Here is a 72,089-nt window from a genome sequence, read left to right as displayed (position 1 = left end):
AGGCACGGAAGGAAAGAGATGAGGATATAGGGATATCATAACGTCTCCGGCTTTCTGTGTAGCACCCTCAACCTTTTGGTTCCTCTATAACACTTTAATTGGAGATATTTCTTTGTTTCTAAGCTTTTTAACTTTCTAATCCAAGATCTCAATTGGAACCTCTTCATATGAAAGAATCTCTCTAACTTCAATGATCTCTAATGGCACAATAGAGCTAGGATCACCAACAAACTTCCTCAATAAAGACACATGGATCACCGAATGCACCGGTGCCAAATCAGAAGGCAAATCCAACTCATAAGCCACCTTACCTCCACCTCAAAATCGTATATGGGCCAACATAGAGAAGACTTAGCTTCCCTTTATAACTAACATGCATATCACCCTTCATGCATGAAATTTCCAAGTAAACCCAATCATTAACCTCAAATTTAAGTTCCCTTCTTATCACAGCCGAATAGGACTTTTTCGGCTTTGGGCTAGTTTCAATCTTTCTAATGAGTATAACCTTCTCCATAGCCTCAAATACCAACTCGGTTCCTACCAAAGAAACTTCACCTACCTCAAACCAACCGATAGGGGATCTATACTACTTACCATTCAAAGCCTCAAATGGAGCCATCTCAATGCTAGAATGATAACTATTATTATAAGCAAAATCTATCAATAGCTAATGATCATCCCAATTACATTTAAAATCAATAACACATTCTCTCAACATATTCTTTAATTTCTAAATAGTACATTCGGCCTAACTATCCATCGGTGGGTGAAAAGTTGTACTAAGCTTGTAAGAACTCCAAAGTTGGAAATACAGAAAATAAGGAATAAAAGATGAAAATTTTAAAACATGTATATTTTGGCACTAGGTGATGATAATGAAGGCCATCAAGGGCGGTAATCCACACCTTACCTCGCGGTGAGCCATTATGGTTGTGGTTCTGAAACTAAGTCCTACAGGAAAGGAACCACAACAAGGGATCATGGACTGTGGTGAGCATCACTGACTGTAGTGCCCTCCGTGGTGACCGCTCCCCTGAGACCCTCAGAAGTTTTCCCAAGGCAAGGACCATACCTCACCACCATGGGCTGTGTTTCCCTTCATGGAGTGTGATGGGTTTCGTGGTGGTCGAAGCTACAAACCCTTATATAGGTCCTCCAGCACGTCCACATTTCACAAATCTTGATGACCTCCATGGACTATAAAGGTCTCCGTAGAGAAAGTCCTAAAACTCTTCACCTGCAAACCCTAAGATTCAAGACAAGTCTAACTTCACAAACACCACCACGAGCCAGGGTGAGCATCACAGACCTTGATGAGTCCTCCGTGAAGTTCAGGTTTTAGTTAAATAAAGGGTAATTTTGTCATTTACCTATTCTTTCAGCAATATATATGGATGTTTTTAGGACTAGATTCATTATGTAATTGTCCTTAATACTCTTAATTCTATTCTTTTCCCTCATTAACTCCCAAATAACTTCAAGACTTCTCTCTCAAGGTTCCTTCAAGAGTTCATCTTCTTCATCAAGGTTTTTAGGTATGGTTTCTTCAAGAAGAAGTCTCCTTTCTCAATTACAATTTCAAATTCATTCAAGCTATGTAGGCATTTATCCATGGGTTCCTTTCACCCATGGAGTCCCAAGGTTTCTTTGGTAGATCTCTTGAATTTCAATCAATTTCTAAACCTAGTTTTGATGAATGTATTGTGTTGTTTCAGTTATGTTTTTAATTATTATCAATGATCATTCTAAGCATTATTTCAAGTCAAATTATGAATGCTCATGCATGAAGCTACTTTCAATTATGGTTATGAGGTTCAATGATATATATATATATATATATATATATATATATATATATATATTGAATGATGAAAGTAATGACAGTGATCAATTATGATCCAAGAATGTTATTATAGTGTGATAAGGACAATTCTCACACAATCATGTTTAGATGGTAATAAGGACAATTCTCACCGAAGTTTATGGATTCTTATAAATCACTAAAGTTGATGAGCTACTCTAAAGATTATTTTCATGATGAAGATAATGATAATGTTTATATTTTTGTAATTATTTCTGTTGGAATATTGACTAAGCACCGAGAGGACTTCTAGGTGGGGTTCAGTTTGATAACGTAGTTAGTTATCCAAGAGAATCCTAGTAGCAACCTAAAATCCCAAACTATGTTACCCCGTAGGTTTCCTTTATGTTTTAGCTTGTGGATCAATATATAGCTCACAAAGTTAAAGTTGTTCTCACAAACTCTACCTTGGAAAATAGCCTCTCTTTTCTCGATGTGGAAGTTATATTAAATTCCATATTATAGCTCTCATGGTCTTAAGATGTTAGTTAAAGGTCTTATCCCATACAGTTCTAGTTGAGTTATAAGTTCTTATGATGATTACGATATTTTGATGCATTGACTAGTGAGATGAATGTTTTAAATATTTTCATGATTTTATACATGTTTTTAAAAGGATATTGGTCTTGCATCCCATGATTCATATTGATTATGTCCTATGATTATTGTTTATGCATATCTAACATACTGAGTATCTTTTATGTACTAACGCATATTTTGCCTATATTATCTCATAATATAGTGGCGTATGACGTTCATCCTATTCGTGGCTAGAGTTGATTTAGCACTCTCAAGTTGTCATTGGTGAGTCCTCATTCATCATGGAAATGACTTTTCTTTCATCTTGTTACTTTGACTCTCTTTTATGATTCATGTAAGCTAAGAGGTTGTACTAAGCCCCCATCAAGTCTAGTTTAGAGGCATGTATAGACGATGAGGTTGATGTAGTCAATCTTGGACATTGGGATTGAGTTTGTTTTTTTTCTCTTTTTACTACTATGTTGAGTTAATACTTCCGCTTATCTTAACTTTTGAAATACCTTAAGTATGCTAAGTTGGCTTTGTTAGAATCCTTCGGGCCTCCAATCGCCATGTTACAGCTAGGCCCTAAATTGGGTCATGACAAAGCTTCACTTGAGTATCAAGACACTTTTGGAAGGATATCCAAAACTGAGATGTAAACTAATTACCTTGATCCGAAATGATAGAAAACGAATCACCTTGAAGCTTAACCAACTCTTGGATATACAATCTAGCATAGTCCTCGACTGAATATGAAGTCTTAATAGGAAGAAAATGAGTTGACTTAGTCATTCGGTCAACAATCACCAAAATATAATCATGTTGCCCATGAGTACTAGGCAAACCAATAACAAAGTCCATATTCAAGGCATTCCTAATTCCATGTAGGAATCTCAATGTCTTAAGAAAAACCTCCTTATTTTTGATGCTTAACCTTCAGTTGATGACAATTATGATATTTAGCCATGAATTCTGCAACATCCCTCTTCATTTCATTCCACCAATCAAACACCCAAATAGGCTAATCTATGTGCATCCCAAATTTTCTTTTTCTTCTCATCCTCAAAATGAGAAACACCATTCATGGACAACCTACTAAGAGCGTCGGCAACCACATTTGCTTAACTTAATGGTATAGCACACTCATGTCATAATCCTTCAATAGTTCAAGATATATCCTTCGTCCTAAGTTCAAGTCTTTTTGAGTGAACACATATTGCAAACTCTTCTGATTGGTGAAAGAATCCACATGGATACCATAGAGATAGTGATAGTGTCTCCACAACTTCAAAGCAAATACCACTGCCTCCAACTCCAAGTCATGAGTCGGGTAATTCTTTTCATGTTTCTTGAGTTACCTTGAAGCATAAGCTATAACTTTACCATTTTGCATTACAACACAACAAAAGATCAACTCCTAAAGCATCACTATACAAAAAGACCCTATTAGAACCTTCAGGTAAAGTCAACACTAGAACGGAGGTAAGTCTATTCTTCAACTCTTGGAAGATTTTCTCATATGCCTCAGAACATTAGGATTTCACCTTTTTTGAGTCAAAGTAGTCAAAGACAATGCAATGGAAGATAAACCTTCCAAAAATCATCTATAATAATCGGCTAAGCCCAAGATACTCCAAATATTGGAAGGATACAATGGTTTAGGAAAATTCTTAACCACCTCGTACTTCTTTGGATCAACCATAATTCCTTCTCCAAACACAATATGACTAAGGAAGGCAACTGACCTTAACCAAAATTCACATTTGCTAAATTTTGCAAAAAACTAATGGTCCTTGAGAATTTGCAACACAATCCCCAAATGTTCGACATGCTCTTCCTCATTCTGAGAATAGATCAAAATATAATCAATGAACACAATCAGGAACATATCCAAGTATTGTTTGAGCACCCTATTCATCAAATCCATATAAGCTGTCAAGGCATTCGTTAGTCCAAAATACATAACCAAAAAGCTATCAAGGCATTCCGGTATTAGATGGTTTGTGGAAGGTTTCTCTTCTATAGCATCACCCTTGACTACTTTGAACCAAAAGAAGGTGAAGTTTCAATGGTTCGAGGCATGTGAGAAAAGTTTCCAAGAGTTGAAGGATAGGCTTACCTCTATTTAAGTGTTAACTTTACTGGACGATTCTGATGGGTTTGTTATTTGTTGTGATGGTTCAAGGGTTGGTCTTGGTTGTGTTTTAATGGAAAATAGTAAGGTAATACCCTATGCTTCTAGGCAACTTAAGGTACATGAAAAGAACTATCACACTCATGATTAGAGTTAGAAGCCATTATGTTTGTTTTGAAGATTTTGAGAAACTATCTATATGGTGTCCATGTTGATATGCTAACCAACCATAAGAGTTTTCTATACGTGCTTAATCAAAATTACTTGAATCTTTGACAAAGAATATAACTTTAATTATTGAAAAATTATAGTATAAGTGTGTTGTATCACACAGGTAAAGTAAATGTGGTTGCTGATTCTCCTAGTTAGTTGTCCATGAATAGTGTTGCCCATGTTGAGGATGAAAAGAAAGAATAAGTTTTTGATGTTCATAGACTAGCTTGTTTGGGCATTCTCTTTGTTGATTTGGAAGATAGTGGTGTTATTGTTCAAAACCTCTACGAAGCATCTTTTGTTGTGGATGTTAAGGAAAAGAAAGATAGTGATCCTACTTTTGTTAAGTTGAAGAAAGCGGTTGCCAAAAAAGTCATTGTGGCTTTCTCCCAATAGAGAGATGGTGCGCTAATATATCAAGTTCGTTTGTGTGTTTCTGATGTTGATGGCTTGAGAGACATACTATTGTTTGAAACTCATAGTGCACACTATTCTATTCATCTAGTGGAATGACATGAAGAAGGATAATGCAGATTTTGTGGCAAAGTGCCCAAATTAGCAACAAGTGAAGCTTGAGCATCAAAAACTAGGAGGGTTGGCTCAATATATTGAGATTCCTACTTGGAAGTGGGAAGACTTGAATATGGACTTGATTATAGGTTTGCCTCGTATCTGTAGGCAACATGAATCGATTTGGGTGGTTATTGACCAAAGGACCAAGCTGTCAAATTTTCTTCCCATTAAGACTTCTTATTAAGCTGAGGACTATGCAAGACTGTATATTTGTGAGTTGGTCAAGCTTTATGGTGTTCTATTTTCTATTATTTTAACTGAGGTACTCAGATTACATCTCAGTTTTGGAGGTCATTCCAAAAAGGTCTTGGTACTCAAGTTAATCTTAGCACAACTTTTCAACCTCAGACCGATGGTCAAGCCGAGCATACTATTCATACCTTGGAGGACATGTTGAGAGCATATGTTATCAACTTCAAGGTTAATTAGGATGATCACTTGCCTTTGATTGAGTCCTTTTCAAATATGAGGAGAAGGGATCTTGAGTTTGAGTTAATTGATTAGGTGTACTTAAAAATCTATCCTATGAAGGGTGTAATGTGTTTAGGCAAGAAAGGAAAGCTTTGTTCCTTCTATGTAGGCCTATATCAGATTTTAAGGTGGATTGGCAAGAAGGCATATGAGTTGGAATTGCCCGCTGAGTTGGCATTGGTGCATTCGGTATTTTATGTTTCCTTCTTGAAAAAATGTGTGGATGATCCTAGCTCTATTATGTCTTTGGACAACATTAATATGAAAGAGAGCCTATTCTATATGGAAGTTCCGATCGAGATTCTAGAGCGGCAAGTTAGAAAATTAAGAAAAAAGAAAGTTGCATCCATGAAGGTGTTGTGGAGGACCCAAAAGGTTGAGGGTGATACATGGGAGGATGAAGCCAATTTGCTGAAACACTATCCTCATCTATTTCCTTCCGTTCCTAGTTGAGGTATCAAGTTACTTCATGATTCACACCTTCTAATTCATACATTTTAGTCATTCTCATATTTTCATATGTATGTATGCTTATGAAATAAATTGTAAAGTCATGTTTTAGCTTGGAATTGAATATTCCATGTTTTTATGCATTTTGATGAGTTTTGCATTCATGGTGGGTTGATATGTCTCTTTCCCTACTCTATACATGTTAAGCTTGAGTCCCATTCGCGGACGAATATTCCCTAGGGGAAGATATCATAATATGAATTATGATGATGAAAAGCTTATGATTATGAAAAATATGACTTTAAGATTATGATATGTTATATATTCCGTAGGATGATTTACTTAGCACCGAGTGGACTTTGAGGTGGGGGTCCGACCTAAGACCTATAGCGACCTCTAGTCTCTTAAACTATATTACCATCGTAGGTTGCCAATATGGCCTTGCTAGTGGATCCACATATAGCACATGATAATGTTGGACGGAGCCTACCTTGGCAAGTAGCCTCCCCCCTTCTTAATGTGGGGATGATCAGATTCCATGTAATATCTCGTATGGTCTTAATATTGGTTATGGTTATCTCTAACATATGTAAGTTTTGATGATGATTTTGATGTTTGATACATGGACCACTAGGATAAATGTTTTAATGTTTCCATGGTTTACTCATGATTTAAATGGTATTGGTCATGCATCACATGATTCATATTGATTATGTCCTATATTCATTATTCATGCATATTCCACATACTTAGTGCATTCCATGTACCAATGCATATTTTTTGCCTATATTTTATCATAATGTAGAGAAAGACGATCACATTCATCCTTCTCCCACTCGTGGGTAGAGTTTATCTATTAGCTTCTTATTGTTTGTGAGTCCTCATAGTTCGAGGACATGACACTTATTTCCTATCTGGACAATTTTTGCTTCATTTCTCTTATATTGTCTATATGGTGAGTTAGGAGCTTGTCTTATGCCCCCATCAAGTTATTAATAGCATGTTAGATAGTAAAGAGTCTATGTTGTCACTTTCTAGTTTTGAGACAATCTTGATTTAGTTTAATTTCTCAATTACCCTTTTGTATGATTGTTATACCCCGTACTTTCACACCTTGGGACATTGTCTTAAGTATATTGCAAAGTGCCATATATCTATATTATCTACCACGCTATCAAATAACTCTAAGGAAAAGAGAATGAGATACCCCATAATAGGAAAGATTGGAAATAGGGTTATAAGAATCCGAATGGAGTTAGAGGCCAAGTAATGAGTCATAGGAATCGACTTACTCGCATAAGCTACCAACTTAGATGTCTTACCTATTTAAACTGCTTGAGTACATGCCGAACTTACGTAGCAAGGATTACACGGGTTCTTAAAGTAAGATGAGATTATGAACCTATAAAAGGGATAAGATGACACGTGGTAGCAAGAGGGAGTGCCATATGGTAGCAGGAGGAAGTGACACATGGAAGCAAGTGATGCACCTATTTGGGGTCGAATACGTAACTCACCTGCTTGGGATGGACCCCACCTGGACACATGTAACCCTAAGGGGATGACATGTTTCATCTTTTAATGGAGTGTATGTATAGGTTTTTTGATGACTAACAAGTCAGTTCTTCAAGTTTAGACTTAGCCAAAATTGGAGAAACTTAGAGATTAAAAGAGATGAGCTACGACAGCCAAGGATCAAACGTAAGCCCTTCGATTTCATTCTGTGAATTAATTATTTATGGTGTAATATGATGAAAGTAAGGTTTTAATAATGTAAATTTACTGTTTGGAGCAACACCAAAAGGGTAACGAACAACCACTACATTTTCAGTCGCGTTAAGGAACTTCCGAGGTGAGTTTTGGCAAGGTAAGGTTCTCCCTTTAGGGTTGGAGTTAATTTTGTTGTTATGGAGTATATTACATGTGTTAAATGAAGCTGGAAGTAGGAAAATTACATTAGTATACTTGACGTGAGAAATAAACTAAATTGAAGTTGTTCTAACTAAATCGAAGTCGAGTAGTGTGTTGTGGTATTGGTGTTGCGGTTGGAGATGATTTGGTTACGTGTTGAAGGGATGGAAAGTATTTCAAAAGAATTGTGGGTGCTTATGGTTGCATCCACACAACCCTCCGTTACGTGTGGTCAAAGGTTTTACTAAATAAAGACTAAAAACCTGATTTTGGTATCGTTTTTGGGTGAGTTGTATAGAACTGGTATTTCATCGTATTGAAGTGATTTGATTTTATATAGATTCTGGTTTTTATTGATAATATGGATTCTAATATTAGAATTTGGATAGGGTAAGTTATAGGGGAGATGTTATCTGATTTCCGCTAACTTCGGAACTAGTAATAAACTAGTCGAAGAAAATGGATACTTGGTTATAGATTTGGAAATTGGAAAGTAAAAGGTTATTAATCTTAGTATTACTTTCATGTTAATATATTAAGGAGATAATGAGGCAAGTTGGATTACAGTTAACCGATAAAAGGTATGAAAAGCCTATCTCTCCTTTCTTTTGGCATGTCTTCAAGTTAAGTAATGAATGATATGAGCTTGAGGGTAAATCTACTCATAAATTCCAAGTGCGATTCATGGTCTTTATTTACTTCTTGATGAAAGAACTCTTACAGTAATTGAATTAGGGCTTCTCAAGCCTTCCATACATTAGGAAGTGATGAGTATGTAAAGCTATCTTTCTTCTCTTTTGGCATGTCTTAGATGTAAGTATTATGTATGTAAAATTGGGAGTTATCCCATTCTTAAAGATTTGAGTATGAGTTAAGACTCTTGTTCACTTCCTACTTATTAGAACTCCTGTTATAAGTTGAGTCATTACCTTTCAAGTCTTCCATGTGATGAAAAGTAGTACATGTAAAGGTTATCTTTTCCTACTTCTAGAAAGACTGGACTATAGGTAATATAGGATATGCATTTGGAGGTGACTCCATTTATACGTTCTAGGTATAAGTCGTTACTTGTAGAAACTTTTGAATATTAAAGGTCTAAAAGTAGTTAAACTACTATTCTCGAACCTTCTATATAGTGAATAGTAAGTGGAGATACCAGCTCCTCTTCCTAAAGGCTCTACAGTGATAAATGTTTTTGATTGCATAAGTTGTGTCTCTGATTGCATGAGTTATGTTTCTGATTGCATAAGTTGTGTCTTTGGTTACATGAGCTATGTGGCATTGTCTTGATATATCTCTGTGATTCCTGAGGCCCCAATTGATGTAATCCCTAATAATATCTAAAGGGTACTTTAGATAATTACTTTCCTGGTCTTCAGGTGATGGTTCACTTGACTATTTCATTGAGTCTCAGATGATGACTTAGTTGCATATGGTTTCTCACTACTCTACTCGTGCATACTGTAACCTTTCTTTCTTCTCATCCCATAATGGGCCGGATATTATATCAGGCACAGCTTTACTACTTCTTTCACCGAGTTCCGATCCAGATATGTATGATTCCATATATGAGGAGACAATTCTATACGTGAGGCACGGTATATGTTATGATGATACAATTATTCACTGAGTCCTAGGCCGGTTGTACTATGATAGTATATATGTGATGGTATGTGTGGTGAAATAAGAAAGGAATACCGAGTCCCTCACTAGAGGGTCGGGATACATATGTATATGATGTTGGTATGCTATAGATATACCCTACTCCCTTTACCGAGTCCCTCACTAAAAGGTCGGACACGTTATGTAGGCATGCATATAAAAATATAGTGATACATTTGTGACCCCGAGCCCCATAATGGAACGGATATAATATGATGACATATACGATAAGATTATATCGTATATGATGATATGATGCAGTATATGATGGTATGATAAAGTAATATACATGATGAAAAGAGATGACGACATGATGATATGATGATATGTTGATATGATGAAATGATTATGACACCGATTTCCTAGAGGGCCGGGTATAGTGTATGATAATGTATATGGCTACATGTCCTAAGATGCAGGAACAATGATTTCTAACTGTCATATTTGTTCCCTGCATCCCTATTTCAACTGTAACTTCTTTATAAGGTTTTATGATTACATACTCAGTACATATATCGTACTAACCCATTTTCTTTGGTGGGCTGTATTTCATCCCCGCAGGTACATACACGTGACTCGAGGATCTGCCAGCTTAGGGTTCCACCCAGCGAGTTTGAGAAGAGCTCCATTGTATCAGAGCCCAGCTTTTGGTACTAAACCTTGATGTATATATTTGTTTATTCAAGGGTACGGCGGGGGACTTATCCCGCCATATGTCATCGTTACTATTCTTAAAGGTTTGTATACATACGTGTGGGTTGTATATACATATATGTGAGTTATGTATCTATGTATGTTATTCAGTTATGCCAATATGTGAGCATACGATAGGTCTAGGGTATACACGAGTGTTTGACTTGGGCACCTATTACGGCCTACGGGGTTAAGTCGTGACAAAAGTGATATCAAGCAGTTCGTCCTTGGAATGTCTACAGATCGTGTCTAGTAGAGGCTTGCTTATCGGTGTGTTGTGCACCACATCTATAAATAGGAGGCTATAGGACATTTAGGTTGTTGCCCTTCTTTCTTATCTTACATCGTGCGATAAAGCTATTTAGGATGATCCCTCACTGACATACCATTATGTTTTCTGCAATGCCTCCAAAAAAGCGACAGCTGCCTAGAAGGAAAACTCAATAGTGAACGAAACAAGTTAGACCCCGGGAGTTATTAGGGATCATGCCCAGTCTATGCCGGGAATTATGCTCCAGTCGGCGAGCTCTACTATGTCGCCACCTCCAGAGAAGCTTAGAGTAGCAGTAGTTGGAGCCCTCGAGACCCCAGTGCCTAAGTCTCCAGCCCTACAGTTAGGGCTAAATTATAAGGCAATGAGGGATACAGTTCAATTATTGACCAGATTAATAGCAGGGCAGGTTCAAAGGCATGGGCCGGGGATAAGGAGGCGATACAGTGGGCGACATCCCGATAAAGATTATGGCAGAGGCCAGCATAAGAAGGCTAGGTTGGCTGGTAATTCGGGGGAGTTTCAAGGCAGACAGCCTTACTAGTATAGTCGATACCCTACCCAACCAGCCTGGAGGGTACCCCCTCAATTCCCAGGTGGAAGATTCGATAACACGAGATGTCTAGGAGTCGGTCAGAGCTCCAGGGTTTTAGGTTTACCAATGAGTAAAGGTTCGCGTCAGTCGAGGCCGCTTTTTCCCTAGTGTCCTCACTGTGGTAAGGCTTATTTTGGGAAATATCATCTTGCTACAGGTGTTTGTTTCACCTATGCCCATCAAGGCCATTTTATGAGAGAGTGTCCATTCAAAAGTAAATTAAAGGGTGCAGCTCAACCTACTGGATCAGTTGTTGGAGTTTCTTCTTCATTGGCTACATGCCATATGGGGTAGGGTATTCATACCTCAGCAGGCTATAGTAGAGACCATGGAAGACCTTTTAGTTCTAGCAGTCCTTGGAATTGCATTGATGCTTTGGCTAGTGAAAAGGATCAGGAGGTGTCATCAAATGTAGTTACAGGTATATTATTAATCTCCTTCCAGGATGTGTATGTATTGATAGATCCAGACTCCACCCTATTATGTATATCTCTTTTTGCTGTTGGTATTGGGCGCCCTGTGTGGCGGTGATATGCCTATATATGTTGGTGCTGTGAGGCATTATTGGTATTTCCTACATGCAGGTTGCGAGATAGTAAGGAATATAGAGTAAACTCTGCCGAAATTTTCTTAGTAGTAGAAAGGGAATGAGATATAAGGTTGTAATATGTCTTGAGATATCGTATCCACAATAACGGTAAGAAAAATGACGACGGATATGAATGTCTTAGGATGACTTATGAGGTATTAAGCAAAAGATGGATGAGGAAGGGTAAAAGGTTAAGTACGCTTGTTCTACTGGGTACAATCAACCCAGAGTAAGACTCGTACCCTATGGGACTGATTATAGGTAGGATATAATATAGATCTAACGAGAATTATCATAGAAGTAAGTAAAGCTTAGTAAAGGAGTGACTAAAGCATGTGATTGTGAGTAAGATTAGATGTCAGCATCAGGAACACGATAAGGATGAAAGATTCATGAAGAAGTATTGTGTATGCGTAACTCCACCTTAGAAAATAGGAGGATCCCTCGAGGATAGGGAACGTAGATTTTCAAAACAACTGGGGCATTGTGAATCTGTCGAGGGAAGAAGTAGTAAGTTTGTACTCTATAGATGGTGTTGAGATTTTGCATATGGGTAGCCTAAAGTATAGATCATATGGATATGGTGCAGTATACCAGATGCACCAAGTGTATTAGAAAAGAATCATAGGCATTTGCTAATCTAGAATGGAAGGCATAAGGTAGAACATAAACAGATAATGACATGGGTACTCCCTAAAGAGGGGGAAATGGAAAAGATAAATACAAGTGTGAGATAATATCAACCGATACTATAACATGTTAGTATGAACACTTCAAGTTTAAGTAAGATCCCAGGCTGGCATGAGTTAGCAAGATCTAAAGGCCATCAATAAATGGATAGAAACTATGATATCTGGGATAGTACTGAGAGTTCTTGGTAACAACCTTGAATGGTATAACATCAAAGGATGGGTGCATACAAAAGGTATGACTACGACAAGAGAGTAATAGCATTTAACGTAAAGATGTGGTAAAGGATAGTAGGACTACACCTGACTAAAGGTTCGGGTTTGGCAACCAAGTTATTGTCTACTGATGTTGTAGCATACAAGCAACCAACAACAAAGGATAAGAAATCTCCACTATGGTAAATATGAGAAGAATTACGAATAAGTAAAGGAAACGACACAAGTGTGGTAATATAGACCATGAGTGAAGGTCGATATAATGGGAATACGTAAAGCAGAATAAGCCAACAAAAGGGAAGACTATTGCTGACCCAGAGTTGATAGAAGTCATACGTAGATAAATAATGTCGACATATAAAGTTTGAGGTGGAAGGTTGGGTGTTCTTGGAAGCATCACCCAAGAAAAAGAGTAATAAAACTCGACATGAAAGGGAACCTTGGCCCGAGATATGTTGGCCCTTATCAGATCATTTGTGGAATAGGCAAGGTTACCTATGAGTTGGACCTATCATCTGAGTTAGAAGAAATATATTCAAATCTCTCATATCAAGGTTCCACCAATATATAAGTAAACCCTTCCAGAATGTTCTCCGTGGATAGGATCCACGTAAGAGAGAAATTATCCTATAAAGAGCAACTTGTACCTACGGGACATATAAGATCTTAAAATTGCTTATATAAGCTAATAAGGGTCTCATGAATGATAACTATTATAGAGACCTCCCAAAATCCTCGTAAGACCCTATAAGATGAGTTAACATTCGAGGACGAATGTTCTAAAGGAGGGAATGATGTTATACCCTATACTTTCACACCTTGGGACATTTTCTTAGGTCTCTTGGAAAGTGCCATGTGATCTAGATTATCTACCACGCTATCAAATAACTCTAAGGAAAGGAGAATGAGATACCTCATAATAAGGAAGATAGGAAATAGGATTATAAGAATCCAGAAGGAGTTGGAGGCCAAGTAATGAGTCGTAGGACTCAACTTACTCGTGTAAGCTACCAACTTGGATGTCTTACCTATTTAAGCTATTTACTATGACATTAGTGTATTGTATCATCCGGGCAAAGAAATGTGGTTGTTGATGCACTAAGTAGGCTGTCCATGAGTAGTGTTGCCCTTGTTGAAGAAGATAAGAAAGAATTGATCAAAGATTTTCATAGATTGGCACGTTTAGGGGTGCGTTTGGTTGACTCCGATAATGGAGGTGTTCTTGTTTACAATGGTTCAGAACTATCTCTCGTAGTGGATGTTAAGGCCAAACAATACCATGATCTGGCATTAGTTGAGTTGAAGAAGTCGGTTGCCAAAAAAGCCATTGAGGCTTTCTCTCAAGGGGGAGATGGTGTGCTATGTTACAAAGGTCGTTTGTGTGTACCTAATATGGATGGGTTAAGAGATTTGATATTGAATAAGGCTCATAATTCTCAATACTCAATTCATCCAGGTTCTACCAAGATGTATCGCGACTTGAGATAAATGTATTGGTGAAATGGCATAAAAAAGGACATAGCGGAATTTGTAGCTAAGTGTTCCAATTGTCAAAAAGTTAAAGTTGAGCATCAAAGACCAGAAGTTCTAGCCTAATACATTGAAATTCCTACTTGGAAATGGAAAGATCTAAATATAGATTTTATGATGAGTTTGCCTCGTACTAAGAAGCAACATGATTCCATTTGGGTTGTTGTTGATCGGATGCCAAAGTTGGCTTATTTTCTACCAGTTAAAACTTCTTATGGTGCCAAAGACTATGCCAAGTTATATGTTCGTGAGTTGGTAAGACTTCATGGTGTGACCTTCTCCATCATTTCAGATCGAGGTACACAACTCACTCAATACTTTTAGAAGTTATTTCAAAAGGGTCTTGGTATGAAGATTATGCTAAGTACCATTGTCTATCCTCAAACCGATGGTCAAGCAGAAAGAATGATCTAAACTTTAAGGATATGCTAAGGGCGTGTGTTATTGATTTTAAAGGAAGTTGGGATGAACACTTACCATTAATTGAGTTTGCCTATAATAATAGTTATCACTCTAGCATCCAAATGGCTCCTTTCGATGCATTGTATGGGAGGAGATGTAGATCCCCAATGGGATGGTTTAAAGTAGGTGAGATGGACTTGATTGGTCTAGATTTAGTGATAGATGCTATAGAGAGGGTAAGACTCATAAAGGAGAGGTTGAAGATGGTTCAAAGTCGTCAAAAGTCCTCTTCCAATGTTAGGAAAAGAGATCTTGAATTTGAGGTGGATGATTGGTTCTATCGAAGGTTTCACCCATAAAGGGTGTAATTCATTTTGGTAAGAAAAGAAAATGGAGTCCTAGGTACATTGGACCTTATAAGATATTGAGACGTATTGGCAAGGTGGGTTATAAGTAAGATTTGGCACTTGAGTTGGCTATGGTTCACTCGGTGTTTCATGTGTCTATGCTGAGAAAGTTCATGAGTGATCCAAACTCTATCGTACATTGAAAGATGTAAGTGTCGAGGAGAACTTGACTTATGAAGAAGTTCTGATGGAAATTTTAGACCGGCAGGTTAAGAAATTAAGAAACAAAGAGGTTGTGTCCGTCAAAGTGTTATGAAGGAATCAACAAGTAGAAAGTGCTACTTGGGAGGCAGAGGCAAATATGATGAAACGATACCCGTACCTCTTTCCCTCCACTCAATCCTAAAGTAGTAAGTTGTTCTTATTCAATCTAATTGAACTCTTACGTATTCAGTTCCTCCTATGTCATTCATATGCATGTATCTTCACGAAAGTTGATTTTAAAGCCATGATTTTATGTTAAGTTGAAGTTTTCATGTTCCATGCATTTTACGATGTCATCATAATTGTGTTGGATTGCTAGTCCTCTTTCCATATCCTTCCTATGATAAGCAAATCTCATTCCAAGAAGAATGTTCCCAAAGGAGGAAATATTGTAAGACCATGTAAGATGGGAAGTTAGAAACCAAGAAGGAATCTTTAATTTTTACTGACTGGACCCAAGTTTACGACCGTCTCTACGAGTCGTAGAAGTTTCCACGACCCATAAAAATGAGTCATAGAGGGAGTCGTGGTGGTTGATCAAGACCAAACTTAATGGAAGGTCTTACGACTCATGTTTATGGTCCACAATCCGTTAGACGACCCGTAGAAAACACCTGTAGGAAGACTTCAAAGGCCTTGTTCAAAGATCCTTTATAGGCAAGTCTACAACTTGTCAAGACGGGTCGTAGAAGTTGTTACGTGTCGTGAGAACAACTCATGACAAAACTTCAGAGACCCTTAGATTTGCATGTTTTCAGACCTGCAGGACAAACCCTAAGAATGACTCGCAGACAAGTTGATAGATCGTAGAATCGATCCATTCTCAAACTTTAGAGACAATTTTGAGGCTTTTCCTTAGACCTGTAGGACGAGTTATTTAGAGGACTCGTCATTCTTTCAACGACCCGTAGATAGGGTATCGTAAGGTCAATTTCTAGATTTAATAAAGGGCAATTGTGTCTTTTCCCAAGTTCATTTCTATGATCCTAGACACCTTTATGGCCAAGTGAAAAGTCTATAAATATTCAATTCTTCAAATTCCCCTCCGAGTCAATTCATTCTTCTAAAATTTTCCAAGGCAAGGGCTTTCAAAGTCTCTCAAGGTTTCTCTCAAAATTCAAGCTAGGGTTCTATATTTCTTCAAGGTTCTTCTTCAATTCTTAAGTGAATACACCCAAGGTATGTGGGGATTGATTCATGGGCTCTTTGCACCCATGGAGTCCCAAAGTTTCTCAAAAGTTTTCATTCAATTTCAATTGATTTTGAACCCTAATTTTGATGAATTGCATTGGGTTGATTTAATTCTATTTTTAGATATTATCAATAATCATTATATTCATGTTCTCATATGAATTTCATGATTTTAAGTTGAATTAAGAATGCTCATGCATAGAGCTATTTTCAAGCTAGGATTTTGAATTAAAGATGATTTTATGAGTTGAATCATGAGTTCAAGGATTTCAATGAAAGTTTTATGATTCGAAGTTGAGATTTATGATTTTAAAAGCTCAATTTATGATGATGATCAAAATTAAGATAAAAGATGTTATTACTGTGTGATAAGTACAATTCTCATAAAATCATTTTATATGATGGTGATAAAGACAATTCTCATTGAAGTTATGAACATTACTAGAAATTTGATCCGCTCCAATACTTATGTGGCAACGGTACAATTGTAGCAATATCTTATCTATTGCAACGGTTGTAACTGTTGCAATATATTCTTAGATCGAATAGAACAATTATTAAAGTAAACTGTAGCATCGCACATAAAACCGTCCCCATAGAGCAGCTATTTACAATGAAATTTATAATACTCGGAATAGTGGACTCTATGGCAACAATTATTGTAGGAAAAATATTATACTTATTATGTTAGTGGATGTTAGTGGGTGTTAGTGGATGTTAGTTGCCCACTAGCATTTTATTTACTTGTTTCCTAGCAATTTATTTCTCTATAATTTGCCAATGCTCGGCAATTTAGAATTGAACAGATATAATTCTAGATACATACTTCTCCTCTGTTTTTCCTTCCTTTCTTTACTTTCTCTATATACTCTTACTCTTTTTATGTTATAATTTGTCAAGTTAGTTAATTTATAATACGTTATCAGCACGAAGCTCTGCTATTTATTGAAGGTAACAAAAGTGGTAAGAGTTTTATTTAAATTTATTTTCATAAAATGGCAAATATTTCAAAAATTGAATTTACTACTCTTGATATCTCTGGAAAAGGCTACTCATCATGGGCACTTGATGCCGAAATTCATTTAGAATCAATGGGTCTGACAGACACCATTAAAGATGACAATATGGCATCCAATCAAGACCGTGCTAAAGCCATGATATTTCTCCGTCACCATCTTGACAAGGGGCTAAAATTATAATATCTCACATTAAAAGACCCCCTTAAATTGTGAAAAAAATTAAAAGAAAGATATGACCACCTGAAGTTGGTCATGCTTCCACAAGCTCGTCATGATTGGCTAAATCTGAGATTAATGGATTTTAAAAATATAACTGAATATAATTCTGCTCTGTTTAAAATTATAACTCAGTTAAATTTATGCGGAGAAGAAATCACTGAGCAGGATAAAACTGGAAAAAACATACTCCACATTTTCACCCACGAATATGCTTCTGCAGCAGCAATATCGCGAAAAAGAATTTAAAAAATATTCTGAATTACTTTCTCACCTTCTGATTGTTGAACGCCACAATGAACTATTAATTAAAAATCATAATAGTCGGCCTGTTGGTTCTTTGCCCCTTTCTGAAGTGAATCAGGCAAATTATAACCAACGAGAAAGAGGCCATGGCCCTAGTCGTGGTCGTGGTCATGGTCAAAAAAGAAATTTTAATCATGATATTCGGCTGGCACCGAGAAATGACCAGCAATATAAAAGGCAGGGTAAAAAGCCAGAAGCTTTACCCAAGAAAAATTCAGAAATAATATGTCATAGATGTGGAGGTGTGGGGCACTGATCGTGGATTTGCCGGTCATCAAAGAGCCTTGTTCAGCTATATCAGGCATCTCTGAAAAGGGCAGAAAATAATCCAGAGACGAATTTTATCTCTGAAGATAATATTGAGCCCATGCATTTGGATGTAGCTGATTTCTTTAATTTTCCAGATGAAAATATGAATATTGATAAGACTAATAATATGTAAATATATTTTTTTTATCTGTATTAAATATGATGTTTATATTTTCTTAGTCAATGTAAATAAATAAAATTTGTGTAATATACCATGTGTTAATACGTATTTTATTTCTTATTGAAGAAAATATGAAAATGTCTCAAATCTTGTTTGGATCAATGATAAATCACGAGGATATTTGTGTAATTGATAGTGGAACAACTCATGCTATATTTAAAGATGAGAAATATTTTTCCAATTTGCGTAGAAGAAAAGCTAATGTTAATACAATATCTGGTAATTCAAAAATTATAAAAGGCTCTGGAAGAGCTACTATAATTCTGCCTAAGGGGACAACAATTGTTATAGAAAATGCACTATTTTTTTCTAAATCCCCAAGAAACTTGTTAAGTTTTAAAGATATCCACAGAAATGGATATCATGTTGAGACACTAAATGAAATGAATATTGAATATCTTGGTATAACCAAAAGTGTCTCAGGCCAGAAATATATTTTGAAAAAATTACCAACTCTGTCATCTGGCCTATATTATGCAAAAATTAGTGCAATTGAAGCACATATGATCGTAAACCAGAAGTTTACTGATCCAAATATATTTGTGTTATGGCATGATCGAATAGGTCATCCTGGATCAATAATGATGAGACGAATTCTTGAAAATTCAACTGGACATCCGTTAAAGAACCAGAAGATTCTTACAAATGATGAATTTTCATGTGCTGCTTGTTATCAAGGAAAATTAATTGCCAGACCATCGACCCTGAAGGTTGGCATCGAATCTCCTGACTTTTTAGAGCGTATACATGGAGATATATGTGGACCTATTCATCTATCTAGTAGATTGTTTAGATATTTTATGGTCCTAATAGATGCATCATCTAGATGGTCTCATGTGTGCCTGTTATCATCTCGCAACCTGGCGTTTGCGAAGTTGTTAGCACAAATAATAAGATTGAGAGCGCAATTCCCAGATTATCCAATTAAGGTCATTCGGCTTGATAATGCTGGAGAATTTACATCCCAAGCATTTAATGATTATTGCTTATCAATTGGGATAAAAATTGAACATCTTGTTGCTCATGTTCATACTCAAAATGGTCTTGCAGAGTCATTTATAAAGCGCCTACAATTGATAGCAAGACCTCTACTAATGAAAACAAAATTATCAATTACTGTTTGGGGTCATGCTATCTTACATGCAGCAGCACTTGTACGTCTCAAACCGACACATTATAATAAATACTCTCCATCGCAATTAGCATTTGGTCATGAACCAAATATAGCCTATTTAAGAATTTTTGGTTGTGCGGTATACGTGCCTGTAGCACCACCACAACGTACAAAAATGGGCCCTCAACGAAGGTTGGGCATATATGTTGGGTTTGACTCACCCTCCATAATTCGATACCTTGAACCGTTGACTAGAGACTTATTCACTGCTCGATTTGCAGATTGTCGATTTGATGAAATAATTTTCCCGCCATTAGGGAGAGAGAAAAAGGAACCCGTAAATGAAAAAGAAATTGCGTGGAAAGTTTCATCACTATCACATTTTGATCCACGTACCCGCACATGTGAACAGGAGGTCCAGAAGATCATCCACTTGCAGAAAATAGCAAATCAAATGCGAGATGCATTTACTGATTTGAAATGGATAACTAAGTCACATATCCCTGCAGTGAATGTACTTATCCGGATTGATGTCCCAAAAGGACCATCTACAAGTATCATAGCTTCTGAATCCCAAACACGCAGAAGCGTGGTAGACCGTTGGGTTCAAAGGATAAAAATCCTAGAAAGAGAAGCATGAAAAATAATAAAGATGATACTACAAAAGAACCTCCTGAAGAAGGTCAAGATTTGAGTAATCCTGATATTCCTGAAGAAATCAGTGAACCCAACACTCAAGTGAATGAAGAAATTTCAATAAATTCTTCTGGTGATGAGATAAATTTAGATCGATCTAAAATCATGATTGATAATGTTTTTGCATATAATGTTGCACTTAACCTCATACAAGATAGTGAAAGTCTTGAGCTGAAATCCGTCGAAGAATGTCGACGTAGATGTGATTGGCCAGAATGGCAAAAGACAATTCAATCAGAATTACACTCACTTGCTAAACGTGAGGTTTTTGGACCAGTAGTCCAAACCCCTGAAGGTGTAAAATCAGTTGGTTACAAATGGATTTTTGTGCGAAAATGAAATGAGAAAAATGAAATTGTAAGATACAAGGCACGCCTTGTTGCACAAGGATTCTCTCAAAGACCGGGAGTCAACTATGAAGAAACATATTCACCTGTTATGGATGAAATAACATTTCGATATCTCATCAGTTTAGCTGTACATAAAAATCTTGAAATACACCTAATGGATGTAGTTACAGCTTATCTTTATGGTTCACTTGATAATGAAATTTACATGAAAATTCCAGAAGGATTAAAATTGTCTGAAGCATGTAATAAATCTCGGGAGATGTACTCAATAAAACTACAAAGATCATTATATGGTCTGAAACAAGCAAGGCGCATGTGATATAATCGCCTAAGTGAATACTTAATAAATGAAGGCTATATTAATGATGTTATTTGTCCATGTGTTTTTAGTAAGAAAATGGAATCACAGTTTGTCATACTCGCCGTTTATGTTGATGACATAAATCTTATTAGAACCCCTAAAGAGGTCTAAAAGACAATTGAATAGCTAAAGAAAGAATTTGAAATGAAAGACCTTGGAAAGACAACTTTGTCTAGGTCTGCAAATTGAACATTTAGCAGACGGGTTTTTTGTTCATCAATCTGCCTACATTGAGAAAATCTTAAAAAGATTTTACATGGACAAAGCACATCCATTAAGTACTCCAATGGTTGTTCGATCACTTGAAGTGGAAAAAGATCAATTTCGACCTCCAAGAGAGGATGAAGAAATTCTTGGTCCTGAAGTACCATATCTCAGTGCTATTGGTGCACTTATGTATCTTGCTAACGCAACTAGACCTGATATAACATTTTCTGTTAATTTGCTAGCAAGGTATAGTTCATCCCCAATGCAAAGGCATTGAAACGGTATCAAACATATTTTGCGATACCTGAAGGGTACTATTGATATGGGTTTGTTTTATACTAACAAAGGTTGCGCAGACCTTATTGGTTATGCAGATGCAGGTTATTTATCAGACCCACATAAAGCTCGATCTCAGACAGGCTATCTATTTACACACGGAGGAATTGCTATATCATGGCGATCTATAAAACAGTCCATTGTTGCTACTTCTTCAAATCATGCTGAAATAATAGCAATTCATGAAGCAAGTAGAGAATGTGTGTGGTTGAGATCGATGATACAGTTCATCAAAGAAAGATGTGGTCTGAAAAATAATATTAAAGTACCCACAATTATATTCGAAGACAATGCCGCGTGCATAGCTCAATTAAAAGGTGGCTTCATAAAAGGAGACAGAACGAAACATATTTCACCAAAATTATTCTTCACTCATGATCTGCAAAAGAATGGTGATATTGATGTAAAACAAGTTCGTTCAAGTGATAATCTTGCAGATTTATTCACAAAGGCATTACCAACATCAACTTTTGAGAAACTAAGATATAAGGTTGGAATGCGTCGTCTCCAAAATATCAAATGAAGTTTTCATCAGGGGGAGTAAAATACGCGCTGCACTCTTTTTTCCTTAATCAAGGTTTTGTCCCACTGGATTTTTCTTGTAAGGTTTTTAATGAGGCAGCACTCAAGGCTTATTACTAGATGTGTGTATTTTTTTTACTAGGTTTTTTCCCACTAGGTTTTTCCTAGTAACAAGTCACATCTATATAGATTTATTCTTTCACTAGATTTTTTTTTTATGTGAACATCCAAGGGGGAGTATTATGTTAGTGGATGTTAGTGGGTGTTAGTGGATGTTAGTTGCCCACTAGCATTTTATTTACTTGTTTCTTAGCAATTTGTTTCCCTATAAATTGCCAATGCTCGGCAATTTAGAATTGAACAGATATAATTCTAGATACATACTTCTCCTCTGTTTCCCTTCCTTTCTTTACTTTCTCTATATACTCTTACTCTCTTTATGTTATAATTTGTCAAGTTAGTTAATTTATAACAATACTTCTAATTTTTGTTCCCAAAATATATTTTCCTCCATTAATTTAGCAACGTGCGAAATATATTTTTCCCCTCAAATTCTAGAAAACCCATTTAGCCTTCTTTCAGAAAACCCTTCTTCCCTCTACTTCAACAAAGATCGAGCTCTTTCACAAGACTTCTGGAAAAGTTCTCAGGCAAAATAACAACCTTCTGGTGAACGAGGAACTCTCTGGCAAAGCTCCAGTGGTCCTCTTTGATTACAACTTTTCCTACAATGTGAAGCTCCAGTGGTCTTTTGCATATAAGGTTACTATTTTTTAAGTTTTCCCTATTTGTCCACGATTTCAGAACTCCCAAATACTATTTTGCAAAATCAGAAAGTCCATTGAATGATTTTTGAAAAATCTTAAAGAATAGCATATGGGTTTGTCTGAAATCTATGGGTCTGAAATCTATGTTATTTGTTCTAATTTAGGTATGCCATAAAATCTATTTGTGATTTAGAGCTTGTATTTCAAGTTTTGATAACTCTGTACGAAAAGTATTTGAGAGGATGGGTTTTAATTTTATGACTCAAATTCTGATTTGTTGTTGATTTTCTACTTAAGTTTTGAGAATTTTGATTTCTGTTTTGAGTTAGGTATATCAATGTGAACTGAAATTCTTTGTTGGTTTAAAGTTTGAAAGTATTTTGCTGTACTTAGGCTTTTTCAGATTTTGTTCTCCCTCTTGCTTTTGATCAAATTTTCTTGTTTAGGCTGCCAGAAAAAGTGAATTTTCGTAATTCTTCTGTAATATTTGGGCATTTCATTTTGTGGGTATTCCTAATACAAAACGATATATCAAGTAGAACTGTCAAAAGGGTAAATTTTTTATTTTGCTATCCCTAGCCTAATCCACAACCTGTTAAGAGCTAGTTATGGAGTAGGAGTGACCACTAAAAAAGCTCTTCTTGATTGTATTTTCAAGGTGGCATTGAGGTAACCTGAATCAGTTCTTCTTATTTCTTCTTTCAGTTTCACACCCATTCCAAAAGATTCAATTTTTTATACTGGAGTTATACTATGGAGCTCTTCTTGATTGTGTTTCTATTGAGGCATTGAGGCAACCAGAATTGGGTCTTCTTGTTTCTTCCTTTTTGGTTAATACATTTTTTCATGTGGAGTTGTAGAACCTGAATTGGGTCTTCTTTCTTTCTTCCTTTGGGTCACACCCATTTCAAAAGATACAATTTTTCATGGGGAAAGCGCAGTAAATAGATCTTCTTGACTGTGTTTTAATGGTGGATTTGCATTAAAAAGCTCTTCTTGATTGTGTTTTTATGATGACATTGAGGTAACCTTAATTGGGTCTTCTTGTTTCTTCCTTTTGGTTCACATCCATTTCAAAAGTAGTAATTTTTCATGGTGGAGTTGCACTTCTAGTTGTTCTTCATTGTATTTTTGTGGTGTCATTGAAGTAACCTAAATTGGGACTTCTTGTTTCTTTCTTTTGGTTCATACCCATTTCAAAAGTTTCAATTTTTCATGAAAGTTCAAATGTGTTGTTCTAACCAATCGGTGAAAATTCAATTCAATTGGATTGAGGTTAAAGCTTGTGGCTAAATTTTTTATTAAGTTTCTGAGTTTATGCTTGCTATGTAATACTAATATAAAAACATTCATGTCTCACAATATGAATGAAAATCCATTGTTGGTTGGAAGCATCTTTTGACCTCTCGATACTACACGTCTTCCTTGATCACCAGGTAACGTATCCATTTATATTTGTTTGAACTTTATAAAAGAACAGTAAGTGCAACTGTAGAAGCAAAAAGAAATTAACATCATCCAAACTGTAGAAAGAATACAAACATCTCAATCATGTTTCAACCTACGATAATAAATGTTGAATAATTGGAAAGGACCATTCATATGATCAGGTGTCATGAGAAGAGACAACCAGTAATTGATGGATAGTTAGGCTTATGCACCATAATTCCTTGACTTGAAGTTATTCACTCTTGAGTTGCAATTATTAAGCAAATCATGTAATACATACCCAGTGAATAATCTTATTAGGACTTACATATGATGTTAAAGTTCAATTAGAAGGGTAGAATAACATAAATAATTTTCTATCATGAAATAACAAGTCATACAAATATTTATTTCATAGTTAAGATCCTGAATGAACTCTCTATCCTTTACCTGCTTGGCCAACAGATCATTCAATTTTTTTTTCCTTTTTTTCCTCTTTAACATATGATTACATGAGATTTGTTTAATCAAGTTTGCACATGAAATCTTGTGTAGCCTGTCTTGTTATCCTATTGTCTTCTTTGTTACTTGTCAAACCTTGATCAATATGTGATTATTTTTTATTTTAGCGACAAATTTTAGTTTTGTATGATGCTCCTATGTTCTATGTTCTATGTTCTATATGTATAATGTATTACCTTAATGTTTTTGAGGTAGATCAAATAAAAAGTGTTAAGTTATGTTATCTTGTCCTCAATGCTTTTAAAAAATAAAACTTGAAGTTATAATGACGTGAATTTCTTATTTTGTGGTAGGTATTTTGGGCAAGAGTCAAGACTTATTGTTTCAACAATATGTTTGTATACAATCCAAAGCTAACTAGATAGCGTAGAATGTTGGAATACTAGCTTTCTATAGCTAGTTTTGTTTTTGATTCTTTGCCATCCATTTGTCCAAAGCTTCTTAAATGGTAGAGGCTATTATAACACTTAACTTCTCAATATTTGTTGTGTTGTACTATTAACACTGCCATGTTTGGTGTTCAATTAATGTAGAGGTTTGAGATTTAATTAATAATTCAAGATAATCTGAAACTTTGAAAGGTTAAGTTCCCCGGATATTGCACATGTACTCATTAATTTGTTGGCTATAATGTTTTGCTCATGCCAGGTAGGATATTGGAGATAAAAGTTGGATAGATCTCCGAAGATCCACCAATGAATATATTCATGGAGTTAATGATTTTCTTGATAAGGCATTTGAATGAGCTTCTCAAGGAAATGAAATATTATGCCCTTGTAAGAAGTACTTTAATCGTAATTAGTATTGTCAAAATGTGGTGGAGGATCACTTGATTTTTCATGGATTTGTGTATGGATATACCAAATGGGGTTTTCCATGGAGAAGGGTTTTCCTCAAGAAATACGCCTCATCCAACCAATGATGATGAAACTTCGAACATGCATGAAGATATTGATAAACTACTTCATGATACTTTTCAAAATGTAGAAGATGATCTAAGGCATAAAGGAGCGTGAGAGGGACAATTTGAAGATGCGTGTTTTTTTAAAAAAATTAGTGGAGGACGGAAAACAAGAGTTGTATCCAGGGTGTAAAATTTTTTCTAAGTTGAGTTTTATCATCCGGTTATACTTAATTAAATGCATTCACAGATTGAGTGATATGGCCTTTTTAGACTTGTTAGACTTGATGAAAGAGGCATTTCCATTTGCTCAGATACTCGAGTCTTTTTACACGGCAAAAAAGGTGATAAAAGATTTGAGTCTTCGTTATGAGAAAAATTGTGCATGCACTAACAATTGAGTGTTATTTTGGAATGACAATGCAAAGTTAAATAATTGCTTTGTGTGTGGATCTTCAAGATTGAAGAATGTGCGAAATGACTTAACTAATAAGATCACTAAAATTCCGATGAAGATTTTAAGGTACTTTCCTTTAAAGCCTAGGCTTCAGAGGATATTCATGTGTTCTAAAACATATATAGCTATGAGATGGCATGATACTGAGCGACTCAAAGATGGAAATTTAAGACATCCTGCTGATGGAGAAGCTTGGAAGGATTTTGATTCCTTGCACCCTGACTTTGCAAATGATGCTCGTAATGTTAGATTGGGTCTTTCAAGTGATGGATTCAATCCACTCCGAACTATGAGCATTTCCCATAGTACGTGGCTGGTTACGTTAATGAATTATAACCTATCACCATGGATTTGCATGAAGCCGGAGTATATAATGTTGTCATTCCAGGTCCATCGTCTCCTGGAAATGATATTGATGTATACTTACAAACACTGATTGCGGAGTTGAAGGAACTATGGGAAGTGGGAATGAAAACATATGATGTTGTAACTAACTAAACATTTATTATGCGTGCAGCTTTATTGTGGAAAGTTAGTGATTTTCCAGCACTAGCAATGCTTTCTGGATTGAGTACCAAGGGGAGATGGGCATGTCCCACTTGTAATCGTAATACTTGTTTCCAATATCTCAAGTATAGTCATAAGATGTGCTACATGGGTCATCGTGCATTTTTTCCTCCTGATCATCCATTTAGAAGAGATAAAAATTTAATTGATGGTAAAGAGGAGCATAAAGCTGCACCTACTCCCTTATCAGGTGTACAAGTGCTTGAAGAACTTTGTGAATTCAATAATATTTTTTGGAAAGAGCCAAAAACAAGAAAATGAAAGAATGATGGCCCATGGAAAAAAAATCATATTTTTTGAATTGCCATATTGGACAACCAACAAATTGAGGCACAATCTTGATGTGATGCACATAGAGAAGAATATTTGTGATGGTTTACTTGGGACTTTATTGGATATACTTGGAAAGTCCAAAGATCGCATAAATTCATGCTATGACTTGCATGAGATGGGGATACACCAAGAGCTTCAACCAATAGAAGATTGTGATACTGGAAACATTCATCTGGCTAAGGCTAGTTTCTCCATGAAACCACAGGAGAAGAGATTATTTTACACTACTTTAAAAGATGCCAAATTATCAAAAGGGTGTGCTTCTAATATATCAAGTCGTGTGCAAATTGAAGAGATGAAAGTATCAGTACACAAAAGCCATGATGCACATTTCCTAATGCATTACTTGCTCCAAATTGCAGTTAGGAAAGTGTTACCCAAGAATGTGTCTTTGGTATTGATTAGGTTGGGAACCTTTTTAGAGCCATATGTAGTAAGGTTATTAGAAGAAGCGATCTTGATAACATGAAGGATGAAATCATAGATATACAATGTGAGCTTGAAAAGATTTTTCCTCCATCCTTTTTTGCTATAATGACACATTTGCCTGTTCATCTAGTAGATGAAATTAAGTTTGGGGGCCCGAATCATTTGCGTTGAATATATCCTACTGAAAAAAATATGTGTAACTTCAAGGGGCTTCTTCATAATCGAAAAAATCACGAAGGATCAATAGTAGTTGTAGAGTGTTTGACCTTTTTTTTGAGATACCTACCTGATGGGGTAAAGATAAGATTAAGTAGGTACCAAACTGAGGATGATGATGACATTCCAACAGAGGAAGATAATGTTTCACCTTTATTTCCTAACACAGGTCATCCAATCAGAAGTAAGAATAAAAGGAAAGGCAAGACTTTTGATATGGTGCATCTTGAGTGCTCTGAAGCACATCGATATGTTTTGCTCAGTACCAGAGATGAACAAGTAGATAAATTAGTCATGTAAGTTAAAATAGTCATTTGATTTGGAAGTTCATTTATATGTTATGATAATGTGTTTTGAATTTCATTAAATCAGTATAAATTGATTAAATTGCAATACATGCATGCAGGGAATAAAAGAATATAATTGATAATCATACTAGAGGAAATGCATGGGAAAAGCACAGATCCATAGTAAAGAAATTGGCAATTGGTTTAGGGACAAAGTTAAAAATATTGAAGTGTCCAATCATTTGTGATGGCTATCTAAAGGGCCTAATTTTGTGGCTAAAAAATATAGTGGATATTTCATTAATGTATATCAACTTAATACGAAGACATGGGATTCCTCTTGCAAGACTCAAAATAGTGGAGTGACTTTGTCAGCAACAACGGATAGTATTGCTAGTGCTAGGGACCAAAATTCTGTCAATGAAATGGTTATCTATTATGGAATTATTTAGGATATCATTGAGATTGATTATTGGGGTTGTTTTAGTGTTGTGCTTTTCAAATGTGACTGGTTTTATAATGAATTTGATCAATATGGCTTGACACGGTATACTTCAACAAAACATGTAGCACAAATGATTCTTTAGTGCTAGCTTCTCAAGTACATCAAGTTTTCTATGTGGAAGACCCAATTGAGAATAATATTTATTATGTAAGAAATAAAGTCCCACTGGATTTGTATGATTTGGAGGAAGAGAATTTTCCTAATATTGAAGAAACATTTTGGAAGGAGACTAATGATGATATTGGTTCATCAGAAAGATTACTCGATGTAGATATTAGATGGACGAGAGAAGATCTCCCTATTGATATCATTGATGTGCCTACCCTTTCACATTCATGAGATATAGCTATCAAAGAATCGGAAGAGGAGGAAGACTTTGATGATACTGATTGGGATTGGATGGAGGCTGATGATTGACAAAGAATCTTCAGAACTAGTTCAGATACATTCTCTTCTTCATTATTTTTGTAGTGAGTAATGAATACCTTTTTGAGTTGCATCATATCAATTATGAATGTCTATTGGACTCTATTTGCTATCTTTTCTTCTATTTCTATTAATGTAATTTTTTTTAAGTTGTCTTTAAATTAATCCAACTTCAGTAATGCGCATGTTCTATATATGAATTGTTGAATACATTATGAAATCTTTCTTTCTGGTTCTTCATTTCTTCTTTTGAGATTAGTATTTTTGTTAAGTCTTTTTCTCTCTTATTCATTTTCAGCATTCTTCTTTCTAAATTTCTCTGAGGAATCTTCAACTTTGCAGTGGACCAGCCAAACTCGAGGTTTTGATCTCTTTATTTCTGATATTCTGATTTCTGCTCATTTGCTGCTGCTAGATGCTTAATTTCTGCTTATTTATTGTGTAATATGTGTTTCCTATATATGTTGGAACTATAGTTATATTAGTTATTAAGATTCTGTATTTATTTCTTTGATATACTTCTCTTTGCATCTTTCGGCATTTTTCTAAAATCTCATTGGGTCCATTGAATAGCAGGCTCTATAAAGATAAATTTTAAACTGTGAATTCATGTATGGTGTGGAACTAAGAATAGTAGTAACATAAATGAATGTTGTGTATCTGTTGAAGGTGTTGTAGCAAAGTTAGATTTTCTGCAGGAATATCTTAGCATCATCATTTCTACCATGTTTGCATAATCCATTAATAATAGAGCTAATTATTATGACATTTGGATTCAATCCCTTTTCTCTCATCCCAAAATATGCTTTAAAATCTTTCTCAGGTAATCATTCTTTAAACTAATCAGCAATAAGGGCTCCATATGTAACAATGTTAGGGGTTAATTCCCTATCATGCATTTAACTAAAAAGATGTTTGACTTTTCTAAACACTCCAGCCTTTATAAATCCACTAATAAGGGAGTTAAAATTTTCAATCGAAGCAGGAATATTCTGCTGTTCCATGACATCCTTTAGTTTTAAAGCTTTTTCAATCTCTCCTACTTTACAATATCCATCACTTAGGGTCCTATAAGAGAGTACTACATCCAACTGCATTCGGAATAACACCTCTTTTAAGCATAAAATTCTAAAGATGCAGAGCATCAGCAATGCGATATAATCCTTTTAGCAAAGTGTTGTAAGTTACATCTGTTGTAACTTTATACTCACGTACTGATTCAGCTAGATCTAGCAAGAAGCTTTTGTTCAAATTTTGTATTTGTATTGACACATTGCATGACCTCTTCTTGTTTGTTCTTCAAACTTTCATTGCTTTTGTTATTCATATTTGAAAATTCTGCACGAAGGGGCATCATATAAACACAAAAATGAGGTAAGTGATGGCTTGGGTTTACTGGAAAAAAATGTGAGGAAGTTGAAGCATTATTTTGCCCATGGATCTTTGTTGTTGCTTCCTTTCCACCTGGAATATCCCTTAAGAGTATATTTTGTTTTTCAGTTCTCTGTCTCATATAAACGATATGATTTTTAAACAGAGAGACATATGTGGTTTCAAATTTTACTTATAAAAGTGTGTGATTTGTAAGATCTCTGTGATTCTGTTTAAGTGCAAGTGTACTCTGCCAGTCATGAGTCAGCAAGAGTTTTCGAAAAAAAAAAAAAAGAAGAAGATATATGCTAAACCTGGATTGTTATCATTCTTTGGCAAATAAATAACGACGGTTATTGAAAACAAATGAAATTGTTCAAGCTATAGAGTCAGAGAAAGGACAACTGCTTAAATTAATTGATAAAAAACAACCAGTAGCACCACAATCTAAAGTAAATGGACAATCTGCCGAGGAGCAGCCTTTTGAGCAGCAACCTGTTGAGGATCAAGTGCAAATAAATTCTCTCACTCCTCCAACAGATGAACAACCTGAAGAACAAGGTAGCATATAAGCTTAGAAACTTACTAAATTTATCCATGATTTCTAATTTATTATATTTTCTTTTAGCTGAAGGCATTTCCACTCAAAATAAAAGAGGTAAAACGCAAATGCATAAAGTACATAGCCGAAAAGAGCAGTCCTATCACTTACCTGGGGTGTCCTCTCTACATTGGCAGGCAAAAAGTCATCTACTACTTAGAGCTTACTGCTAAAGTTGTAGCTAGGATTACAGGTTGACAAGCCAAAATTCTCAGTTATGGAGGAAGGGTTACACCTATTAAACATGTAATTCAAGCCCTTCCTATCCATTTGCTTTCAGCTGTTTCTCCACCATTAACTACCATCAAGAAAATTCAAAGTATCACAGAAAACTTCTTCTGGGGATAGAAAAATGACAAGAGGAGATACCATTGATCCTCTTGGATGAATCTAAGTTATCCATATGATGAAGGAGGTATTGGTGTGAGACAAATTTCAGATGTGGCTAAATCTTTCCAATACAAACAGTGGTGGAACTTCAGAACTAAGAACACTTTATGGGGTAAGTTCCTCAAAGCCAAGTATTGTCAAAGGTATAATCCTACCACAAAAAAGGACATACTGGACAATCACTGGTCTGGAAACATTTGATGAAGAACAAGCACAAAGTTGAACCTCATATCCAATGGCAAATCCAGTCTGGTTCATGACTCTTTTGGTGGGATAATTGGTTGGGAATTGGACCATTAGCAAACTACAGATCTGCAAGTACCAGAATGAACAACACTAAGGTCTCTTCTTTCTTGATCAATGGCCAATGGAATGTAGACCTGGTTATTAAAGAAGCTCCTTCTCAGTTTGTTTCTAACATTATGGGAACTCCCATAAATTATCACCCTCACAAGCCTGATCAAGCATCCTGGACACACAACAGCAGTGGGGAGTTTAGCTTCTCCTCTGCATGGGATCTTATCAGGGACAATAGGAATAAGACAAGGATCAATTCTCAAACTTGGCACAAGCACATACCTTTTAAATGCTCTTTTCTGCTATGGAGAGCACTTAGAGGGAAGCTACCAACCAATGAGAATCTCATCAGCTTTGGAAAGTCCCCATTTCAATGCTACTGCTGCTACAAATCTGGCCAGGACACCATTGATCATGTTTTTGTTTCTAGACACTTTGCCAAGAAGACTTGGAGTGCATTTGAAGACTTCCTGGGAATAAACAAGGACTACACACCTCTTAGAAACTTATTAATGAGGTGGTGGTCGACCAAATACAAGAATGATGTTCACAAGCTTATCCTCCAATCCATCCCCATCTTCATATGTTGGAACCTATGGAAGAATAGACGTGATGTCAAATATGGTGGGAAACAATCTAATCTTGCAAGAGTGATGTACTTAGTGTTCAAAGAGACATCCAATTTACTGAGAACTGCATAGCCCTACATCAGTTGGCCTACTAACTGGAAGGAACTGGTCCTTCTTGTGGACAAATGCACTAATGAAGTCAAAGTTAGCACTGTCTATTGGAGGAAACCATCAGCTCACATGGTGAAGTTGAACACTGATGGCAGTACACTCCACAATCCTGGAAACATAGGTTGAGGAGGACTGCTCAGAAACTCTCAAGGTGACCTTATCTTTGCCTTTGCAGTCCCTTTTGGAGAAGGCACAAACAACCAGTCTGAGATGCTGGCAGTCATCTTTGGCTTATCTTGGTGTCTTCATTTTGGGTATACAAATGTGACCCTAGAAGTAGACTCTGAGTTACTAATCAGATGGCTAAAACATCTAGCAAACCCCCCATGGTCTGTCAAGGAACATCTTCAGAAGCTGCAAAACATCAGCTACTAATTCCATGTCTTCAGGTGTACCCACACATATAGAGAAGCCAACTTTACAGCTGATACTTTGTCCAAACACAGACACAAATGCTCTTCTCCACAGATCTACCTTACTAATCAAGAACTTCCCAAAGAATAAAGATCATATTTTGAATTAGACAAACTGGAAATGGCTAACTTTAGAAGAAGAAGACTCAAGAGGATCAAGAAACCACCATGAGCTCTCCAATTCTTGATGTACTGCTTGTTCTTTATATTGGCTGTTTATAGCCTTTTGAAGAACTTAGAGTTAGGATTATATTGTAAAGGGGAGAGTCTCCCTCATTTATTGCTTTCCTAAACTAACCAACTTACCACTAGAGGTAAGGACTAGAGTAGGTTCTTCTTCTTCTTTTCTGTTGCGTAGGTACATTGCAGACCTGCAACATTTGATCCAACACATGGACTTCCCTCCTTGTTTGCTTCTTTTGTGCAGGTACACTGCAGAGTTGCAGCAACTGATCCAATTCATGGAGTTCTTCCATTCCAAAGGGAGCACTGCATGGTGTAGCCACCAGGAACAGCACTCAGCAACAACCTGCAACACCCTACTGTGGAGAATACCATGGTCTTCTATCTTGAGCTTGGCATTTGGATGCCTTTGGTAGGTATACTGCAGAGTTGCAGATAGTTTCTATGTTCCTCTCTTGTGCAGGTACTGCAGAACTGCAGCATCCAACAACAAGTCTATCAAAGCTGCAGTAGTGGAACTAATCTTGGAGTTCTTCCAATGTGCATTCATAAAAGCAACCCCATGCAGATACCACTCATGTACACTGCAGGCCACAACACCTGATCCAATTCATGGAGTGCTTCCAATGCAAACATTATCCAAAGCTTATTTCAAGTTATTTAAGTACTACCATATACTTGAGTACACACAACCAAGTTACCTTGAGTTAGACAAACAAGGGATGGCAAGAGTTAGAAGAACAATGCAAACATGTCTCCAAGATGATCAAGACACCAACATGAGCTCCCATACTTGATGTGTTACTGATTCTTCACATTGGCTCTCTCTATTAGTTAGTTATATCTCTTTTGAAGATCTTGTAATTAGCACTATTTTGTAAAGGGAGAGTCTCCCTCGTTTATCGCTTTCCAAGATATGTTGAATTGAGAGGAGTCCTCTCATAGGGTTTTTCTCTTTTCTTGTAATTAGGAGGCACATTATTGTATCGGGGATGAGTTAGCCGACTCATGAACCAACTTAAGAATGGAGGTAAGGTTTATGTCCCCCTCCTTGTATTTTTCTATTTTTTATTTATAATAAGGCTTGGGGGTATGCGGCTCAACCCCTGACCACCACGAGGGATGAGATCCTTGGGTAAGGTCTGTTCTCCAAAAAAAAAAAAAAAGAAAAGAAAAGAGCATACATTGATCCTACTGAATCGGTTAAACCAACTTGTTGGTCCTACTCATAATGTTGTAACAGAGTTAAGTTTAAGTTTGATCACTGAAATTTGCATTCAGGTTTTACTAAACAAAAAATGCTTTGGCTTTCCCTATAGGCATATATATCACATTTAGTTTATTTCTTAAGGACTTGTAAAAAAATTACTCAATACTCATGACCAATCTAAAGGGCTACTAGCCAGTTTTGATCATTATATTGACTTGAACCAAAACTCGACTAATTATTGTGAGTTTGATAATTGTAGCAGCCTCCCAGATTTGTTAACTCTCTATCATCTCTTTATTTTGCATATTCTCATTTATAACAAGGATTGTTAATCATAACGAGAGACTTCAATGTTGGCATATTCATGCATCTGTATGCTGCGGTTGACAATAGTGTTACGGTGATTAGGTTGTAACTTTTCACTTATTTGATTCAGATTTTTTTTTATATTTGAAGATATTATGAGTCAAGCTTTGAAACTGACAAAAAGTAAGGTCTGCAGATTAGTTTTGGCTTCATATGGTAGTATATTTTGTACTTGTATTCACTTCAATTCTTTCTTATGCCTTCAATTAACGTTATTGATTCATTTATTTGCAGAAAATGTTTGAAATAAATAGTGAGAATCGAAAAAAGCTGATGAATCCACACACTGTTGGCAAAAAGAGTTTTGCTTTAGTTCTTAATAGATTGGTGTGTTCTCTTATTTATTATCTAGTCTTAATTTGTCATTTAAGCTATTTTTGATATCTATTTTCATGTGACTAGGAGAAAGATAAGGAAACTGTATCATCTAAGGAGCTCTTTGTGGTCACAAGAACGAGGAAACCCGAGCGTGTGTACAAGGCCTCGAACGAAAACACAACTAGTAAAATTGTACGAATACTTTATCTTAACAAATTTTTATATTGAGATCAATTATTTATTTAAAATTTTATACAAGACACTACTAGTTGGATATGCTTTGTTAGGCTGAAATGGAGGAACTTAAAAAACAAATGAGCGCAAATGGTCAGTCTGTTGATGCATTTTCTGCCGTCATGGGCCCTGAAAATCGGGGACGTCCAAGACTATATGGAGTGGTGGTTGCATAGACTATTTTGAAAAAAAAAAGTTGGCTATTCTGAATCAACTTTAAATGCAACAAATGCAAGAAAGGATGCAAAAAATGGAGAAACAAACGGAGGACAAAAGAGAACTATGCGACAATAAGCTATTTCAGACATAATAACACAACTTCAGCATGCAGGATTAATTGACCCTAACATACTAGCAGCATTTTCCGTTCCTTCAACAAGAAAAGCTACTTTTGCACAAGTGGCCGAGCAAGGTTAGTATTACTAATCTCTGTTCGGTGACTTTCTTTTAAAGTGTATCTTTGATTATGAGCTACTGGAAATTATACATCTCAGCTATTCTGGTCTAGTAATTATTAGTACGTATTACTAATAGAATATTTTAGGGCAAACAAATCAAAACGACCATCGACTAGTACTAGTATAAGATTAAAGTTTTACAGTAGACGAAGGCACTATAAGGCCAGTTGCTGAGGTAACCCTTAACTATATATAGTAGCCATTTATGAAAGATAAACTAAAAAGGTGGAAGCTTTGTCATTAAGGTGCTCAACCAAATATACAAGAGACATAGTCATCAATCTGATCATATTTTAATTTACCTCCTTTTAAAGTCCAACATTTTCGATGGGTATATTTTGTCGATAATTTTGTTTCAAGACCAGAAATCCCACCACTGATCATAACTAGTACTATTAGGTTGTTGTTCTAACAGACCATCTTCATCTAGGCTGCCCCAATTTTCAGAGAAAGTTAAAGAACTATCCCCTGCTTCAACCATTTTCAATAGATGATGATCTGCATCATCATTTAAGCCTAGATAATCAGCCTTTATGCTAATTGTAGCTTCTTTTGGCGCAAACTGGAGTTAAATTGTGGTCTTTAGTAATAAAACGCAAATTTAAGAAAAAATAAATGTTTCCTTAACAATTAATACATCTCTTTGTTGATTACATTTATTATGTAGTATTGCTCAATTCGAAATAGCACTTATGAGAAATGAGGCGCCCGCCTTAGTGTTGCCTACACTGATGTGCAACACAAACAAGGAAAAGAGGCCTCACCGAACTTTTCTGAGCCTCAGGACTTAAATATGCCTTAAATGAGCCTTTGACCCCACGACTTATGTCATTCTTGTTGTTTAGCTTTATTTATATCTCTTATAATTTAATGGCTTCTCTATTGAGTGTTATGCTGGAATTGATATAATGATACATGCTTTCTTACTGATGTGTTTGACCTACCACAAATGAAGGGTGTTAGAGGTACCTTTGTTGGAATACTAGCATGTTGAATGTGTATCATTAAACTTGATATGCTCAATGTGGTTAACTTTTTGAATTTGTTAAGGAATGATTCTTGGGCCTTTTTGAATTTGTGAAGATATGATATTATTCCTGCACACATGTTCATATAACTGTAGTTCTGTTGTGACAGAGAACATGAGATCAGGAAAAGTAAAATAAGAAATAAAGATAGGTTGCATATTGTGTCAAGAAGATATCTCATTGGGATGATAACTCTGCAAAGGTACATTGCCATGCATTTATCTAGAAGTTCATATTGTGGAAGTTCATATTACTTGTGCCTATCTTTTTATATGGATTGAACAAGGGGTGGGGTCGAATATTACTAGTAAATATTTTTTTTAATAATGAACTGTAGCAGACATCTTACATGACTACAATATAACCTAGAAATATTCAAATTTTCAGCATCTTTTTCTCCAATTGTTGTCTTCTAAGCATACCCTCAGTGAAGAATCAAACCGAGTACGTTGTTGACACACAAAGGATGGTGAGAGAAGATAGGTGAAGATGGTGTAAGGAAACTAGGCAAGGGAGGGAGGGAGAGATATATGAGAAATACAGACCAGAAGGGAAGGCTGCTGAGAGATTGAAGCCGATTTGTCAAGTGAATTTGTGAGATGAAAAAACAAACTGTAAGCCAGGTTTTTGATAGCCATAGTGTTGACGCTAAGTTGTGATCCTCAAATTCATTTGGTTAATAGTACTTTGGTGGATATACATATATATATATATATATTTATGCTTTCTATACTTTCATCTCCTGATGTTACCTAAAAAAAATCCATCATCTCCTGATGTTCTATCAGTATAATATCTGAATAGAAATAAGGAGGGATCCTAGACTTGAACTACATTTGGTTTCTTTACATATTTTTTGTTGCGGTTGATGTATTCTGTGGCTCATTCAGATAATCAAAATTGACATTAAAGACTTGCTCTTTTATTTTTCAGCGAGTTTAACTAGTATGGAACATGAATTTGGTGTAGTACTTGTAACACCCCCTAAATATTATTGATTCATGGATCCTTTCTTTCATGAAGTCCAAATGAATTATCAAAGTTTTCTATTTAATTCAAGCATGAAACTTTATGGATTTTTCATATCATGATTCCAAATGCATAGATTATTAAATATTTGAAATTTAATTACCTATCTTATATTAACTTATATTGGCTTTTAAATGCATTAAATTGTTGATTTATCAAAAGTTCTTATATGAAGGCATGAAAAGATTTTGATCATGTTCTAAAGTATTTTGATCATGTTCTAAAGTATTTTGATCATGTTCTAAAAGTATTTTGATCATTTTCTCTAATGCCTAAAGTAATTTGGGCATAACTTTTCATAGGATAGTCCAAATTAGGTGATTCAAATTTCTGAGTAACCACAACATCATTACCTACAACTTTCATGAAGAACATATCTTAAGATTCGGAGTTTAAATAGATCAAATAAATTAATCTTTGTAAGATATAGTGCTGTGACGGAATAGAATATTTGTAGAATAAAATTCATATCTCGATGTAGAATGATCCAAATTAGATGATTCTTGAACTAACTGAAACTAGACTTCTATATCTACAATTCTTATGAAGACACCAAATCCTAATAAGGAATTTATCTTATTCAAACGCAGCTTCGAAAACGGATATTCCGTTAAAAGAGATTTCATCTCACCTACCATAGAAAGATCTAGAACCATTTGACATCATCCATGACATCAAAATTCTCCATTGAATTTTCAAGATCATCCTTTATGATTATTTTTATTTATTGTTAGGTCCCTCCTCCACACCTATAAATACCCATCTTATTTCCTCATTTTATTCACCAAGCTTTCTTAAGCAACTATTCTCTTTATATACTTCTTTACTCCTTCTCAAATATAGTTTTAGTTTTAGTAGTATAAAAATACTACTCTGGTGATTCTTATACTCCGGGTAGTACACAAAACAAACCGGCGAGAAGAAAAGGCTAGGGGTCCAAGAGTGTTCCAATTCGAAGTAAAGCTTCCGATTTAAGGTATGTAAGGCTTTCATAGCATCGGATTGAGTTCGTCCATGCGCCCAATATTTAAATTCATTATAATTGAGTTATAGTTGAGTTTTATCCAAATCGTGAATTCTAAATGAATTAATTCTTCTTCTATTGAGTTAAATATATTTATGCATTAATATTATTATTATTATTGTTATCTCTCATATTATTGGAATTATTGTTCATGGCTACTTTCCTATGAATCCTAATTGATTTGATGTTCATGAATATTTTTACACATATTTTGAGTAAAGATGTTGACTTTTTAATATTTTCATTGATAAAAATAGTAATATGAATTAATACTATATATGTATTTTATTGAGTTTTGAAAGAGAAAAAGAGTTGAGTTTAAATGAATTTGAGTAAATGATGTTTTGAGCAAAATATTTTGATGAGGTGTAAATGATGTTTTTGAAGTATAATAATTGATGAAGAGGTAATGAATGAGTTTGATGATTTAAATTAAAGTTCAATGAGACTAGATGATGAGATTAATATGAGCATATATTTTGGGAGTAGTATTGAGCACCGAGTTGGGTAAGAGTTTAATTGACTCAAACCCCAGAACTACGTAGCCAGCGTAGGATGGAGGCTATGCCTCTTAAGTCCCAAAAAGAGGACTTTGATGAGTGGATCCAAGATGGTGATGTCCTTTACCCTGGCAAGGTATTGGATGGATGTGGCAACGACATCGCTTCGTTGTATCATCGCTAGCTCATAAGTGATGGTTGTCGGTTAGAGAAACTCCCAACTGAGTAAGCATTGCTTGTTACTACTATTTTTATTATTATATTTTAAACTTGCATTACCTATTGATGTTGAGATGATGTTGAGTTCTGAGCTGAGTTTTCTTGAGAGGAGTTTCTTGATATTTGTCCTTACCTTCCTGCCATTTTACATACTCGTACATTCCACGTACTGACGTCATTCGACCTGCATCATTTTATGATGCAGATACAGGTGTTAGAGATCCTCAACAGGCGCTTCGTTGAAGATCATTATTTTTCAGCTATTTGGTGAGTCCTTGTATTCGGAGGAACTCTTTATCCTTTAATTATTGTTGAGTATTATGTTTCTTTTAAGGTAGCCATTGACATGTCATTGGCACTATCTAAGAGTATTAGAGGCTTCATAGACATAGTTTAATGATGTAATTGGAGTAGTTCTCCTTTGAAACTACTTCTTCTAAAAAAAAATTTCTTCTTTCATTAGATGTTGTTAATGGAGAGCCCATATAAGTATTCTTATTAAGTCTTCCGCTGATGAATGAATAAGTGATGAGACCAAGTGGTTCTCTCAGAGGCCAGAGATGATTTCTGAGTGCCGGCCACACCTAGGGTATCCTCTCGGGGCGTGACAGTACTATCATAACGTTGTATTTTAGTTAGGAAGCTTATGATGCACACCTTAAGGAGGATAATTTCTCTTTAGCTTGGTCATTTGAAGATAAGTTCTCCTAATATCTGTAAATTAAGTACCTCTGTGAGGTTTTACTTTAATTCTTAGTAAATTTCCATTGTGGAGACACTACTTTATTTAGTCTGTGTTATCTGTTGATCAGATAAAATTGACCTTCTTGTTATGATCACCATCTATTTCTCATTTTCTTGAATCCTGTGAGGTGTGCAAATAAAATCACACATTGATAGTTATTGACATGGATCAGTTAAGCTTTTGCGAAAAAAATTACTAAGTTATTTTGTATTTTCATTAATTGTATGTAGGTGATGAAATAGGAGAAGGGGATGAAAGCACTACTGAAGACTTGAGCTAGGAGCCGAATTGGGTTGTTGTTAACAACTTTACCTATGTTCTAAAAACCTTTTATTTTTGAAGATTGAAAATTCTGTGGTACACGTGTTTCACCCTTTTTGAATGGTTAAAAAATATTTGTATGTTTTTCTTTTATCGATATTACCCAACTATGGATCTTGAATTATTATTTTGGTAATGAATAGTTTTTCTCATGAATGATTTATGTGTATTTTATGCGATAATATTATTGCAATACTCAATATTGTCTGTGAAAGTGGATCAACAGTATATATATATATATGTTACAATAACCTAATATTATTCGTAGCAATAGCCTAATAGTAACTGTTGCAAAAAGTAAAGAACTGTTGCATTACCTTGTAATAACCATAGTAATCGCTATTGAGCAACAATTATAATAGTTTAAAATTGTTGCATTATCATATAAAAACTGATGTAATAGAATGAAATGGTCAAAAGAAAAAATATAGCAATAGCCTAGAAGTAACTGTTGCATAAAACGCTATTGCAACGGTTCATAACCGTACCAATATAGTATTAACCGTAGGCAATTAATTATAGTGAAAATCATTGCAATAGGGATATCTATTGCATCAGTTAAAGCAATTGTGGGAATAAACTCTATTGCAACGGTTTATAGCCGTACACATCTAGTGTTAATTGTAGGTAATTAAATATAGTGAAAACTGTTGCAATAGGTGTATCTATGTCTACGGTTACAACAACCGTGGGAATAAACCGTGGCAACATATCTATTGCTACGCACTCTGTTGTAGTGGTTGCCTAAACCGTGGCCATAGGTCTATGCCGACGGGAGTATAGTTGTCACGATCCAAGCCTAGGACCTAGACGTGACATGGCGAATAAGGAACCCGAAAGTACCTAAAACAAGCCTTTTATCATTATTTTAGTCTTTCATAGGTAATGACAATAAATAAACAAGAGGAAATCATAATAGCAAATCTTCAACTTACATATATCCAACAATACCTCTAACTTTTAGATTCAATGGGGCTAAGACAAGTCCCTAGCTCACCCTTAATCATAATAGAAAGAAATGTCATAGTAAGTGTCTACAGATCTAAACATATCATAAGCTAGAAAGATAAAAGAGTATTGTTCTCGGAACATGGAAATTCACCAAAAGTAGTCTTCAAATGAAATCTCAACTAGCCACGTGGAGGAGAACGAGAAGGAGCACCAATTCCTACATGGTGATATCATATAGGCAAAAGAGTATGCGTTAGTACTTTGAATGTACTAAGTATGTAAGCATGCATGAACATTGAGGAAACATTAAAACATTTATGTAATATGAAACATAATGCAATGCATGCATAATCAAAATCATATAGATATCCTTTAAAACATTCATTTTGTGGGAAGATGACCATAACCGACAATTAAGACCATGCGAGCTATTACATGGAATCCAACAAAACCCCCTACGTTGGCCGGGGTGACTACTTGCCGGGTAGAACTCTGTCAATTTCATTCATTCCTTTAACTTTAACTTTAAGGGCTATTTATGAATCCATTAGCCTAAGACAACAAGGGCTCCTATGTTGACACATAGTTAATGAGACAAAGAGTTGCTACTAGGATTCTCTTATCGAATCCCACCACAATGACCCATTCGGTGCTAAGTCAATCTCACGGAATAGTTTAATACTTCAAAATAGTCATAACATATAGCTTGACAATTAAAACATCATATTCGGTAGAATAGCTCATTAAAATATTTGGTAATTCAAATATGCAAGAATTGTCCTTATTTCATAAAGAATCCATCATTCATATCATTTCATCATTCTTTCATTTCATAAGACTCCCTTTTGATCATAGATATTGCTTTCATAAACATTCATTTGGAGTCAAAGCTTTCAAGTCAAATCTCATTGAAAACATAATAAAACTAGTTGGGTTCAAATCACTTCAAATTTCAAACATGTATGTAAATAAATATGCATAAATACTTTGAAATCCATTAATTAAAAATCATATTTTAAACAACCCACCATGAATTTCAAAAACTTTTAAAGAGAATAATAGAGAAAATACTTACAAACCATGAATTCATATATATGAAATTATCAAAATAGACTAATAATCATTAGTTTAACTATGATCAATGTTATTAAGTAGAAATAAGAATTACCCATCAAGAGATTTAGTTGAAAGAGTTTTTGACTACATGGGTGAAAAAAAACCCATGGATAAACATCCACATACCTTAGAGTAAAACTTGAAAAGAATTGGGTAAATAAACATAATTTATCATATAATCGAAATACTTTAGGCATGAGAGTGTAAAAAATACTCTCATAGAAGCCTTATATACCTGGAATCCGAAGTGTTACTTAGAATCGAAGGACTTAATGAACACCCTTGAATCCTAGCCTTTTCTCCTCGCCGGAGCATTTTGTATACTACCCAAATTATATGAATCACCGAAATAATATTTCTACACTACTAAGAACTAAAAATATATTTTGAGAATGAGCAAATGAGTGTATAGAGAGAAGAGTTGCTTGAGAAAGTTTGATGAATAAAATGATGAAATAAGGTGGATATTTATAGATGTGAAGGAGGAACCTAACAATAATTAAAATCATTATAAAGAAAAATCTAAAAATTTAATGAAAGATTATGATGTCATGGGTGATGTCAAATGGAGGACTATTGATGTCATTAGTGATGTCAAATAGATCTAGATCTTTCCATAGTTGGTGAGATGAACCTTTTTTTAATGGAATACCCTTTTTCGGAGCTACTTTTGAATAAGATAACTTCCTCATTAGCATTTGGTGTCTCATAGAAATTGTTGCTCTAGAAGTCTACTTTCATGTCATTCAAGAATCAACTAATTTGGATCATGTTCTAGTGAGACATGATTTTTCTTCTACAAACACTCTATTTCATCACAACAACATGTCTTGCAACAATTAATTTATTTGACCTACCTAACCACCAAAATATAAAATATGGTCTTCACAAAAGTTTTAGGTAATGATGTTGGGGTTATTCATAAATTTGAACAACCTAATTTGGACCATTCTAAGAAATGTTATTGTCACGACCCAACCCCGTAGGCCGCAACTGGGGTCCGACCTGGATCCTCTTATGCGTATTTATCAACTACACTTAAGTTGAACCGTGTGTGATGTGATACTATATACAAAAACCCCAATAGTTTAAAACTTTTTTATGTACATGTAGCCTCTTTCATTTGTATCATATCATGAAAGGGCATGCGAGCCGACAAGGCTGCTATAACAAAAACATTCACAACATATCGAATAGGCAACATCAAAACTAACTCACAAACAACCCACATATACATATGTCTACAGACCTCTAAGAATAGTAACAGCAACATATGGCGGGACAAGGCCCCCGCCGTACCCCTAAATGTACAAATATATACATTAAGTGACCAGCATCAAAATTTAGGCTCCAGAACAGTGAAGCACTTCCGACATAGCTGAGAGGAACTCCTACGCTGATGGATCTCCAGAATAAACATCTGTACCTGCGGGCATGAAACGCAGCCCCCCGAGAAAAGGGGGGTCAGTACGATATATGTACTGAGTATGTAAAGCATAACACATCGTAACTGAGATCATAACTGAAATAGGGATGCAGGGGACAAGTATAATAACTAAATGAATTACTGTACCTGCACCTTAGGACACGTAAATCATACACATCATCATATGCTGTGCCCGGCCCTCTAGTGAACTCGATGTTATAATCACTTCTTCATAATCACATATCATCATATCATAATGCATTTCATTTCATCATATCATCGTATACGGTATCATACCATCGTATACGGTATCATCTTATCATGTATATCATCGTATCACACCCGATTCATTGCGGGGCTCAGGGTCACAATGTATTGCTTTAATCTCATATGCATGCCTACATAAAGTATCCGGCCCTTTTGTGAGGGACTCGGTGAATGGAGTGGTGTACGTCTATAGCGTACCATCATAATATACATATGTACCCGGCCCTCTAAGGAGGGACTCGGTGTTCCTTCCTTATTTCACCGCATATACTATCATATTATAGCCGGCCCGGGACTCGGTGAATAATCGTATCGTCATAACATATAACATATATCACACCTCACGTACGGCATCGTCTCCTCGTGCGTGGAACTATACACATCCGGCCCGGGACGCGGTGAAAGAAGTAGTAACACTGTGCACGATAACATATCCCGGCCCATCGTGGGACTCGAGGAAGGATGGGTTACAGTATGCACGAGTAGAATAGTGAGAAACCATATGCAACTAAGTCATTATCTAAGACTCGATGAAACAGTCAAGTGAACCGTCACCTGAAGATTGGGGAGTAATTATCCGAGGTATCCCTTTAGATGTCATTAGGGCTTACATCAGTTAGGGCCTCAAGAATTATAGACATGCATCCAGACAATGCCATATAGCTTATGCAATCAGAAACATGGTTTATGCAATCAAAGACACAGTTATGCAATCAGAGACACAGTTATGTAATCAGAAACACAATTTATCTAGTCAAAGACTCAACTCATGCAATCAACGGCATTTATCATTTCAGAGCCTCTAAAAAGAGGAGCTGGTACCTCTACTTTCTATTCATTATATAGCAGGCTCGAGAATAGTAGTTTGACTACTTTCAAACTCTTAATGTTCAGGAGTGACTACAAGTCACGAGTTACAATCAGAGCTCATAAATGGAATTACCTCTAAACCTATATCATATACCATTTCACTTAAAGTTAAGCCATTCCAAAGGAAGAAGAAATAGGCTTTACATATACTAATTTTCATCACATAGAAGACTAAAAGGCAATGACTCAGCTATTACAGAAGTTTTAATATCAAGAAGTAAACAAGAGTCTCGACTCATACTCAGGGCTTTACAAATGGATTGAATCCCAAATATCGTATACATATCATTCATAACTTATATCTAAGACATGCCAAAAGGAAAGAAGAATAGTTATACATATCTATTCTAAAAACACGCCAAAAGAAAACTTCACATACCTTGTATGGACTTCTCTTAATCACGTCCTCGTCGTTGTCCTTGAAACCTATTTAACATAGAGGTAATGCAAGTATTAACAACCTTAGACTTTTCAGCAACTTTGACTACCCACGAGTATTCATAACATTCATCCCTTCGCTCGCCTTCTCGGCTAGTTCCTTAACTAGTTAGGATGTTAACGAAAATTGGGCAGCACCTCCCCTACAATGTGCCCTATCCGGATTTCCAATTAGGTCCCTAAGACCTACAGCCAACCAACAACAACAACCTGCAGCATATGTTTAAGCAATTCGCAACAACAATATACAACATAAACTTCAAACGACTTGTTCAAAAATACGATATCACAATAGGGCGTCTAGCCTTTATTTTGTAACGCCTTTAATTATACACAACGAGGGGTCATGTGGCTTCAACCAGCAGCACCATAAACCACTTTAAAACACATTTAGGCCCTGCAACCACACCTCACACCCCTGCAGCAACCACTCACACTAACAACACTTCACTTCGACAACAATTCGACTATAACGACTACAATTTGGATTGCTTCGAACGTTAAACATTGCTATGACATTTTTACACTTCCAGCAGCCTAAAAGGTGTTTAATACACCTTATAACAACACCATAAACTTCAAATTAGAAGGTAAGACCTTACCTCACCCGAAATTGGTCAAAATTCACCAAAGTTGTCAAAACCTGAATTCTGGGCAGGTTACTGTCTCGTATTGTCCCTTAGTTTCGAAGGGCTAATTGACGGAAACAGGATTTGTGTTCTCAATGAAAGTTATAGACATGTGTCTCAAGGTCGCATACCATTTAGAATCATCCCTACAGCAATGTTTTACAAAGAGATATGCCCAAAATACCAACAGCAGTCTGTGTAGGATTTCCAAAACGAAATCTGGGCAGCACCTACCCCATACTTCATCACCCTTTTTCGAGCTGATAAAAGAAACACTGGGTTTCAGAGGCTAAACGAAAGTTATATACCTATGAAATAGCTTTCCAAAACATCTTGAATCACTTGAAACGGAACTATACAGAAGGAGTTATGATAGTATTAGTAACAACAGTCCTCTTTAAAAACGGGTTCTTCAATCCGTGGCTGCCTAGCTTTCTCTCTTTCTCTCACGTTTTCTCTCAACTTCCTTGGCTGATTTTTGGATAATGAACAAGTTAAGAGTCACATAATGCATATATATACACCTTTTTAGAAGGTTCCACGTGGCAGCCTCCTAGGGTGCCACCTCAACTTATTCGGCCAGTCACATGCTGCCATGTGGCAGTGTGGGTCCCACCTAGGTGTGTCACCTACCTGCTTGTCACCTGCTTGCTTTGCTTTCATAAGTTCGGAAACTAGTTTTTGCTCCCTTTGGTAGGTTTGTCATCTCACTTTATTTTAAGAGCCTATGTAATCCGTGCTATGTAGGCTTGGTATGTCCTCCAGTAGCTCAAGTATATAAGACTTTTACATTTATAACTTACGTAGTTAAATCGAGTCCTATGACTCGTTACTTGGGCTCCAATTCCTTCCGAATTCTTATGACTCTATCTCCAACCTCCCTTCTCGCGAGGTATCACAATCTTCTTTCCTTAGAGTTGTTTGATAGTGTCATAGCTTATCCGTCTCTCATGATAGTGTCTGAGGAACTTAAGAAGACGTTCCGAGCTCAAGAGTGCGGGGTGTAACATCCTTCCCCCCTTTAGAACATTCGTCCCCGAATGTTGAATTAAACTTTTATTAAGACTTTATACGGATCATAGGGAGATGCCTTTCTACTGGAATGACATACATTTTCATACAAGTAATTAATATACGAGTTCCAAGACTGGGGCTATCCGTAGACATCGGGAATAGGTACGGACACTTGTGTTTCATGTCCTTTTCAACCTCCCAGTTTATGTCTTCACGATTCTTATTCCGCCACAGTACCTTGATGGAAACTATGTCCTTAGTTCGCAACCCGTTTACTCTGCTGATCCCGGATGGAGATAGGTTGCCCCTCGTAGGATAACTCCCTGTTATGTGGACCTCCTCCACGGGAAATATTCTGGGAGCGTTGTTCCCATTCTTACGGAGCATTGATCTGTGAAAAATGAATGTATTGTTTCAAATCGGACGATAGGTCCCACTCATAGGCAACTTTATCTATTCTAAAAATGCCTTGCGAAGGATCATTGTATCCCCTTCTTGTCGACTTTAGGCTGCTAATCGATATCTTGTCCCGAAATAAGATTTACTTTATCAATAATTTAATGGATCACATCTGGGCCTGTCCCTTAATCGAAGGGCAAAATGTCATACTAAGATTCATCTGGGTTCCTCAATCCCTTTCGAAATGATTTCCAGCAGTTAGCTGTAAATTGAACTTTTCTATCTGAGATAATAGATGTGGGACTCCGTGAAATCGTATTGTGTCCCTACTATGTCATTTCGCAGAACCCTCAGCTGAATATGCCTTTCTAACTGGAGGGGAACAGGTTTATTCTGTCAGCCCATCTACCATAGCCCGTATGAACTTCCAGTTCCTTAGAATGCGAGGTCAGCTCGTACTATAATACATATTAACTGCTTTCCACCTCTGAGTCGGGGTTTCCATTCCCTGAGATAGGTTATCAGACTGCTGATGCTTCTTTTAACTTAAGCTATTGTACAACTCCTCTTAATCTAACTTGTAATACCTTAGGTATGCTATCTTTCTCTTTTACTCAGATCTTTTCTCCAGTTTTCTTACCATACATCATATTGTAATCCTTACATAAACGTGTGTATGGACATAGAGCAGTCCAGAAAATTCCTTAGCGTTGCTATACTAGTGGCTTACCTCCTTTAGTCGAGGTCAAGGCTCCACTATGGTTCTTGTCCTTAATACCGATTATATCTGAATAGTTCTGCCTCGAACCATCTTACACTTTTCCTGAATAGATTCTAAATATGGCAATTACATTGTTATTACTGACTTCCTTTTATCGAGTAATCATTTGACCTCGCTCTTAGTATGCCAATATTCGTGAGCTGCACAACTATTCTTGTGCCATTTTTACGAGGTGCATTGTATTTCAGTCATAATCTTTTATGCTCTTAGCTTACTCTGTTCTATATGTGTCGTTGTACTAACCCGCTTTTATAATCTCTTTTTGTCATACTTGTTTTGTTCTCTTTCTCACTTCCCAGGGGGTCACCCATCCCAGTGCTACTCTCATTCGAGCACGCTTAACTTCGGAGTTTTGATGAAATCCGGTGCATTAGTTTGGGTATGATCACGTACATCCCTTATGGGGTCTCGTTTGACGTTTAAGCGTCCCCATTTACATGCGATAACATCAGTTGATTTTCTTTTACGCTTGTACTTATTTTGTCCACTTCCCCCCTTTAGGGTGTACCTATGTCATTCTCCGTATATCTTCAGCTATTTACACGCGAATGATTCTATTCCAACATATTTAACGGGCTGCATCATATCTACACCTTCTGTTAAATCATCCCCACGTTAGGTTGCCTTTCTAGGAAACCCTAGCACAACCGTAGGGTGCTTTAATATTTGGAATATCTCGAATCGAGTCTCATCTAATGATTGATACTCGAGTAGTATCCGTAATGTAGCAGTGCATTCAAAGCCACATTCCATTCATCCAAACCAGTAATTAGGGAGGACTCATAATTGGTGCACATTCCCCACTCGAGTGTACTTATACTTTAATGACTCATGTTTCGAGCTTCGTCATTATACTAACTTTATTCCAGTGGATACCACTAATCATTAGAGTGGAGTCACGTGTACACCATACTTCTTTACGCCTCTTGAGCTTGCACCTTTGTCGTGTGCCTAAGGCTCATTTCTAATCCTACTTTAAACCATATTAACTTCGTTGCAATAGGGGCCTTGTCTTATTACTCTTTCATCATACTATACCTTCAATTCGTAACTGTCTATCTCCCTTTTTGTTCGGTACTTATACTTAATTAATCGCATCTATCTTGAGTGCCTCTATTAGAACTTCTATATTATTCCTTCAACTCATTTCCATTTTGGGTTGGGCATAAGGAATTCCATATTACCCTTTATTTCCTTGCACTAGCCATCCTTTTCGTCATCATATAACCTTTATTCGAAACTTTCCTTATGGAACTTGATAAATCTTCCTTATTTGTTCCATAGCTTGCTTTTCCGTTCCACACCTATCTTTACATTCCATTTACATGGACCACATCATACCTTCTAGTTAATTCCTTACTAAGTTTTGCTTATTCTAATAATGGTTTTTGTTATGTTTACCTGGTACCTTGTTCGCATTCAGACCCATAGTATAATACCGCTTGACTTTCTTCACGATTCTTACTATGGGTTACTTACCCTTCTTAGCTAGTCTTGTCCTTAATGTCTCACAAGCTATCTTATTAACACTTCATATCCGTCACAATTCTCTTCCCTTTGTACTCTTGTCTTACTCTTGTCTTAACCATACTATTACTTCCTTCAACTATCACCTGTCATAGTTTATCCCTATGTATCAATTTAGGCAATGCCTTACTATCTCATTTTATCTCGATCTATCATTCCTCTCTGAGTCATTTTCTTTGGCTTATAGTTCCTTTCTAACTTATTCTACTATTCCAGTATCGTCCTCCTAGTTTCTATTGCCATTAACTCAGCAATTAACTTATTTCTCGAGGTTAGCCATACTTGTTTAGTCAAATCTCATCATTGTTGCGAGGACAACCTTTCAAGACATACTATAGCCCTATATCTCATTCTCCTCTTATTTCTAGGAAAATTTGGGCAGAGTTTCCTCTGTATTTCTTACTATCTCAACACCTGCACGCAGAAAATACCAAGAATGCCTCACAGGGCACACATATATACATTCATATTGTATAACATCTCAGCCACACAGGGCACACATATATAGTCATATCACCTCACATCGCAGCTACACAGGGTGCCCACAATTAACAATATGGAAATGAACTTACCTGTTATGTCTACTCGAGCTGCACCTGTTATACTTTCCTATTTACCTTTCCTTTCACTTTTCAATTGTATCTGTCAATCGCATTTCAATACCTTACCTGACATAGGGTTTTCGTGCCTTTGCTTACCTGCGTGCTTTGTAACATCCAATATTGTCAGTTACTTTCTTCTATCGGCGTTGTCTTCCAGCTAAAATCGCAGGTTAGTATGAGGAATTTCATTTCCTATAGCTTAGCTCTATCGCACGATCTTAGATTTGAAAGAAAGTAACATCCTAAATGTCCTGTAGCCTCTTGTCTATAGATGTGGTGCACAACACACCGATAAACAAGACTCTACTAGACATGGTCTGTAGACATTCCAAGGACGAACTGCTGTGATACCACTTCTGTCACGACCCAACCCCGTAGGCCGCAACTGGGGTCCGACCTGGACCCTCTTATGCGTATTTATCAACTACACTTAAGTTGAACCGTGTGTGATGTGATACTATATACAAAACCCCCAATAGTTTAAAACTTTTTCATGTACATGTAGCCTCTTTCATTTGTATCATATCATGAAAGGACATGCGAGCCGACAAGGCTGCTATAACAAAAACATTCACAACATATCGAATAGGCAACATCAAAACTAACTCACAAACAACCCACATATACATATGTCTACAGACCTCTAAGAATAGTAACAACAACATATGGCGGGACAAGGCCCCCTCTGTACCCCTAAATGTACAAATATATACATTAAGTGACCAACATCAAAATTTAGGCTCCAGAACAGTGAAGCACTTCCGACACAGCTGAGAGGAACTCCTACGCTGATGGATCTCCAGAATAAACATCTGTACCTGCGGGCATGAAACGCAGCCCCCCGAGAAAAGGGGGGTCAGTACGATATATATACTGAGTATGTAAAGCATAACACATCGTAACTGAGATCATAACTAAAATAGGGATGCAGGGGACAAGTATAATAACTAAATGAATTACTGTACCTGCACCTTAGGACACGTAAATCATACACATCATCATATGCTGTGCCCGGCCCTCTAGTGAACTCGGTGTTATAATCACTTCTTCATAATCACATATCATCATATCATAATGCATTTCATTTCATCATATCATCGTATACGGTATCATACCATCGTATACGGTATCATCTTATCATGTATATCATCGTATCACACCCGATTCATTGCGGGGCTCAGGGTCACAATGTATTGCTTTAATCTCATATGCATGCCTACATAAAGTATCCGGCCCTTTTGTGAGGGACTCGGTGAATGGAGTGGTGTACGTCTATAGCGTACCATCATAATATACATATGTACCCGGCCCTCTAAGGAGGGACTCGGTGTTCCTTCCTTATTTCACCGCATATACTATCATATTATAGCCGGCCCGGGACTCGGTGAATAATCGTATCGTCATAACATATAACATATATCACACCTCACGTACGGCATCGTCTCCTCGTGCGTAGAACTATACACATCCGGCCCGGGACGCGGTGAAAGAAGTAGTAACACTGTGCACGATAACATATCCCGGCCCATCGTGGGACTCGAGGAAGGATGGGTTACAGTATGCACGAGTAGAATAGTGAGAAACCATATGCAACTAAGTCATTATCTAAGACTCGATGAAACAGTCAAGTGAACCGTCACCTGAAGATTGGGGAGTAATTATCCGAGGTATCCCTTTAGATGTCATTAGGGCTTACATCAGTTAGGGCCTCAAGAATTATAGACATGCATCCAGACAATGCCATATAGCTTATGCAATCAGAAACATGGTTTATGCAATCAAAGACACAGTTATGCAATCAGAGACACAATTATGTAATCAGAAACACAATTTATCTAGTCAAAGACTCAACTCATGCAATCAACGGCATTTATCATTTCAGAGCCTCTAAAAAGAGGAGCTGGTACCTCTACTTTCTATTCATTATATAGCAGGCTCGAGAATAGTAGTTTGACTACTTTCAAACTCTTAATGTTCAGGAGTGACTACAAGTCACGAGTTACAATCAGAGCTCATAAATGGAATTACCTCTAAACCTATATCATATACCATTTCACTTAAAGTTAAGCCATTCCAAAGGAAGAAGAAATAGGCTTTACATATACTAATTTTCATCACATAGAAGACTAAAAGGCAATGACTCAGCTATTACAGAAGTTTTAATATCAAGAAGTAAACAAGAGTCTCGACTCATACTCAGGGCTTTACAAATGGATTGAATCCCAAATATCGTATACATATCATTCATAACTTATATCTAAGACATGCCAAAAGGAAAGAAGAATAGTTATACATATCTATTCTAAAAACACGCCAAAAGAAAACTTCACATACCTTGTATGGACTTCTCTTAATCACGTCCTCGTCGTTGTCCTTGAAACCTATTTAACATAGAGGTAATGCAAGTATTAACAACCTTAGACTTTTCAGCAACTTTGACTACCCACGAGTATTCATAACATTCATCCCTTCGCTCGCCTTCTCGGCTAGTTCCTTAACTAGTTAGGATGTTAACGAAAATTGGGCAGCACCTCCCCTACAATGTGCCCTATCCGGATTTCCAATTAGGTCCCTAAGACCTACAGCCAACCAACAACAACAACCTGCAGCATATGTTTAAGCAATTCGCAACAACAATATACAACATAAACTTCAAACGACTTATTCAAAAATACGATATCACAATAGGGCGTCTAGCCTTTATTTTGTAACGCCTTTAATTATACACAACGAGGGGTCATGTGGCTTCAACCAGCAGCACCATAAACCACTTTAAAACACATTTAGGCCCTGCAACCACACCTCACACCCCTGCAGCAACCACTCACACTAACAACACTTCACTTCGACAACAATTCGACTATAACGACTACAATTTGGATTGCTTCGAACGTTAAACATTGCTATGACATTTTTACACTTCCAGCAGCCTAAAAGGTGTTTAATACACCTTATAACAACACCATAAACTTCAAATTAGAAGGTAAGACCTTACCTCACCCGAAATTGGTCAAAATTCACCAAAGTTGTCAAAACCTGAATTCTGGGCAGGTTACTGTCTCGTATTGTCCCTTAGTTTCGAAGGGCTAATTGACGGAAACAGGATTTGTGTTCTCAATGAAAGTTATAGACATGTGTCTCAAGGTCGCATACCATTTAGAATCATCCCTATAGCAATGTTTTACAAAGAGATATGCCCAAAATACCAACAGTAGTCTGTGTAGGATTTCCAAAACGAAATCTGGGCAGCACCTACCCCATACTTCATCACCCTTTTTCGAGCTGATAAAAGAAACACTAGGTTTCAGAGGCTAAACGAAAGTTATATACCTATGAAATAGCTTTCCAAAACATCTTGAATCACTTGAAACGGAACTATACAGAAGGAGTTATGATAGTATTAGTAACAACAGTCCTCTTTAAAAACGGGTTCTTCAATCCGTGGCTGCCTAGCTTTCTCTCTTTCTCTCACGTTTTCTCTCAACTTCCTTGGCTGATTTTTGGATAATGAACAAGTTAAGAGTCACATAATGCATATATATACACCTTTTTAGAAGGTTCCACGTGGCAGCCTCCTAGGGTGCCACCTCAACTTATTCGGCCAGTCACATGCTGCCATGTGGCAGTGTGGGTCCCACCTAGGTGTGTCACCTACCTGCTTGTCACCTGCTTGCTTTGCTTTCATAAGTTCGGAAACTAGTTTTTGCTCCCTTTGGTAGGTTTGTCATCTCACTTTATTTTAAGAGCCTATGTAATCCGTGCTATGTAGGCTTGGTATGTCCTCCAGTAGCTCAAGTATATAAGACTTTTACATTTATAACTTACGTAGTTAAATCGAGTCCTATGACTCGTTACTTGGGCTCCAATTCCTTCCGAATTCTTATGACTCTATCTCCAACCTCCCTTCTCGCGAGGTATCACAATCTTCTTTCCTTAGAGTTGTTTGATAGTGTCATAGCTTATCCGTCTCTCATGATAGTGTCTGAGGAACTTAAGAAGACGTTCCGAGCTCAAGAGTGCGGGGTGTAACAGTTATGCCCAAAATACAGAAATTGTATCATTTTCATTAAGAATTGGAACATCATATACAACGTTTTTAGGGGGTGTTACATTATCTCCTTCTTGGGAACATTCATCCTCGAATGAGGAAAGACTTATCTTGAGTAGAGTAGAGTGTAAACCAACAATCCATCATTTATGCAATGGTACAATTTAAAACATAGTTCGAAACATATTTCATAATTTTGCAAGCATATGACAAGAAAAGTTGAAATGCAAGGATTTCAAGTAATTGATCAAGGACAACTTAATACCTTAGGTTTGGGTAGAGGAAAAAAGATGAGGGTATCTATTAATCATATCCACTTCCACTTCCCATGTAGCACTTTCGATTTGTTGATTCCTTCAAAGGACTTTAACAGATGTAACTTCTTTGTTCTTCAATCTCTTAACTTGCCAGTCCAAAATTTCAACCGTAACTTCTCCATGGTTGGTGAGGTGAACCTCTTTTTAACGAAAAACCCTTTTCCAGAGCTGCTTTTGAATAAAATAACTTCCTCATTAAGATTTGGTGTCTCATATGAATTGTTGTTCTAGAAGTCTAGTTTCATGTCGTGTAAGAATTAACCAATTTGGATCATCCTGCAGTGATATATGATTTTTCTTCTAGAAATACTCCATTTTATTACAACACCATATCTTGCAACAAATAATTTATTTGACCTACTTACCTCCAAAACATAAAATATGGCCTTCCCAAAAGTTTTAGGTAATGATGTTGGTGTTATTTAGAAATTTGAACCAACTAATTTGGACCAATTTATGAAATGTTATGCCCAAAATATAGAAGCTGTATCATTTTCATTGAGAATTGGAACATCATATACACTGTGTTTAGGGGATGTTATATTATCTCCTCTTTGAGAACATTCATCCTCAAATGAGGAAAGACTTAGCTTGAGTAAGTAGAGTGTAAACCAACAACCCATCATTAATGCAATGGTACAATTTAAAACATCGTTCTAAACATAATTCATAATTTTGCAAGCATATGACAAGAAAAGTTGAAATGCAAGGATTTCAAGTAATTGATCAAGGACAACTTAATACCTTAGGTTTGGGTAGAGGAAAAAAGATAAGGGTATCTATTAATCATATCCACTTCCACTTCCCATGTAGCACTTTCGATTTGTTGATTCCTTCAAAGGACTTTAACAGATGTAACTTCTTTGTTATTCAATCTCTTAACTTGCCAGTCCAAAATTTCAACCGTAACTTCTTCATAGGTCAGGTTTTCTTCAACATTCACTACTCTCAAAGGAACAATGGAACTAGGACCACCCACACATTTTCTCAACATAGATACATGAAACACCCGATGAACCATGTCCATTTCCAATGGTAACTCCAACTCATATGCAACCTTGTCAACACGTCTCACGATTCTATAAGGCCCTATATACTTAGGGCTCAATTTCCCTTTCTCACCAAACTGAACCACACCCTTCATGGGTGAAACCTTCAGATACACCCAATCATCCACATTAAACTCAAGATCATTTCTTCTAGTGTCGCAATAGGAATTTTGACGACTATGAGCCATTTTCAACCTTTCTCTAATGATGTTCACCTTCTCTAAAGAGTGGTAACTATTATTGTAGGCAAACTCGATGAGCGGTAGATGATCATCCCAATTTTCTTTAAACTCCAACACACAAGCCCTTAACATATCTTCTAGTATTTGAATCATCCTTTAGGCTTGCCCATCTGTTTGAGGATGGAATGTGGTGCTCAATTTTACCTTAGTACCAAGGCTCTTTTGAAACGATCTCCAAAAGTGAGAAGTGAATTATGTACCACGATCCAAAATAATGGATAACAGCACACCATGAAACCTCACCAACTCCTGAATAAACAACTTCGCATAGTCTTCGGCACTATAGGAAGTCTTAACCGATAGGAAGTGAGCCGACTTAGTCATTCTATCAACAATTACCCAAATCAAATCATGACGCTTCCGGGTATGAGGCAAACCCACTCCAAAATCCATATTCACATCTTCCCACTTCCAAGTAGGAATTTTAATATCTTGGGCTAGGCCACCCGACCTTTGATGTTCGGCCTTTACTTGTTGGCAATTCGTACATTCGGACACAAACCTTGCTATGTCCTTCTTCATACTACCCTACAAATAGAACTCTTTTAAGTCTCGGTACATTTCGTCGAATCAGAATAAATGGAGTATGTAGTATTATGAGCCTCCATCAAGATCTAACTCCTTAGGCCATCAACATTCGGAACACATAGCCGACCTTGGTAGTATAGCACCCCTCTGCCCCTTAGGAAAAGACTTCTATCTTCTTTTCCTTCACCAATTTTTTTAACCCGATAAACATTCGATCAAGATCTTTCTTTGATTTAACATCCACCATGAAAGAGGATTCAGACCAATTTTGAACAACCATACCACCATCATCAGTACCACACAACTTGAACCATAATCTAGCCAACCAGTGAACATCTTTCACCAACTCCCTCTTTTCTTCATCCACATGGACCATACTCCCCATAGACACTTTACTAAGTGCATCGGCAACCACATTGTCTTTACCCGGATGATAGTGCACACTCATATCATAGTCCTTAAGGAGTTCTAGCCACCTCCTTTGCCTTAGATTAAGGTCCTTTTGGGTGAACACATATTAAAGACTTTTATGATCGGTATACACATCCACATGCACCCCATAGAGGTAATGCCTCCAAATCTTCAGAGCAAAAACAACAGCCACCAATTCAAGGTCATGGGTAGGATAGTTACGCTGATGCACCTTTAATTGTCTAGAAGCATAGGCTCTAGCCTTTTCTTTTTGCATTAAGACATAACCTAAATCAATCTTTGAAGCATCACAATAAATTACAAACCCTTCTAATCCTTCTGGTAGAGTAAAAATAGGAGTAGAGGTAAGTCGATCTTTCAAGGTTTGGAAACTCTTCTCACACTCATCCGTCCATTTGAATTTGGTTTTCTTTTGGATCAATTTCATCATAAGAGATGAGATAGAATAAAACCGTTTGACGAACCTTCTATAGTACCTATCTAGACCCAAGAAGCTCCTAATGTCTGAAGGAGACAACGGTCTAGGCCAATTATTGACTGCCTCCATTTTCTTAGGATCAACCTTGATCCCATCACCGAACACTACGTGACCAAGAAATGCCACCTCCTTCAACCAAAATTCACACTTACTAAATTTTGCAAACAATTTCCTATCTCTGAATGTTTGAAGCACAACTCTCAAGTGATTTTTATGTTCTTCTTCATCCCAAGAGTAAATCAAAATATCATCAATGAAGAACACCATAAAAGTATCAAGGTAAGGTTTGAATTCCCTATTCATCAAGTCCATGAATGCCGTCGATGGATTCGTCAACCTAGAACTCATCACCACAAACTAAAAGTGACCATACCATTTTGGAAAGTCATTTTGGGAATGTCACACTCCCTCACCCGTAGTTGGTGATAGCCGGACTGAAGTTCGATCTTGGAGAAGTGACTTGCCCCTTGCAATTGATCAAATAAGTCATCTATTCTAGGGAGTGGGTACTTGTTCTTAATAGTCATCTTATTTAATTACCGGTAGTCTATGCACATTTGAAGCGACCCATCCTTCTTTCTCACAAATAACATGGGAGCACCCATGGTGAAATACTTGGTCTTATGAACCCTTTTTCTAACAAGTCCTTTTATTGTTCCTTCAACTCTTTCAATTCTGCTGGGGACATTCGTTAATGAGGAATAGAGATAGGTTGGATATCGGGGGGATACCGATACCAAAATCAACTTCCCTTTTGGGAGAGACACCGAGAAGGTCATCAGAAAAGACATTAGGGAACTCATTGACTATGGGAACCCACTCAAGAGGACGACTTTCAGAGTCGACATCCCTAACCCTCACAATATTGTAAATACAACCCTTAAAAATCATTTTTCGGGTCTTAATATAAGATATAAACTTACCCTTCACCACTGAAACACGACCCTCCTATTCAATAATGGACTCATTTGGAAATTAGAATTTCACTCAACGAGTCCTACAATCTATGGAAGCATAAGATGCATGTAACTAATCCATCCCAAGAATGACATCAAAATCTACCATGTCAAGCTCAATAAGATCACAAGGAATAACTTTATGCAAGATAGACATGGGACAAACCCTATAGACCATTCTAGCAATAACTGACTCACCAATGGGGGTAGGCACCAAATAGGGCTCTAATAATATTTCGGGTGACACATCAAATCTATTAGAAAGGAATGGAGTAACAAATGATAAATTTTCACCCGAATCTAATAGTGCATACACATCAAAAGCAAATACCTTTAACATACTGATAATGACATTGGGTGCGTCCTCAACCTCTTGTCTCTCATGTAAGGCGTAGAAGTGGTTGATGTGTTGGACACCTCCTTGGGCTTGTTGACCATGAGAAATTTGGCCTTGAGGCCTACCACACCATCTCTACAATCCCTAACATGATGGCCTAGCTTGCCATATTTAAAGCATGTATTGAAGCCGACTAAGCATTCCCCTTTGTGAGTCCTTCCACACTTCTTGCAAGAGGGGAAAGTATGGGCACCAACATTCTCTCTTAGAACCATTGGGTTAGAAACCTTGTCCTTATTGAACCTTGGAGGAGGAGTATTGGTGGAACCTTGTCCCACAAACCGTTGCCCACCTTGGCCTTTGCCATAGTTATAATAACCGGACCTTTGAGGGTTAAACCCTCCACCATTTACTCTAGCCTTTTTGAACTCCCTTGATCTCTCTCTCAGCTTCTCTTATTTAGTTTGTTCTGAGTAAGTCATTAATCGAGAGATGTGCATCTCCTTGACCAACATGTACGTTTTGCACTTCTTGGAAACCAAGCTTGAGAGATCAGAAATAAACTTGCTCATCCTAGCTCTTGGGTTAGAAACCATGAAGGGAGCATACTTTGACAACTTAGTGAATTTGAGAGCATACTTCCTTACGCTTATACTTCCTTGATGGAGGTTAATGAACTCTTGGATTTTGGCCTCCCTTAGCTCCAATAGGAAGAAGTGGTATAGGAAGGCAACTTTGAACTCTTCCCATCCTATTGGCCCCATTTTTTTATCGCTCTCAATAACCCATTGTTCGTACCACACTCGAGCCACACCTTTGAGTTGATAGGCCACTAGCTCGGCCTTCTTATTTGGTGGCACACCCATGATAGCCACAATCTGTTATACCTCATCAATGAACTCTATAGGGTCCTCATCTAGTTTAGAACCATTGAACTCAGGTGGATTCATCCTTTGGAAATCCTGAATCCTAGAGGCCGAATTTTGCATATGGGGAGGAGGAACACCTTGATGACCTTATTTGGCTACGACTTGAGTCAACAAAGAAATGATATTTCAAAACTTGACATGGGTTACCCCTTCCTCATGATGTGGGGCATTGGGAACAGGAGGAGCTTGGTCCTTATTATCAGCCCTTGCTCTTGAAGGTGCTTTTCCATGAGTCATTATCTAAAGAACATGAAATAGGTAGTTAGTTAAAGGAAAGCTTATGACACTCTAAGGCATGATATGAATTTGAAAGAAGTGAAATTTTTTCTAAACGTCCCATAGTCTCCTATTCATAGTTATGGCACGCTTCACAATAATGTACAAGATCCTATTTGACACGATATGTTGGACTCCGAGGATCATTCAAAACCTCAGGCTCTGGTACCAAGTTTTTCACGACCCAAGCCTAGGGCCTAGACGTGACATGACGAATGAGGAACCCTAAAGTACCTTAAACAAGCCTCTTAACATTCTTTTAGCCTATCATAGATAATGACAATAAATAAATAAGCGAAAATCATAATAGTAAATCTTCAACTTACATATGTCCAATAATACCTAACCTTTAGATTTGATGGGGCTAAGACAAGTTCCTATCTCACCTCAATCATAATAGAAAGAAATGTCATAGTAAGTGTCTAAAAATCTCAATATATCATAAGTTAGAAAGATAAACAGTATTGTTCCTGAAACATGAAAACTCACCAAAAGTAGTCTTCAAAGAAAATCTCAACTAGCCACGTGGAGGAGAATAAGGAGGAGCACCGGTCTCTACATGGTGATATCATATAGGCAAAAGATTATGCTTGAGTAAGGGGGGCCGAGCTTGAAGAGCGAAGCGAGCCGCGCTAGCCTAGAACCTAGAGTGACGCCCCTCCAGACAAAGCATGTGATAGTCTGACCAAAGGAGCCAACTCTTATCCATGTTAATACTTTGAATGTACTAAGTATGTAAGCAATCATGAACATTAAGGAAATATTAAAACATTTATGTAATATGAAACATAATGCAATGCATGCATAATCAATCATATAGATATCCTTTAAAATATTCATTTTGTGGGAAGATGACCATAACCGATATTTAAGACAATGCTAGCTATTACATGGAATCCAACATAACCCTCTACATTGGCCGGAGAGACTACTTGCCGGGTAGAACTCCGTCAACTTTATTCATTTCTTTAACTTTAACTTTAAGGGCTATTTATGGATCCATTAGCCTAAGCCAACAAGGGCTTCTATGTTGGCACATAGTTAATGAGACAAAGAGTTGCTACTAGGATTCCCTTATCGAATCCCACCACAATGACTCATTCGGTGCTAAGTCAATCTCACGGAATAGTTTAATACTTCAAAATAGTCATAACATATAGCTTGACAATTAAAACATCATATTCGGTAGAATAGCTCATTAAAATATTTGGTAATTCAAATATGCAAGAATTGTCCTTATTTCATAAAGAATCCATCATTCATATCATTTCATCATTCATTCATTTCATAAGACTCCCTTTTGAACATAGATATTGCTTTCGTAAACATTCATTTGGAGTCAAAGATTTTAAGTCAAACTTCATTGAAAACATAGTAAAACTAGGTAGGTTCAAATCACTTCAAATTTAAAACATGTATGTAAATATTTATGCATAAATACTTTGAAATTCATTAATTAAAAATCATGTTTTAAACAACCCACCATGAATTTCAAACATCTTTAAAGAGATAAATAGAGAAAATACTTGCAAACCATCAATTCATATATATGAAATTATGAAAATAGACCAATAATTATTAATTTAACAATGATTCATTCTATTAACCAGAAATAAGAATTACCCATCAAGTGATTTAGTTGAAAGAGTTTTGGACTACATGGGTGGAAAAAAAATTCATGGATAAACATCCACATACTTTAGAGTAAAGATTGAATAGAATTGGGTAAATAAACATAATTTATCATATAATCAAAATACTTTAGACATGAGAGTGGAAAGAATACTCTCATTGAAACCTTATGGAATCCAAAGCATTACTTAGAATCGAAGAACTTAATAAACACTCTTTAATCCTAGCCATTTCTCCTCATCAGAGCGTTTTGTATACTATCCGAAGTATATGAATCACCGAAATAGTATTTTTACACTAAAAAGAACTAAAACTATATTTTGAGAATGATCAAAGGAGTGTATAGAGAGAAGAGTTTTTGAAGAAGCTTGAGGAATAAAATGATGAAATAAGGTGGGTATTTATAGGTGTGAAGGAGGGACCTAATAATAATTAAAATAATTATAGAGAAAAATCTAAAACTTTAATGGAAGATTGTGATGTCATGGGTGATATGAAATGGAGGACTATTGATGTCATGAGTGATGTCAAATGGATCTAGATCTTTCCATGGTTGGTGAGGTGAACCTCTTTTTAACGAAAAACCCTTTTCCAGAGCTGCTTTTGAATAAAATAACTTCCTCATTAAGATTTGGTGTCTCATATGAATTGTTGTTCTAGAAGTCTAGTTTCATGTCGTGTAAGAATTAACCAATTTGGATCATCCTGCAGTGATATATGATTTTTCTTCTAGAAATACTCCATTTTATTACAACACCATATCTTGCAACAAATAATTTATTTGACCTACTTACCTCCAAAACATAAAATATGGCCTTCCCAAAAGTTTTAGGTAATGATGTTGGTGTTATTTAGAAATTTGAACCAGCTAATTTGGACCAATTTATGAAATGTTATGCCCAAAATATAGAAGCTGTATCATTTTCATTGAGAATTGGAACATCATATACACTGTGTTTAGGGGATGTTATATTATCTCCTCTTTGAGAACATTCATCCTCAAATGAGGAAAGACTTAGCTTGAGTAAGTAGAGTGTAAACCAACAACCCATCATTAATGCAATGGTACAATTTAAAACATCGTTCTAAACATAATTCATAATTTTGCAAGCATATGACAAGAAAAGTTGAAATGCAAGGATTTCAAGTAATTGAGCAAGGACAACTTAATACCTTAGGTTTGGGTAGAGGAAAAAAGATGAGGGTATCTCTTAATCATAGCTGCTTCCGCTTCCCATGTAGCACTTTCAATTTGTTGATTCTTTCAAAGGACTTTAACAGATGCAACTTCTTTGTTCCTCAATCTCTTTACTTGCTGGTCAAAAATTTCAACCGTAACTTCTTCATAGGTCAAGTTTTCTTCAACATTCACTACTCTCAATGGATCAATGGAACTAGGATCACCCACACATTTTCTCAACGTAGACACATGGAACACCGGATGAACCATGACAATTTTCAATGGCAACTCCAACTCATATGCAACCTTGTCAACACGTCTCACGATTTTATAAGGCCCTACATACCTAGGGCTCAATTTTCCTTTCTTACCAAATCGAAAAACACCCTTCATGGGTGAAACCTTCAGATATACCCAATCATCCACATTAAACTCAAGATCCTTTCTTGTAGGTCGGAATAGGACTTTTGATGACTATGAGCCATATTCAACCTTTCTCTAATGATATTCACCTTCTCTAAAGCATCAAGTACCAAATCAGGGCCCAACAACGTCATCTCACCTACTTCGAACACACCAATCGGAGATCTATATCGTCTCCCATAAAAGGCCTCAAACGGCTCCATCTCAATACTTCAGTGTAACTATTATTATAGGAAAACTTGATGAGTGGTAGATGATCATCCCAATTTCCTTCAAACTCCAACATACAAGCCTTTAACATATCCTCTAGTATTTGAATTGTCCTTTCGTCTTGCCCATCTGTTTGAGAATGGAATGTAGTGCTTAATTTTACCTTAGTACCGAGGCCCTTTTGAAATGATCTCCAAAAGTGAGAAGTGAATTGGGTACCACGATCCAAGATAAAGGATAGCGGCACACCATGCAACCTCACCAACTCTCGAATAAACAACTTGGCATAGTCTTCGGCATTATAGGAAGTTTTAATCAGTAGGAAGTGAGCTGACTTAGTCATTCTAACAATAATTACCTAAATCGAATAGTGACGCTTCTGGGTATGAGGCAAACCCACTAAAAATCCATATTCATATCTTCCCACTTCCAAGTAGGGATTTCAATGTCTTGGGCTAGGACACCCGACCTTTGATGTTCAGCCTTCATTTATTGGAAATTTGGACATTCAGACATAAACCTTGTTATATCCTTCTTCATGCTACCCCACCAATAGAACTCTTTTAAGTCTCGGTACATTTTCGTTGAACTGGGATGAATGTAGTATGTAGAATTATGAGTCTCCATCAAGATCAAACTCCTTAGGCCATCAACATATGGAACACATAGCCGATCTTGGTAGTATAGCACCTCATCTCTCCCTTGGGAAAACACCTCTATCTTCTTTTCCTTCACCAACTTCTTTAACTCGATAAACATCAGGTCAAGATCTTTCTTTGATTTAACATTCACCACGAAAGAGGATTCAGACCTATTTTGAACAACCATACCATCATCATCAGTACCACACAAATTCACCCCTAATCTAGCCAACTAGTGAACATATTTTACCAACTCCCTCTTCCCTTCATCCACATGGTCCACACTCTCTATAGACACTCAACTAAGTACATCGGCAACCACATTGGCTTTACTCAGATGATAGTGCATACTCATATCATAGTCCTTAAGGAGTTTTAGCCACCTCCTTTGTCTTAGATTAAGGTCTTTTTAGGTGAACACATATTGAAGACTTTTATGATCGGTATACACATCCATACGCACCCCATAGAGGTAATGCCTCTAAATCTTCAGAGAAAAAACAACGGCCGCCAATTCAAGGTCATGAGTAGGGTAGTTATGCTCATGCACCTTTAATTGTCTAGAAGCATTGGCTATGACTTTGGCAGACTTTATCCTTTCTTGAATAATCTTCTCTTTCTCCATTGCTTGATGAACTAAGTTTGGCCCTATCAACTCAAGTTTTCCCACTTCAAATCAACAAATTGGTGATATACATCTCATCTTATAAAGAGCTTTATATGAAGTCATTTGGATGCTCGAATAAAAGCTATTGTTGTAAGAAAATTCAATTTGCGGCAAATGTTCATCCTAATTACCTTTGAAATCGATAACACATGCTCTCAACATATCTTCAAGGGTCTGAATAGTATGCTCTTCTTGACCATCTCTTTGTCGATTGAAGGCGGTGCTAAGATTTGTCTTTCAATCCAAACCTTTAGGGATAGACTTCCAAAATTATGAAGTGAATTGGGTCCCTCTATCTGAGATGATGGACAAGAAAACTTTATGAAATCTGACTCTCTCTCGAATATACAACCTTGGATAATACTCTGTTGAATCCATAGTCTTAATAGGTAAGAAATGGGCTAATGTTTTCATTCTATCCACAATCACCTAAATCAAATCATGTTGTCTGCGAGATTGGGGTAAATTTATAATGAAATCCATGTTGATCATCTCCCACTTCTATTTTGGCAACACTGTATTATAAGCTACACCATAAGGCCTTTGATGCTCAACTCTTAATTATTCGCAATTCGTGCGGCACTTAGATGAAAACTCTATTATGTTTTTCCTCATACCATTCATCTAATAGAGCTCTCTAAAGTAATGGTACATCTTTGTAGAATCCGAATTAATTGAATATCTGGAGCTATGAGCCTCTTCCATAATTCTGTCTCGAAGACCATCAACACTAGAAACACATAACCAACCTTGATATCTCAACACTCCATCTCCCCATTTGGTGAAAGCCATCACTTTCTGCTTATGGACATTATTTTTCAATTAGAGGAGAATAAAATCTTGATCTTACTTTTCTTTTACCTCAACAACCAATAAAGCTCAGCCCTATTTCAAACAATTACTCCTCCCTCAACGGAATCCATAAGACGAACTCCTACTCATGCAAGCCTATGCATTTCCTTGGCTAACTCTTTCTTCTCCTCCTCCACATAAGTAGTGCTCCCCATCAATAATCTGCTAAGAGCATAAGCAATAATATTAGCTTTACCTGAGTGATAGAGAATATTTATTTTATAGTCCTTATATTTTAAGATATTGGTCATGCACCCCATATTCAGATAGACTAAATCCAATTATCATTGTCCATGCATATTTATCATATACTTAGTACATTTTATGTACTAACGCATAGGTTTTGTGTACATTGTATCCTAATATAGGGTCCGATGATCATCACGCTCATCCTCCTACTTGTTGCTAGAGTTGGTTTGTTAATATCACTACTTGATTGGTGATTCCTCATGTTTTGAGGATACAACCAACATGAGTTTACTTTATTTCATCATGATATTATCCTTATTTTCTTTGGGTGAGCTAGGACATGTCTATGCCCCCATCTAAACTAGTAGAGGCATGTTTAAACTATCATGGTTATGTAGTTTCGACTATTCGGACAAATTGCTTTAGTTTCTTTCTTATGAGAGATTTTACTTTGCGACTTATCTTTCACTTTATAATTTCATTCATATAAATACTTACCTTATGTATGTAATATATGCTAAGAGTGTTGGTTTGGAGTCCCTCAGAATTCTAATCGTCATATCACACCTAGGGCCTAGCTTGAGTCGTGACAATAGTCAAAGATTATGGTCTTACATTTATCATCTACATAGTAACATGAGATCACCTTGGATAGTGGGAGATGATTTTATTATTATTTTTTATGCTGAAGAGAATATTAGAGGGCTTCCAGTTTATCCTCAAGAATATGAGGACTTTGCCTTTTGTGTTAATTCTTGTGATATTGTTGATATTAATTTTAAAGGGAGCCCTTTCATTTGGTCGAATGATAGAGCTGATGAAGAGTGCATTTTAAAAAGACTAAATAGAATCATGATTAATCAGGCTTTCCTGGGAATGTATGGTACTATTGATTTGGAGAACCTAGCAAGAAATGGTTCTTGATATTTTAGGTAGAAGATTCTAGTTTGAAAGAGGTTGTTTGGGATGCTTGGAAATCTGTATCATCTAAATACGTGTTTCTGAATTTGAAATTGAGGATGAAGAAGACTAAGATGGTTCTTTCTAAATGGAGTAAAATCACTTTTGGGGATATTTTTAAAAAGTTGGTCATCAATGAAGATATTGTTAGAATCAGGGAGGATTTGATTGAGACATTCCCTACAAAATAAAGCAATCCTAAAACATGCGAAAGCAAAATTGATACAATTTCTAAAATTTGAAGAAGAAATTGAAGACAAAAATCTTGTTTGCTATGGTTTTGTGATGGTGATAGAAATACTAATTTTTTCCACAGTCTAGTGCAAGAAGAAGGAAAAGGTTAACTCTTAAAGTGATATAGAAAAAAAATGGTGACTGTATTGAAGGTAATTCCTTAATTGCAGAAGACGCTGCTGCCTTTTTTCAAGATCAGTTTGCAGAAATCTCTGAAACAACCATAGACTCATTATTAGAGCATGCGCCTAAAATGGTGACTACAGAAGATAATTCTCTATTAAATCTTCAATATTCTTCGAAGGAAGTACATAAAGTGGTGTTTGAATTGAATGGAGAAAGTTCTAGTAGCCAGATGGTTTTAATGACATATTTTTTTCAACATTATTGGATAATTATTGGTGAGGATGTTTGTAAGGTGGTGACAACTTTCCTCAATGAACATACTCTTCCTAAGTCCATCACAAATACTAATTTGGTACTTTTACCAAAGAATTAGGAGGTAATTCAGTCTTTTTCTGATATGAGGCCTATTAGCCTTAGTATTTATTGGAATAAGATTAGCTTTAGACTTATTCATGATAGGTTGGAAGAGTTATTGCCTATATTAATTTCTTATAATCCATCAGGGTTTATGAAAGGAATGAATATATTAGAAAATGTTCTTTTGGCTCAATAAATTATCAAAGATTTAAGAAATAGAGGAAAGCTTGCTAATGTTGTTATCAATCTAAATATGTCAAAAACATATGACAGAGTTGATTGGGTGTTTCTGAAGAAAGTTCTAGAAAGAATAAGTTTCAATCTCTAGTGGTTGACAAGATATGGAGGTTATTAGCAAATAATTGGTACTATGTTCTAATCAATGGCCAAACACATGTTTTTATTCATTCTACTAGTAGGTTAAAGAAGGGTAATCCTATCACGACTCGAGACTACCCCTAGTCGCAGTATGAAGCTTAGAGTCACAAGTGACCCTAAGCTAACTTCATAGTCTGGCATGATACTAAGATTCAACATATCAAGTAATATATAAAGAAAATATGGCGGCACAATGTGGAAACTGTTACACCCCGTACTTTTCTACCTTGGAAGCTTCTTAAGTATCTTGAAAGGTTCTTAAGTTTTTGGATTCTTAAGTTTCTTGAAGCTTCTTAAAGCTTCTTAGAAGTTACCATGGGAGTCGGATAGTCCATAACGCTATCAAACAACTCTAAGGTAGGGAAAATAAGATACTCTATAATAGAGAAGATTGGAAATAGGGTCGTAAGAATCCGGAAGATGTTGGAGATCAAATAATGAGTTGTAGGACTCGACAACTTACTTAAGCTACCAACTTGGAAATCTTACGTACTTAAACTACTTGAGTACATACAAGCTTACGTAGCAAGGATTACATAGGTTCGTAAAGAAATATGAGATTACGAACCCACGAGGAGAAGAAAAGAGCGACACATGGCATCATGGGAGAGTGCCATGTGGCAGCAGCTGCAGGTGCCACATGACAATAGCTGCAGCAAGGGGGTAGGCCCCACCTGTCATGTGGCAGCCCCTAAGTGGAGGAGGTGGTGCGTTGGCCCTATGAGGGCTTGACACGTGTCACCATTTAGGGCTTGACACATGTCACCTCCTAAAGTGGCCTATATATATATATAATTTATGACTTTGAGTTCATGTTTATCCAATAAGTCTCATCTTCATCCAAGAATAGTCTAGAAAAAAAAGAAGAGCAAAGGAACTTAAGCTAGAGAGAAGAAAGAGCTAAAGTTTTGGAAGGAGAAGAAGGTAAGTTCTCCGATTTTGTTCCATGAATCAATTATATAGGGTATACCAGGATTTTATAAAGATGTTAGTAATGTAAATTTATGGTTTGGAGCAGCACCAAAATGTTAGCAAGCAGCCATAAAATTTTAGTCGCGCTAAAGGAACTTTCGAGGCAAGTTTTGGCGAGTTGGGCGAGTTTCGGGCAAGGTAAGGTTTTTCCTTTCAAATTGGAATTTATGATGTTATAAGGTATATTACATGTCTTAATTAAGGCTGGAAGTGGAAAAATTGCATAAGGATGCTTGACGTTAGAAATAAACTATATTAAAGTCGTCATAGCTAAATCAAAGTCACATAGGGTGTTATGATTGTGGGTCGAGGTTGTAGCTGGTGTGGTTGTGTGTTTCAGGGCTGTAGAGGGTTCTAAAAAGGGTGTGGGTGCTTCTGTTTGCAGCCACACGACCCCCCATTTAGTATGGTTAAAGGTTCTATGAAATAAAGGTTAAAAATTCTATTTTGGTATCGTAGTTTCGAGCTAGTTGTTTGAAGTTGTATTGGGTAATGTTGAAGTGATTTATTTATATATATGCATCTGGTGTTTTTATTGGTATGGTTGTTGACATTTTGGCCAAGTAAAATCTCGGGGATGTTGAAATTATAGGGGATATGCTGCCCGATTTTCGCTAAGTTTGGAACTAGTAACAAACTAGTCGAAGGTATTGGATAAGAAAATGATTCTTATGGGTACCTGGTTGTAGAGTTGGACATCGGAAAGCGAAAGGTCATTAACCTCAGTATTACTCTCATGTTATTAGGTCAAGTAGGTAACGAGGTAAGCTGGATTACAGTTAATCCACAAAAGGTATGTGAAGCTTACCCTTTCTTTCTTTTAGCATGTCTTAGCCATAAGTTATATATATACAAAACTTATGAGTCATTCCATTCATAAAGCTCTGAGTATGAGTCAAGACCCTTGTTCACTTCTGAATGTTAGAACTCCTGCACTAAGTGGACTCATCGCCTTTCAAGTCTTCTGTAGGATGAAGAGTAGTACATATAAGGCCTATCTCCTTCTTTTGTTGAAATCGCTTAAGGTAAGTGAAATGATGTCTGATATGAGTTTAGAGGTAATTCCATTTATAGGTTCCGGATATAATTTGTGACTCGTAGTCACTTCTGAATACTAAGGGTCCTAAAGTAGTTAGATTACTACTCCCGAGCCACCTATATGTTGAATAGTAAGTGGAAAAATAAGCTCCTATTCTGAAACGCTCTGAGAGGATAAATGTCTCTGATTGCATAAGTTGTATCTCCGATTGCATAAGCTATGTGTCTGATTGCATAAATTGTTTTTTTGATTGCATAAAATGTGTGGCATTATCTTGGTACATGCCTGTGGTTCCTGAGGCCCTAATTGAGGAAATCCCTAATAACATCTAAAGGGTACCTCGGAGAATTACTTTCCTGGTCTTCAAGTGACGGTTCACTTGACTGTTTCATTGAGCCTGGAGATGACTTAGTTGCATATGGTTTCTCACTACTCTACTCATGCATACGATAACCCTTTTTTCACCAAGTCCCACGATGGGCCGGGAATGTTATCGTGCACAGCTTTATTACTCCTTCACCGAGTCTCGGCCGGCTATGTATATATATGTATGACGTATACAATGATAAAATGCCATATATGATGAAGTTGAATCATACGATGATGAAATACCGTATACGATGAAGTTGAAGAATACGATGATGCCGTATGTGATGAAGTTATTCACTGAGTCCCGGGCCAGATATATATATATGATGCTATGATGAATATATGGATCGAGCCGTACGTTTCTCAGCATTGTTTTAAATTATGGATCGAGCCGAACTTTCCTCGGTATATTTACTATGTGATAATGGCACCAAGTCGCATAAAAAAGCTGGGTGCAGTACATTATGTACACTACTCTTTCACCGAGTCCCTCACTAAAGGGCCAGATACTTACATAGGCATGCATATGAGAATATAGGGATACACTTGTGACCCCAAGCCCCATAGTGGACCGAATGTACTATGATGACTATACGATAAGATTATGCCGTATACGATGATATGATGCTGTATACGATGACCTAATGAAATAATATACATTATGAGCGGGGATGATGATATGGTGATATGGAAATATGATTAAATAGTTATTATACCGAGTTCCTTAGCGAGCCAAGCACAATGTATGATGATGTATATGACTACGTGTCCTAAGGTGTAGGTACATTAATTTGTTAATTGTTACACTTGTCCCCTGCATCCTTGTTTCAGTTATGGTCTCAGCTATGATGTGTTATGTTTTACATACTCAGTACATATATCGTACTGACCTCCCTTTTTTCGAGGGGGGGCTGCATTTCATGCCCGCAGGTACAGATACTTACTTTGGAGATCCGCCAGCTTAGGACTCCTACTCAGCTATGTCGGAAGTGCTCCACTATTTTGGAGCCTAGCTTTTGGTGCTGATCATATAATGTATATAGTTGTTTATTCAGGGGTACGACGGAGGCCTATCCTGCCATATGTCACTGTTAATATTCTTAGAGGTTTGTAGACATATGTAGGTGGGTTGTTTAGGAGTTTGATTCAGTTGTGCCTATATGGCATATTATAAATGTTATTATGTTAAGGCAGCCTTATCGGCCCTTTCATGATATGGTGCAAATGAAAGAGTCTATATGCAGACGAATTTGCTATCACCCTCTGGATTCTTGTGTATAGTTCTTATAGTTGAGGTTTATTTATACGGGGGTCCAGGTCGGACCCCAGTCACGGCCTACGGAGTTGGGTCATGACAGAAACTAAAATTGAATAGTCTATTGGAGATCGGTAGAAAATATCTAAACAACATAAGATTCATTCTACTGGTTGGTTAAAGTAGGGTAATCCTGTAATAACTCGAGACTACCCATAGTCGCAATATGATGCTTAGAGACACAAGTGACCCCAAGATAACTTCATGGTTTGGAATGAAACTAAGATTCAACATACCAAGCAATATCTAAAGAAAATCTAACAGCACAATGCAGAAACTAAAACTGAATATTTTATTGGAGATCCATAGATAATATTTGAAAAACATATGCAGAAATCTAGTCTGACTATCTTAAAAGTCTATACTAAGTGAGCTGTTAGGACAAAGCCCTAACTAAATCCATATATCTAAAAACTAAAATAGAATTACTGAAATGAATGTAAG

At 36.5% G+C, this 72,089-nt stretch overlaps 2 long non-coding RNA genes and 1 pseudogene across 7 annotated transcripts; 2 read left to right on the top strand and 1 right to left on the bottom strand.

The window, feature by feature from the left end:
* The first annotated feature begins 22,763 nt into the window (after positions 1-22,763).
* Positions 22,764-34,213, top strand: LOC129889177 (uncharacterized). 6 transcript variants are annotated; one of them, XR_008766828.1, is made up of 3 exons: positions 22,764-22,966; positions 25,215-29,086; positions 29,341-34,213. It is a non-coding gene; the product is annotated as an uncharacterized LOC129889177 (long non-coding RNA). The 6 variants fall into 6 exon arrangements; XR_008766831.1 differs by having other exon boundaries at positions 24,364-29,086; XR_008766830.1 differs by having other exon boundaries at positions 22,764-24,407.
* A 637-nt stretch (positions 34,214-34,850) lies between these two features.
* Positions 34,851-40,448, top strand: LOC129888289 (uncharacterized; annotated as a pseudogene).
* Positions 40,449-51,218: 10,770 nt separating this feature from the next.
* On the bottom strand, positions 51,219-65,853 carry LOC129888288 (uncharacterized). The gene is made up of 3 exons (XR_008766617.1): positions 62,907-65,853; positions 60,591-60,782; positions 51,219-51,327 (listed from the first exon to the last, which is right to left on the bottom strand). It is a non-coding gene; the product is annotated as an uncharacterized LOC129888288 (long non-coding RNA).
* Between the last annotated feature and the right edge of the window lie 6,236 nt (positions 65,854-72,089).

The sequence above is a fragment of the Solanum dulcamara genome, chromosome 5 (genome assembly GCF_947179165.1).
Source record: "Solanum dulcamara chromosome 5, daSolDulc1.2, whole genome shotgun sequence".
Taxonomy (NCBI): domain Eukaryota; kingdom Viridiplantae; phylum Streptophyta; class Magnoliopsida; order Solanales; family Solanaceae; genus Solanum; species Solanum dulcamara.
The sequence above is the reverse complement of the archived record's forward strand: the minus strand, read 5'-3'. Positions and strand labels throughout refer to the sequence as shown.